At 44.4% G+C, this 72089-nt stretch overlaps 1 protein-coding gene across 1 annotated transcript; it reads left to right on the top strand.

The window, feature by feature from the left end:
• Positions 1-9564: 9564 nt before the first annotated feature.
• Positions 9565-57613, top strand: RBP3 (retinol binding protein 3). Its single transcript, XM_089687557.1, has 4 exons — positions 9565-12594; positions 27080-27270; positions 31614-31756; positions 54322-57613. Exons 1-4 carry the CDS (start codon positions 9595-9597, stop codon positions 54636-54638), a joined length of 3651 nt encoding a protein of 1216 aa, XP_089543683.1. The 5' UTR covers positions 9565-9594; the 3' UTR covers positions 54639-57613.
• The last annotated feature ends 14476 nt before the right edge of the window (positions 57614-72089 follow it).

Below are 72089 nucleotides of genomic sequence, written 5' to 3' on the forward strand. Positions count from 1 at the left end.
AATGTAAATATAATATAATTATATCATTAATAATATATCATTATAATCAGGATTTCAAGGCAAATTATTCTTTTTTAAGAGCTTGCGTGTATAAATTCCAAAGTGGTTCATATACAAACATTTTACCAGCTGAATTATATTGTGGGGAGAGACATTTTCAAACAGCTGATATTTTGTCCAGTAACCTCAGAATAGATTACAGCCAGACATCACCCATAAACTCTCTTTACACTAAGGCCCTATTCACACTACAGTGATTTCAGATGTGACTTGAGTCACAAAGTGGAAATCAAATTGTTTTTAGTGCTGGTTGTTCACATCAATGCACCTTCTTCGTGGTGTGATTTTGGAAAAGATTCCTGTACTACAAGTACTTTGGTACGATTCCAGCACAATTGTAGCCCCATAGAATATACAAAACCACATCAAAGTAGCATCCCAGTTGCACTACATAATTACACTGAAAGATGGATCAAAATCCCATCACAGCAGTGTGATCCTAGCCTAATGAGTTATAACACTAAAGACTATGCTGCCAGCATACATTTTCTGTATTCATTTTCATACAAACTTTGAAAAGCTCTTCAGTACTTAGCCCTGTGTCACGTACTTGGTGGTGGAGCCTAATGTGATGAGGAAGGCCTCTCTTTCACCTTGGCCTTGAGACCTCCTGGTAAGGTAAGGAGAGCCTGTTCGTACTTCCAGCAGTTGGGGCAGGTAGGTGGCCAGTGTGTCCAGTCAAGACGGACTGCAGGAACAGCTGATGAAGGCTTTTACTTAGTAGGACTGGCAAGGTGGCCAACAGGAGAACAGTAGTGACTGGATGGAAGCAGATGAACAATAATTGGTACTAGGCTGGCAGGTGGATGATCCCTTGACTGGCAGATGGATGGTCAGCAGACCCTTGACTGGCAGGTGGATGGTCAGCAGGCACTTGACTGGCAGTTGGATGGTCAGCAGGCCCTTGAATGGCAGGTGGATGGTCAGCAGACCCTTGACTGGCAGGTGGTCAGCAGGCACTTGACTGGCAGATGGATGGTCAGCAGGCACTTGACTGGCAGGTGGATGGATCAAAGATGGATCAAAATCCCATCACAGCAGTGTGATCCTAGCCTAATGAGTTATAACACTTAAGACTATGCTGACAGCATACATTTTCTGTATTCATTTTCATACAAACTTTGAAAAGCTCTTCAGTACTTACCCCTGTGTCACGTACTTGGTGGTGGAGCCTAATGTGATGAGGAAGGCCTCTCTTTCACCTTGGCCTTGAGACCTCCTGGTAAAGTAAGGAGAGCCTGTTCGTACTTCCAGCAGTTTGTGCAGGTAGGTGGCCAGTGTGTCCAGTCAAGCCGGATCGCAGGAACAGCTGATGAAGGCTTTTACTTAGTAGGACTGGCAAGGTGGCCAACAGGAGAACAATAGTGACTGGATGGAAGCAGATGAACAATAATTGGTACTAGGCTGGCAGGTGGATGATCCCTTGACTGGCAGATGGATGGTCAGCAGACCCTTGACTGGCAGGTGGATGGTCAGCAGACCCTTGACTGGCGGGTGGATGGTCAGCAGACTCTTGACTGGCAGATGGATGGTCAGCAGACCTTTGACTGGCGGGTGGATGGTCAGCAGACCCTTGACTGGCAGGTGGATGGTCAGCAGGCACTTGACTGGCAGGTGGATGGTCAGCAGACCCTTGACTGGCAGGTGGATGGTCAGCAGACCCTTGACTGGCAGGTGGATGGTCAGCAGACCCTTGACTGGCAGGTGGATGGTCAGCAGACCCTTGACTGGCAGGTGGATGGTCAGCAGACCCTTGACTGGCAGGTGGATGGTCAGCAGACCCTTGACTGGCAGGTGGATGGTCAGCAGGCACTTGACAGGTGAATGGATGGACAGTAGGCACTTGAGTGACAAAGGGCTTGTTGTATTATTTAATGGATTGTCATTGAGCCCAATAGGGCTGATCAGTGGGCACCTAGTAGGCAGGCGATTGCAGGTTAGCAGGGTTAGGCTAGATGGGTTGGCAACTGATGATTCAGATCAGGTGCAAACAAGAGACAAGAGAGTAGTCAGGTTCAGTACAGAGTCATCAACGATAGGACAAGGCAGGAATGGACTCCAGGGTGGTTTCATGCAGGCAGAGTTCAGCTGTAGTCAGAGGAGGGCCGGGTCAGTAACAGATGAGCAAACTCAAGAATGGGTTGCAGCTTCAACCTGGAAACATTGCAGACCAGACAGCAAAGAACTAGTGTAGCAGCTCCGTTTAAATAGTCTGTTTGCTGCCAGTATTAGTAACATGTGCACGCTCAGTCCTGCACCTACATGCACGGCCATTTCTCGGCCTGTACCTGTGCAACTATGTGCTCCAAAGCACCATTTTTACATGGGAAAGCCTTCCCTGACACCCTGTTAGTTAACAAAAGAAATCTAAGTAAAATATATCCAAAGACAAAATGTTTTAAATTAGCTTTGGATGGAATATTGAATATTTAAAAACCAACGAACTCCTCTCCTCTCACAGTCCGCCCTGAAGACCAGAACGGCGCGGGAACACAGCTAGAGGAATGCGCGGAGCAAAGGTAAGTGAATTGACACAGGGGGAATGAATTACTATAGGGGGGATGAATTACTATGGGGGATGAATTACTATATGGGGATGAATTACTATGGGGGATGAATTACTATATGGGGGATGTATTACTATATGGGGGATGTATTACTATATGGGGGATGAATTACTATATGGGGGATGAATTACTATAGGGGGGATGAAATACTATAGGGGGGATGAATTACTATATGGGGATGAATTACTATATGGGGGATGAATTACTATGGGGGATGTATTACTATATGGGGGATGAATTACTATATGGGGGATGAATTACTATATGGGGGATGAATTACTATGGGGGATGAATTAATTACTATATGGGGGATGAATTACTATGGGGGATGAATTACTATATGGGGGATGAATTACTATATGGGGGATGAATTACTATGGGGGATGAATTACTATATGGGGGATGAATTACTATATGGGGGATGAATTACTATGGGGGATGAATTACTATAGGGGGGATGAATTACTATAGGGGGGGATGAATTACTATATGGGGGATGAATTACTATAGGGGGGATGAATTGCTATATGGGGGATGAATTACTATGGGGGGATGAATTACTATATGGGGGATGAATTACTATGGGGGATGAATTACTATATGGGGGATGTATTTTCAGTTTTAAAAATGTTTCTCTCAAAATAAATTTCAATCGTGGTTTTGGCGAGATTTGGCTCAGTTGAAAAAAAAAGGTTGCCCACCACTGACCTAAGGCTATGATTGTGATTATGACGATACACTGTGGCCCTGGTTAACCCTTTGCTTACTGGGCCCTTAAACCCCCTTCATGACCAGAGCGCTTTTCGCAATATATGCAGTGTCGGATTTGTTTTAAATGTTGCAATGGTTTTGCGGCTCCCAGTCTTTTTTTCCCTCTCGGAAACGGGTCCAAGTGGCTCTTTATGTCTTAAAGGTTGCAGACCCCTGGCCTAGGCAAATGCATACAAAGTGAACAGATTACTTAGCCTTCTGTTACACAGTTTTGGTATATCTAAAAGGGATCAAACAGAAATTGTCCAACCAGATTGTAACATGTATGTTTACCCTTAGGTAGCTGACAACAAAGGACAGGTGTCCCCCAGGAAGAATCCCTTCCATTATTGCTCAATTGACAGCTTTAAATGCTTTATTTTCCCTTTGTTTTAGTCCCCATGGCAATGGGTCACCAGTAAAAATAGAGAGGGTGGATCTCTCCAGTGGGGATGCAGACAGAAAGAAGATTTTCCATACTTTCCCTACTCCCTATCCATTTTGTTTTCAAAAAATCTATTTTTTATTTTAAATAACCTTTAAGAACAGTTTCCAACATATACGGTACATATAGCACAGTAGAGTCTCATTATAACAGAAGCTGTTTACATTTAAAGTGTTACTAAACGCAGGATCCTGCATTCACTCTATCCGGTCTCCCAGAGTACACAACATGGAAATGCAATTATTTTAGTAAATATAAACTGTTAAATACTTTTTCTCATCAGCAGTTAGAGCAGTCTTGTGACTTCTATCAGAGTCCAGCCGAGCACATGTTAAAACTTGTAGGATGAGTGCTCTGGGAGGATGCAGAACCCCTGACCTCTGTCTGGACAGCGCTGATTGTGCTAATCACATGCACTCTCCCATGAAAAAAACCTCTCTAGCAATACATTAGTGCATGTGCAGAGTGCCTCCCAGGGTTCTGTAGTATCAGCAGATAGATTGAAGACAGTGAAAGAAGGGGAGGATCAGAGAAGACAGGATCAAACATCCTTTTTACACAATGCAGAGGATTAACCCCATAAGTTCTACAGTAAGTATAACAAGCATGCTCTACTGCAGGAGTAGGCGACCTTGGAGTAAAGCAAAGATCCCCGGGGGGGTTCTAGATGGAGCCCTTAAAAGACAATATCACCCACAGTAGTGTCCTCTGTCCCTTTTTACATCACCCCCCACTGTAGTTCCCCCCTCACAGTGTCTCCTAAGCCCCCCCTCCCACAGTGTCTCCTGTGTCCCCCTCCCACAGTGTCTCCTAAGCCCCCCTCCCACAGAGTCTCCTGTGTCCTCCCTCCCACAGAGTCTCCTGTGTCCTCCCTCCCACAGAGTTTCCTGTGTCCTCCCTCCCACAGAGTCTCCTGTGTCCTCCCTCCCACAGAGTCTCCTCTGTCCTCCCTCCCACAGAGTCTCCTGTGTCCTCCCTCCCACAGAGTCTCCTGTGTGCACCCTCCCACAGAGTCTCCTGTGTCCACCCTCCCACAGAGTCTCCTGTGTCCACCTTCCCACAGAGTCTCCTGTGTCCACCCTCCCACAGAGTCTCCTGTGTCCACCCTCCTGTCGCAAACGTGCGCAACAGAGACTGACGCACTCTCCATCTTGCTAAGGGTATTCATTTCTCCCTTATCCTTCCCTGACCCTCCCTCTCACTGAGAGGAGACATGTGGCCAGTGTGTGTACAGTTTATGGGTCACTGGCCGGCCAAGGCATCTCCAGCTAGGTGCCGAGCTGTCTGTGAAAGCTGTATCCTTTCTCACCTAGGAAGAGATAAGGCCAACTTTCCCAAGAGAATTGGAGTCTCACTGACCAAAGTACCTGTGTAATTTCACACCTTGTAACAAGATAACAGAGCCTTCCCAAGAGTTGAAAGGGACTTTGAGCTAATAACCTAGCTCATCGTAGGTGACAGAATTAGATGAACACTTCTCAAAGCAAGTTTTCCCCTATGTCTCATATCTTGGAATATGAAAGACTTACATAAAAACCGGACACCTCGTCAGATGGCCAGTGAGCAGGTGAACAGTTTGATGGGTCACTCGCTTATCTCGGACCATCAGGGAAGCCAAAACATAGAACTTGTGAACCGTGCAATATATAATTTCAGAATTCATATCTAAATAATCCCCAGGCTTGTCTGCATAATAATATACCCGCGGGTGGACTGTCACTTGTGCAGATGGGAAGTTATGGACCAGAATATGAATTATGAAAGATGTTGGCTCCAGTTTAGGGTTCCGCCTGACGATCCCTCCCTAAACAGGGGATTGGTCTTTTATTTCAGAACCGCCCCCTGCTGGGAAACTTTAAAACAGGCTGTCAAACCTAAGAGTAGGGAGTTGAAGAATTCTCCCATCTTTATCATCGTAACATAGGGAGATCAAAAAGCACCCTTCTGCTCAGAAAAGTGATCTGCTTACACCCAAGGCTTAATGGCAAGTACCTTAACACTTAAACCTCTCTCTGTTATCTCTTTGCTGTGCTGTTATGCTCTGTATATTTATATATATATATCTTAGTTACATCTTTTTTCTGTAAATATTTTTATTGCACCTGTTTGACCCTTTTAGTAATAAATCTCTTTCTGAAAGTGTTGAACTGTTTCTATAGCTCTTAATTGCAATTTACGAATCCCTGCCTTTGAAGAGACGCTACTGTTTGTTTTAACCCTCTGTATAACAGGTCTGTATTATGACCGGGTTATGCAGTTGATTATATCAACCATTATAGCGTTATAGCTGAACGTCGAGTTTCCTCTTTCTCTGAATAAAAAGGAGGTGGTGGCAGTGTGAATGGTTAATTTCCTAATTAACCTGTCCCAGTAACAATCGATCCAGGCTGCTGGCACGTCGATCTGTATCCATTAGCTGGATGTGCAGGGATGTGCAGGGTGCAGCTGGGTGTGGCATTGTTACGCACGTCACATCGCGGTTTTAGGTCGGCTAGCCCTTCGGTCACGAGTTTTGGTGAGAAGGTCTGGGATCTGACGCCGTGATCGTGACATAATAGACATAGCGATCGTGGGATCGTCGCATGTTGGTGGTAGCGATCTTGCGATCCGTGACACCTCCCACAGAGTCTCCTGTGCCCTCCCTCCCACAGAGTCTCCTGTGTCCTCCCTCCCGCAGAGGCTCCCATGCCCTCCCCCCACAGTGTCTCCTGTATCTCCTTCATATCATACACACACAAGTAGCACTGCCTACCTGTCAGTATGTGTAGAGCAGAACAGAGAACAGAAGACAATACAGTGCTGGGTGGAAGGCGGGAGCAGGAGCTGCCAAGCTGGTGATTGGTTTCTAGGACAGCCTAGCTACCAATCACTGAGCAGCTTCCGCCCCCGACCTCCATCCAGCACTATACTGCCTCCTGCTCTCCTCTCTGCCGGTAACATGAGAGCGGCGGAGGCAGGGGTGGCAGAAACACAGTCACGATCGACCTTTTAGCTCTCCGCTCTACTGCATATACAGACTGATTTTACTGTTGTGGATTTAGTAACACTTTACTTCCATCACAATATTATTCCATGACATATCCCAAAAAAAGGAGCATTATTTCTCATTTCTGTGTAGCGGTACTCCCATAGGAGCCATCGGTTTTAAAGATCCATGAGGTCTTTTCCCCAATTTACCCCACAGCAAGGCATACAGTCACAATTACTTTTTGGTCCATTGAACAGTTGACGGAAGTTCTCTTTGGTGTTTTAATTTTTTTTGGGATAACTTGGATGGGGATAGGGATGAATGCTCCAAAAAGAACTACAAGTATGTACAAGTTGAGGACACTAGACTTCATTCTGTAGAACTATAAGCAAAGTTCTTGTAGGGGCAAGTAATTGACTTGGCTTGATTAAAGCAGATAAAAGCACGATTCCTTATTTTAAGCAACTTGAGCAGTCTCTTCCCACAGAAATAGAGACTGAGCTTTTCAGGACAGCAGTCGATACCCCTTTTTGCACACACAGCTAACTCTTGAGCACCAGAGCGATGGCACAAGCCCACAGTCTCTAGGACACCAGTCTGTACTCACAAATGTCCCCAGACAAAAGGATGCCTCCATCCAATGTCTTCCAAACACCTTTGCCAGTGACCTCAGACTAGGTTCTCAGATGAGAAAAATAAATCCTCGTGCACTGCCACCCCCTAAACAAAGACCCTGAGCTGCTGCAAGCACCCAATTGTGTTCCCACAAACCAATCAAATAAATAAATAATAGATGCTGCGCTTCTCCCTTACCATACATAAATTCAAGTCATGTGCAGTGATTTATAATTGATAATAACAAACAATAAATATATCAATAAATAATCAAATAAAATAAATTAATAAATGGTGTACACAGAATATCTGGGCAACCCTAAAAAGGGTGACAATAAATAAATATATATAAAGTGCATAAATATAACCATAAACAGGTAGCAAATATGATTGGTAAACACCCAGCTGAGCACCTCAATATTAACAAATAATCGTATCTTGCAAATAATATATGTTATATTATATATAACATATATTATATATATATATAATATATGTATAGTGGTTATATACAGGGGCGGACTGACAACTCATGGGGCCCCCGGGCAATAGAGGATCATAGGGTCCCTGTGTCCTTGGCCACACTTAAACCACACCCAAAAAAGCCTATGAAAGGTACCAGGGACATCAAATGGGGCCCCCTACTGACCCCAGGCCCTCGGGCAGTGCCCGAGTACCCGAATGGTCAGTCCGCCCCTGGTTATATATATTATACGTCAAACCTTAAGGTGAGCGTGCACGCTGACAGGTGGAGGAACACAAGTGGTGTTTATTTTAAAAAGGTCACTGGTGGATTAATTCAAGGTTGAAGTCTTTTTCACAATAAGGCAATTTGGAACTATATTATTTTGTTATTTTCACAATTTGTGCACATACAGTATATTATTTGCAAGATATGATTATTTGTTAATATTGAGGCGCTCAGCCGAGTGTTTACCAATCATATTCGCCACCGGTTTATGTTTATTTTTATGCACATAATATATATATATATATTGTCACCATTTTTAGGGTTACCCAGCTGGGTGTATATATGAGATATTCTGTGTACAACATTTAATTTGGTTTTATTTGATCATTTATTGATATATTTATTGTTTGTTTAATTATCAATTATAGATCACTGCACTTGAATTGAATTTATATATAGTAAGAGAGTAGTGCAGCATCAATTATTTATTTAATAGGTTCTCAGATGATAGCCCCTCTGTCAGCTTCCAGCAACTTTTAGCATATAGGCCTCCCAGCTATCCCAGCTGAGGCCTAACAAACAGCAAGCACATGGCAGGGACTGCCCAGAAGGCCTGCTGCCTGGACTTCTCCTCTCTAGGACAAGACATGGCTGCCCCAGTTCTCAGACTATTCATACCCAATTCCCAGCAGACACCTGTGCAGGGCTCACAAAGATTGGCTGGGACAGTATAAATATTCATTACTTTACAACTGTGTTTCAGAACTGTCCAGAAGGTTCTGAAGAGACAGATTGAAAGCAATTACATCTGCAACCTGTGAGAATAGTCATAAACAACCACATGCAGTTGCAATGACTACAGTGAACTAGACCTAAATTTGTCAAACCCAGAAAATGAAGCCACATTGATTGCAAACTAAATTTACCTAACAACAAAAATGCAGCTCCACTGGATATCGTGAGCCTTAACTAAATCTATCTACTCCTAGCACCTATCCAGGAGGGTGCTACAGTAAAATAGTGGGTGCAGCCATTTAAATCATTTCTTTTTGCCCCAGTGGCAAACTGTACATTCAAAACCACTGGCACATAGTACAGATATCACCAAAATATTAGGAAGTCATTTATTCAACACTACATACAGCTGTTTCCGGCTTATTGGCCATCTAAGCAGTGTATAAAACTATGGCCTCTATGAAGTCATTAGCGCTGTTTTTTGTATCCGTATTGTTAGTTATTTATAAATGTAGCAAAAAGTGCTAAGCCTGAGGACTAGTTATACCAAACATTGTAGCCACAAAACAAAATAAAAGGAACAGATGCTCACAGTACAGACAGTGTGTTGTTTCCCCAGAAATACCCTGGTGCTGATGCTTATAGCTTCATTAATGTGATTAAAGGTTTAGCAGAGATAAAAGAGAATTGGCTGTTCTGTGCCCTGCATTTAATTCTCCATTCTCAGGAGCAGCAGACAGAAGAAATTCAGCTGCTCAGAAACATGTCTAACAACTATCCGGTCCTGATCTTTCTACTACTCTTTTATAATGCCTGTTCTAACCCTGTTTTTCAACCATCTTTTTTGCTGGACATGGCCAAAGTACTATTGGACAATTACTGCTTTCCTGAGAACCTGGTGGGAATGCAAGAGACCATAGAACAAGCAATAAAGAGTGGGGAGATTCTTCATGTTTCTGATCCTTTAACCTTAGCTACTGTTTTCACAGCTGGGGTACAAAGTTCACTCAATGATCCTCGTCTCATTGTATCTTACGAGCCATCTGCTACCGTGAAGCAAGAGACAGAAATCACCCTAACTCCTGAACAGCTGCAATTCCTTGTGGATCGTTCCATTAAATACGAGGTCCTGCCTGGAAATATTGGCTACCTTCGCATTGATTACGTAATTGGCCAAGATGTTGTTCAGCAAGTTGGTCCCTTCCTTGTGAAGAACATATGGGGCAAACTCATGCCAAGTTCTGCTCTGATTTTGGATCTAAGATACAGTACTCAGGGTAAGGTCTCAGGTATCCCTTTTGTTGTGTCCTACTTGACCGAATCTCAGCCTGTAGTCCATATTGACACCATTTACAACCGCCCTACCAACACCACCACAGAGTTACAGACACTTCCAGCCTTGATAGGTAAGCGATACAGTAAAGACAAAGATGTGATAGTGTTAACAAGCAAGTTTACAAAAGGCATTGCAGAGGATGCTGCCTATATTCTTAAACACATGAACAGAGCAATTATTGTTGGAGAAAGAACAGCAGGTGGATCTTTGGACATACAGAAAATGAAAATTGGACAATCAGATTTCTACATCACTGTTCCTGTATCCCGATCAATCAGTCCACTGACTGGGCAGAGTTGGGAAGTAGCTGGTGTTTTTCCCTGTGTTGTTGTGAATGCAGAGAATGCACTTAATAAAGCTTTGGCCATTTTGTCTGTTCGTTCCAAAATTCCAAGTGTGCTGCATCAGCTCAGTGGCATTTTGGGAAACCTCTATGCTTTCTTTGACCGCATCCCATCTTTGTTAAAGCATCTTTCAAACATGGACTATGCCTCAGTCATTTCTGAAGAAGATCTTGCAGCAAAACTAAATTATGAGCTTCAGTCAGTGACAGAGGACCCCAGACTAATTATAAGGTCCAAATCTGATACTCCAGTGCTTCCAGAAGCATTCCCATCTGGACAGAATTTACCAGATGGTGAAAATATTCTTCAAGCCTTAGTCAATAGTGTTTTTAAGGTTAGTATCCTCCCTGGGAACATAGGTTACTTACGATTTGATGAGTTTGCGGATATCACTGTTCTTGGCAAATTAGGGCCTTACATTGTTGACAAAGTTTGGGATCCAATCACAAGCACAGAAAACCTCATTATAGACTTGCGTTATAATACTGGTGGTCCTTCTACTGCTATTCCCCTACTTCTATCTTACTTCCATGAGCCAGAGTCTAGGATCCGTCTTTTCACCATGTATGACCGTCTATCCAACTCAACTAAGGAGTTTTATAGCCTTCCTGACCTCCTTGGAAAACGATATGGTGCTAAAAGAGGGGTCTATGTACTGACCAGCCACAGAACTGCTACAGCAGCAGAGGAATTTGCTTATCTTATGCAGTCTTTGAGCAGAGCCACAATCATTGGTGAAATCACATCTGGGACCCTGATGCATTCTAGGTCATTAAATCTTGAACTCACTCAGTTGACTGTCACAGTACCTGTTATCAACTTTATAGACAATAATGGCGACTGTTGGCTTGGAGGAGGGGTAGTGCCAGATGCTATTGTTCTAGCAGAAGAAGCTTTGGAAAAAGCCAAGGAAATCATTCTTTTTCATCCAAAAGTCTCTGCATTGGTAGTGGGCACTGGACTGCTCCTAGAAGTCCACTATGCTATTCCAGAAGTGGCTAATAAAGTCAGCAGTGCTCTTAAGAGTAAATGGTCTGAGGGTGGATATCGATCTGTGGTGGATCTGGAATCCTTGGCTTCTCAGCTTACTTCAGACATTCAGGAAATCTCAGGAGACCATCGACTTCATGTATTTTACAGTGACATAGAACCAGAGGTCTTGGAAGACAAGCCTCACCAAATCCCTTCACCAGAAGAATTAAGCTACATTATTGATGCTTTATTCAAGATTGAAGTTTTGCCAGAAAATGTAGGATACCTGAGATTTGACATGATGGCTGATGCAGAAATAATTAAAGCCATTGGGCCTCAGTTGGTTAGTCTTGTCTGGAATAAGTTGGTTGATACAAGTACCTTAATCATTGACATGAGATTCAACAGTGGGGGCTATTCTACTGCCATACCCATTTTTTGTTCATATTTTTTTGATCCTGAGCCATTACAACACCTTTACACTGTGTATGATCGTAGCACCTCCACAGGTACTGAAATATGGACATTTCCAGAAGTAGCTGGCCAAAGATATGGGTCCTCCAAAGACATTTATGTACTCACAAGTCACATGACTGGTTCAGCAGCCGAAGCATTCACAAGATCAATGAAGGATCTAAATCGAGCCACTATTATTGGTGAGCCAACTAGTGGGGTGTCTTTGTCTGTTGGTATATACAAAGTAGGGGAAAGTCAGCTTTATGCCTCAATTCCTAATCAAGTGGTGATTAGTGCAGTGACTGGCAAAGTGTGGAGCGTATCAGGGGTTGAACCTCATGTAGTCATTCAAGCCAATGAGGCCATGAATGTTGCTCAGCGCATAATTAACCTGCGTTCTAAAATTCCTTCCATCATCCAGACTGCTGGGAAACTAGTGGCCGATAACTATGCCTTTGAAGAAAATGGAGCAGAAGTGTCTTCAAAACTACTTTCTATGGTAGACAAAAAGGACTACAGAACAATTAAGTCTGAAATGGAACTAGCTGAAAAAATCAACTACGATCTACAGACTTTGTCAGGAGATGTTCACCTCAAAGCTGTCTATATACCAGAAAACTCAAAGGATCACATACCAGGGGTTGTGCCGATGCAGGTAATATCTATACTTATGTGTAACTGCTAATGTATGTAGATTTCAAAAAGTCAGCAAAGTAATTGTTTCTGCAAGGAAGGCAAGGTTAGCCACTAGTAGTTCTGGCAATACTATAAAATAATTAATTTTATCTTATTATATTTAATAGCTTAGTCCAGGGGTCTCCAAACTTTCTAAAGAAAGGGCCAGTTAATGGTCTTTCAGACTTTAGGGGGGGCCAGACTGCTGGAAGTCAGAGAAGGAAATGTCCTGGCTTCCCTGGGAGTAAACAATGTCCGGTTTTTGGAATTAGGGGAGGTATAGTACCCCATCACTGGTGTCAGTGGATGGAATAGTTCCCCATCATTAGGGTCAGTGGAAGGAATAGTTCCCCATCAATAGTGTCAGTGGGAGGAATTGTGCCCCATCATTAGTGTCAGTGGGAGGAATCGTGCCCCATCATTGGTGTCAATGCGTGGCCCATTGTTGGTGTCAGTGGATGGAATAGTGGTCTGTCATTGGTGTCAGTGGGAGTAACAGTGCACCACCACTGGTGTTAATTGGAGGAATGGTGCCCCATGGTTGCTGTCATTGGAATGAATTGTATCCCAGCATTGGTATCAGTGAGAATAACTGTGTCCCAATGTAGGTATCAGTGGAAGGAATAGTGCCCAACTGCTGGTGTCAGTGGAAGGAATTGTGCCCTATCGTTTGTGTTTTGGGAAGAATTGTGCCCCATTGTAGGCATCAGTGAGAGAAATAGTGCCTCATCATTGATGCCATGGGGAGGAATAGTGCCCCACTGTTGGTGATATTGGGTGGAATTGTATACTATCATTTGTGTAAATGGGAGGATTTGCGCCCCATTGTTGGTGTCAGTGGCAATAATGATGCCCCATTGATGGAGTCAGTGGAAGGAATAGTTCCCTAAGGGCCAGATAAAAGCAAGCAAAGGGCCGCATCTGGCCACAGTTTGGAGACCACTGGCTTAGTCTAATAGAAAAAGGTTACTTTTTTTTATTTTAATTTCCATGCTTACAGTGTTACTAAACCCACAACAGTAAAATCAGTCTGTATATGCAGTAAAGCATGCTTGTTATACTCACTGTGGAACCTAAGCCGTTAATCCTCTGCATTATGTAAAAAGGCTGTTTGAGCCTTTCTTCACCAGATACAGACTGAATCTGCTGTAGTCACATGCACATGCTCAGTTTGGTGTGTATTGCTAGAGGTTTTCTTTTTTTGGGGGGGGAGAGTGCATGTGATCAGCACAGGGCCAATCAGTGCTGTCCAGACAGAGGTTCAGGACTTTCACATTCTCCTAGAACAGAAAGAAAACTCCTCCTACAAGCTTTAACCAGTGTTCTGCTGCAGTGCCAAGACTGCTCTAACTGCTGATGAGAAAAGGTATTTAGCAGTTTATATTTGCTAAAATAATTGCATTTCCATGTTCTATGTACTGTGGGAGACCAGATATAGTGAATGCAGGGTCCGGGGAGACAAGATATAGTGAATGCGGGGTCCTGGGTTTAGTAACACTTTAAAGTGTTAGATCACCAGTGGGTTCACACTGATGCGGTGCAAAATTTGCAGCTGTTTCTGTGTGAATTCCGCACTTAATCACAGTCACACCCCATTCATTCGAACCACTGCGGGTGTGTATGTTAACAACACCCCGAAATCAGTCCGCAAAACGTGTTGCAATGTGCAGAATCGGATCGCATGGGTGCGAATACCCATGCAATCCGATTCTAGTGCAGACCAAAAACCAAGAGAGAACCAAAAAAATGGTCCTGCACCTCTGTGGTGCAGATGTAGTACGATTTGAGCCATATAAAATGTATGGCTCAAATCGCACCTCACAGAATTCGCATGTGATTTGCACAGGAATGCGGTGCGGTTCCTGTGTGAATGACATGCGATATGCCGCACTGCACAAGTGTGCACCCAGCCTTACAGAGAAAATGTAAAGGTGAACACCGGACACCCCCCCAAACTCCACAGTACTTACCTCTTCGGTTGCGGAGCTGTCAGCATCTCTGCAGCCACTCCAGCAGTTCGGGGATTTAAAATCCCCGCTCTTCTTACTTTTCTCCAAGTGGCACTTCTGGGATGGACCAGATTGATTCACTGTGATGGCGCTGGCCAGTCAGAACTGTTCTGGTCCATTTCAGAAGCAATTCACAGAGAAGAGGGAGAAGAGTGGGGGATTTCAAATCCACAGACCACTGGATCGCCTGCGGTGTTGGTAACCCTGGAGGTAAATACAGTGGAGACTTAGAGGGGTGGGGAGGGCATCTGACATTTTTCTGTAAAGTTAAACTAACCCTTTAAATTAAACCTGTGCTTAGATACTATGAGCTGCCATTGCTACCTATTTTTCTCAAAGCAATAATTATCTTGCTGTTAGTCTGTGTGTTCAATATTTTCTGAGGCACTGAGTATTCATATCAATGATTTTGGCTTCAGTTGCTGCATACCTGTTCAAAGTATTACAATCAGAGACCATCAGCAATTTCCTCCATAAAAAGCATGATATCGTTACTCTGTCCATTCTTTGCAGCATAGTGGTTATTCCAAAATTACTTTCTCCATTTGCTAAAAAGAAAACACAAAATTAAGTGTATGTTTTAAAACAATTACTATCCTTAGTATTTTTCTCTCTTATTCTAGTACAGGCTCTGGAATTGTTTGAGGCCTATAGTGGAGATATCTAAATTAAATGTGGAAGTATTGAAAGCTTGGTTGTTACTTTAGAGCAGCCTTTCTCAACCAGGGTGCCTTGAGGTTTCTTCAGGGGTACCTTGGCAAAATGTCTAAAAGTTGCACAAAATATGTATATAAGCCAGAGGGTGGAAGAAGCCTGACTTTTAGTTACACAAAGCCACAGGTTTTCATTGTGTGTAATTACGACCTTCTAGAGGCCGGGGTCCTGACAACCAATGACATCATGAGTTGATAAGGAGGATGTCAGTTACCTACACATCATCCTAGTTTGACCTTCCCCTGCCCCTCTCCATCAGTGCTGGGGTCACATTAGTGATGAAGAAAAACTGAGAGAAACACTAATACTAGTCAGGACTAGTGTCCAAAGGTATATTTGATTTGGAAGAATAAATCACTTCTAACGTTGGGTGTCCTACATGTGTAAATGGTGCTACATTATATAAAATTATTAAAATAGTTTTTTACATTTTAGAATGGGGTGCCTCAAGACTGTCCATAATTTTAAAGGGTGCCTAAAGACTGTCCATAATTTTAAAGGGTGCCTCAAGACTGTCCATAATTGTAGAGGGTGCCTTGACTGAAAAAAGTTTGAGAAACCCTGCTTTAGAGGAACAGTATATGAAATGTTGCATCCAACAAGTTACAGTAGAGAATTAGAGGGTGACTATACCACTATGTTAAGGCGGTGTATAGCCAGAACATTTTTAGATTTGGATAGAGAAGGAAGGTGTTAGCCAGTGTATTTTTTTCCGTCTCACAGATAAAACCAGAAAATAGAGAAAATCTTTACAAAGTAAGGCCTCATGCTCATTGGGCGTTTAGCTTTCCCTGCACAGACACACTGTCCAACCGTGCTTCCAGCAGCCTGCAAAACTACTGTATGTGAGAGCTGGAAACAAGACACACCAAAGGAGAAGCATATCTAAGGTCAGGTGTTATCTGAGTATTACAATCAGTGTGCCTGGACAGATGAGGTCAGAGACATGGGGGTTATTTACTGAAACTGCATGGTGCAAAATCTGCTGCAGCTTTGCATATAACCCATAAGCTTCCAGGTTTTGTGGACAAAAATTATTTGAACAAGCTGAAATTAGAAGCTGATTGGCCCCCATGCACAGCTGCACCAGATTCTGAGCGCACTAGTTTTAGTAAATCCCTCCCATGAGGCCTGAATATTGAGAAGAGCAGGACAATTCATCCACAGAAGGATGGTGTCCGTAAGTTTGTCTTCCCTATTGTACAACCTGGTTGTCGAGCTCTGCATAGCTCATCCAATCTGGCAAGTCAACACTGCCAATGATTTAAATAGATAATCCCCATTGATTTGCTTATTCATTGGCCTCTAGGCTCTGCGTGATCAGGGAGGAAACTCAGAGACAGAACAGGAAATGAAAGGAAATCCCTCCAAAGGGAGAGGAAATCCCTTATTACCACAAAAGGTATAACAATTGGAAGATTTACCTCCACCTTCTTTTCCTGAGACAACTCTGAAATTTTGGATTTCCCATCATTTTCCGTTCAAGTAACCAATTATCCAATAACCCAATAATTACCTGGACAAACAGAAAGTTTGAATCTCACCAGTAGAGATGAGCGAATTATTCAAAAATTCGATTCGGCTGATTCGGCGAATTCGCGGAATAAATTTGATTCGAGTCGAATATATTCGCTGCGAATTTAACTTATAAAAAGGGTGTTTCTAGGCTTCAGAGAGCCTTTATATTAGTGCAGAACACTGTACATTTAATTTAAATGCCCTTGGAGTCTGCTGGGGAAGAGAAATAATACTGTCAGTCAGTATGACATGCAGATGAGTGCCGTCGATCTTAGAATCACCGCACACTTCACTCGTTTGGGCAGTCACGGGGCCAAAACCAGAGTGTGGAGCCACAGTGTGGCGGTGAAGGCAGCAGCAATGGGAGGCCATACAGCACCCTATGAAAAAATGGAACCCACCAGCAGTGTGAGGAGACCTGAAAGTGGCACATGGCAGAGTGTGGCGATGGAGACAGCAGCAATGGGAGGCCGTACAGGGACCCATGACACACTCTGGACCTGGCAGCAGCATGAGGAGGCGGTACAGGGGCCCATGACAGATTACGGGCCTGGCAGCAGCATGAGGAGTCGGTACGGGGGCCCATGGCAGATTACGGGCCTGGCAGCAGCAATGGGAGGCCATACAGCACCCTATGACAAAATGGAACCCACCAGCAGTGTGAGGAGACCTGAAAGTGGCACATGGCAGAGTGTGGCGATGGAGACAGCAGCAATGGGAGGCCGTACAGGGACCCATGACACACTCTGGACCTGGCAGCAGCATGAGGAGGCGGTACAGGGGCCCATGACAGATTACGGGCCTGGCAGCAGCATGAGGAGTCGGTACGGGGGCCCATGGCAGATTACGGGCCTGGCAGCAGCAATGGGAGGCCCGTAATCTGCCAGCACCCTATGACAAAATGGAACCCACCAGCAGTGTGAGGAGACCTGAAAGTGGCACATGGCAGAGTGTGGCGATGGAGACAGCAGCAATGGGAGGCCGTACAGGGACCCATGACACACTCTGGACCTGGCAGCAGCATGAGGAGGCGGTACAGGGGCCCATGACAGATTACGGGCCTGGCAGCAGCATGAGGAGTCGGTACGGGGGCCCATGGCAGATTACGGGCCTGGCAGCAGCAATGGGAGGCCATACAGCACCCTATGACAAAATGGAACCCACCAGCAGTGTGAGGAGACCTGAAAGTGGCACATGGCAGAGTGTGCCGATGGAGACAGCAGCAATGGGAGGCCGTACAGGGACCCATGACACACTCTGGACCTGGCAGCAGCATGAGGAGGCGGTACAGGGGCCCATGACAGATTACGGGCCTGGCAGCAGCATGAGGAGTCGGTACGGGGGCCCATGGCAGATTACGGGCCTGGCAGCAGCAATGGGAGGCCCGTAATCTGCCAGCACCCTATGACAAAATGGAACCCACCAGCAGTGTGAGGAGACCTGAAAGTGGCACATGGCAGAGTGTGGCGATGGAGACAGCAGCAATGGGAGGCCGTACAGGGACCCATGACACACTCTGGACCTGGCAGCAGCAAGAGGAGGCGGTACAGGGGCCCATGGCAGAGTGGCGAAGCGTAAGCATCTTAAATTGAAGGCCATACAGAGGCCTATGTTAAAAATATTTACATGTTTGGGGCATGATTCATGGCGGATTTAGTCAGTTGTGTCAGGAACTGGTGGTTTGAAATCCAGACTAATCCACGCCTGATTCATTTTCACAAACGTGAGTCTCTCCACACTTTGGGTGGACAGTCGTGTCCTCCGCGGAGTTACAATACCTCCTGCCGCACTAAACACACGCTCCAATGCCTCGCTACTGGCCGGGCATGACAGCCTTTCAAGGGCAAATTCACCTAGTTGGGGCCAAAGGTCAAGTTTCGTTGCCCAGTAGTCAAGGGGATTGTCTACCTCGGTTGGCAGGGTGCTGTCCAAGTAGGCCCAAGCCTGTTGTTTGAGGTCCTGCTCCAGGTCCACCTGATGCTGCTGCGGCTGGTTAGTAGTTTCCTCACTGCGCTGGTGAAGAAAGCTACTCATCATCGACTGCAGACTGAGGCAGCCGCTGCTGGTGGAGCTGCCACTGCTCCTACCACCCCACCCCTCCCCTGCTGCCATGGCAGCGGAACGCGAGCGCACAGGGCCCACAGTGTCTGAGGATGGACGTTGGCGCAGAAAGGCAGAGACCAACTGACTACATAGGTGGTTTTTATAGTACGTTATTTTGGCCTCCCTCTCAGCAGGTGTGAAAAAGGCCACCATTTTTGAACGGTAGCGAGGGTCCAACAAGGTGGACAGCCAAAAGTCATCCCTCTGTCTGATGGTTATTATTCGGCTGTCGCTACGCAAGCAACCGAGCATGCTATGGGCCATTTGTGCCAAGGAATGCGAGGGACTCCCTGCCTCCATCTCCACAGCATACTGCCACGGTGCATCTGGGTCCTCTGTCTCCTCCTCCTCCTCTACCAGATGCTCCTGCTCCTCCACTCCTGTCCGCTGAGTGGAAAAACCACCCATTTCACTCAATAATTCCTGAGCACCAATGTCCTCCTCTACCTCCTCCTCTTCTTCCTGTCCTGCCCCCACAGGGGTCATGTGGCGTTGAGATCTGTGCGCCACGTCTACCGCACCCTGACCAGCCATTGTTAACAGCATTTGTTCCAGGAAGTGCAACAGAGGAATGACGTCGTTCATCCCATAGTCCTGCCGACTCACGAATAGCGTGGCCTCCTCAAAGGGCCTGAGCAAGCGGCAGGTGTCACGCATGAGCTGCCAATGGCTGACATCTAAGTTACACAGGGGAGTACCTTTATCCGCTTGTAACATCAGGAAATCGGTGATGGCCTTTCGCTGTTCGTAAAGGCGGTCTAACATATGTAGGGTTGAATTCCACCTTGTTGCAACGTCGCAGATCAGGCGATGCTGTGGAATTCCGTTCTGCCGCTGCAGCTCAAGGAGGGTGTGCTTTGCGGTGTAAGAATGGCTGAAATGCATGCAAAGTTTACGTGACATTTTAAGGATGTCTTGCAGTGGGATGGTGGATTTTAGGAACTGCTTGACAACCAGATTGAACACGTGAGCCATGCATGGCGCATGGCACAACCTTCCTTGACGCAGAGCAGACACCATGTTCTTTCCGTTGTCGGTCAACATGGTTCCGATTTTCAGTTTGCGCGGAGACAGCCATCTGTCGATTTCTCTGTTCATTACACTCAGAAGTTCCTCCCCTGTGTGACTACGTTCGCCAAGGCATACCAGGTGCAGCACAGCGTGACACCGTTGCGCCCTGCACATGTGATATGCCGGTCGGGTAATGGGACTTGGCACGGGGGTGGCGGCTGAGGACACGGTGGAAGAAGAGGTGGTAGAGGCGGACATCTTTGCTGGACTAAGGACGTGCAAACGTGGAGGCAAAAGCGGCGTGACCTGTCCAAGTTGCTGGTGCAGCTGTGCCGGCACCACGTTCACCCAGTGGGCCGTAAATGACATGTACTGTCCCTGACCGTAGTTACAGCTCCACACGTCGGTGCTGCCGTGCACTTTGGCAGAGACCAACATGCTCAAAGACTGGCCCACCATCTCTTCTACATGTGAATGCAGGGCTGGCACTGCCTATTTGGCGAAGAAATGCCTGCTTGGCACTCTCCACCGCGGCTCGGCACAAGCCATCATTTCTCGGAAAGGTGCTGAGTCCACCACTTGGAAAGGGAGGGACTGCAGCACCAGCAACTTGGACAGGAGGACGTTCAGCTTCTGCACCGTCGGGTGCGTGCTCGCAAACTGCTGTCTCTTGGAAACGGATTCCAAGAAAGACTGCTAACGGAATCCGTGAAGAGGAGTAGCAGAAGGAGCATCTGAACGAGCGGAAGATGCCAACGAGCGACAACTCCCCTCAGCAGAGGTGTTGGAGCCTTGACTGGCTGATAGAGGGCGATTGACGTCGGGTGACGGAGCAAGTAACGGAGCAGGTGATGGAGCGGGGGCTGGGGCAGGCAGAACCGCCGTATCTTTATCACGGTTTTCCCAGGCCACCAAATAGCGACGCTGCATATGCTGACGCTACGCTGTAGTCCCAACATGGGCCCCCTGGCCACGCTTGACTTTCTGGCCACATAGTCGACATACGGCTACGTTTACTTCCTCGGGCGGCTTGACGAAAAATTGCCACACCGCCGAGTAGGAAACTTTGCCCCCGCTACTCCTCACTGGCTGACTGCTACTTCCTCCGTGCACACCGGCACCACTACTGGCCGTGGTGGTAGGCTGCAGTGGAGCTGGTGCTCTACTCCGTGGCCGTTTGCCTCCACTGACACTGCTGCGACCCTGCTGCCTCCTGGGCAACCCACCGACTGTTTTGCTCGCTGCCAAGCTGGCACCCTCTTCTCCTGATGATGCGGAAGCAATAGCCTGATGATGACGAGGCTGCCAAGTGCGATCAGCCTCATCATCATCAATTAGGGTCTCCGCCTCACTACTAGCCCCCTCGGCTGCGTGTGGGTCAGGAGACAGACCTGTCTCTAGACCGGCTACCGAGCCACTCTCCTCGCCAGTACTTCTTCGCCTGGCTGCTGAAGAGGCAGATGTCTCCCCCCGTTCCTGACCGCCCTCTGTTAGGTCTTCCTCACTGTACAGTGGGGCTGAGCCCACAGCATGCGATACTTCGCTTGGTGAGGGAACACCAAAGGACAGGGGCAGGTAGAGGACACATGATTTCAGTGGGCTTGCTCCCGGGCCATGCCAACTAACGGTTGTGTCTGACGTACCCACCGACCGTTGGCTGTAGGTGTCAGAGGTGACCTGGGAAGAGGAAGACGACCGAGCCAACCAATCGATGACGGCAGGGTTGTCGGTGGAGACACGACCGCTGGATGACACCGGGAGCACTGGCCTTTGGCTGCGACTAGTGCTGCCTTGACCCCTTCCTCTGCTGCCACGTCTGCTCGCTCCTGAAACATTGCCTCCTCTGCCACTCCTCTGCGTGTTGTCTGACATACTCTTTAATTCAACGATTCTGTGTCCCTGAGTAACGATTCTGTGTCCCTGAGTAACAATTCTGTGTCCCTGAGTAACGATTCTGTGTCCCTCAGTAACGATTCTGTGTCCCTGAGTAACAATTCTGTGTCCCCGAGTAACAATTCTGTGTCCCTGAGTAACAATTCTGTGTCCCTCAGTAACGATTCTGTGTCCCTCAGTAACAATTCTGTGTCCCTGAGTAACAATTCTCTGTCCCTGAGTAACGATTATGTGTCCCTGAGTAACGATTCTGTGTCCCTCAGTAACGATTCTGTGTCCCTCAGTAACGATTCTGTGTCCCTCAGTAACAATTCTGTGTCCCTGAGTAACAATTCTGTGTCCCTAAGTAACGATTCTGTGTCTCTGAGTAACAATTCTGTGTCCCTGAGTAACAATTCTGTGTCCCTGAGTAACGATTCTGTGTCCCTCAGTAACGATTCTGTGTCCCTGAGTAACAATTCTGTGTCCCTCAGTAACAATTCTGTGTCCCTGAGTAACAATTCTGTGTCCCTGAGTAACAATTCTGTGTCCCTGAGTAACAATTCTGTGTCCCTCAGTAACGATTCTGTGTCCCTGAGTAACGATTCTGTGTCCCTGAGTAACAATTCTGTGTCCCTGAGTAACAATTCTGTGTGCCTGAGTAACGATTCTGTGTCCCTCAGTAACGATTCTGTGTCCCTGAGTAACGATTCTGTGTCTGTCCCTGAGTAACAATTCAGTGTCTGTCCCTGAGTAACAATTCTGTGTCCCTGAGTAACAATTCTGTGTCCCTGAGTAACGATTCTGTGTCCCTGAGTAAAGATTCTGTGTCCCTCAGTAACGATTCTGTGTCCCTCAGTAACGATTCTGTGTCCCTGAGTAACAATTCTGTGTCCCTCAGTAACGATTCTGTGTCCCTGAGTAACGATTCTGTGTCCCTGAGTAACGATTCTGTGTCCCTTAGTAACGATTCTGTGTCCCTGAGTAACGATTCTGTGTCCCTGAGTAACAATTCTGTGTCCCTGAGTAACAATTCTGTGTCCCTGAGTAACGATTCTGTGTCCCTCAGTAACAATTGTGTCCCTGAGTAACAATTCTGTGTCCCTGAGTAACAATTTCTGTGTCTGTCCCTGAGTAACAATTCTGTGTCCCTGAGTAACAATTCTGTGTCCCTGAGTAACAATTCTGCGTCCCTCAGTAACGATTCTGTGTCCCTGAATAACAATTCTGTGTCCCTGAGTAACAATTCTGTGTCCCTGAGTAACAATTCTGTGTCCCTCAGTAACAATTCTGTGTCCCTCAGTAACGATTCTGTGTCCCTGAGTAACAATTCTGTGTCCCTCAGTAACAATTCTGTGTCCCTCAGTAACGATTCTGTGTCCCTGAGTAACAATTCTGTGTCCCTGAGTAACAATTCTGTGTCCCTGAGTAACGATTCTGTGTCCCTGAGTAACGATTCTGTGTCCCTGAGTAACGATTCTGTGTCCCTGAGTAACAATTCTGTGTCCCTGAGTAACAATTCTGTGTCCCTGAGTAACGATTCTGTGTCCCTCAGTAACAATTCTGTGTCCCTGAGTAACAATTCTGTGTCCCTGAGTAACAATTCTGTGTCTGTCCCTGAGTAACAATTCTGTGTCCCTGAGTAACAATTCTGTGTCCCTGAGTAACGATTCTGTGTCCCTCAGTAACAATTCTGTGTCCCTGAGTAACAATTCTGTGTCCCTGAGTAACAATTCTGTGTCTGTCCCTGAGTAACAATTCTGTGTCCCTGAGTAACAATTCTGTGTCTGTCCCTGAGTAACAATTCTGTGTCCCTGAGTAACGATTCTGTGTCCCTGAGTAACAATTCTGTGTCCCTGAGTAACGATTCTGTGTCCCTCAGTAACAATTCTGTGTCCCTGAGTAACAATTCTGTGTCTGTCCCTGAGTAACGATTCTGTGTCCCTGAGTAACAATTCTGTGTCCCTGAGTAACAATTCTGTGTCCCTGAGTAACGATTCTGTGTCGCTAAGTAACGATTCTGTGTCCCTAAGTAACGATTCTGTGGCCCTAAAGTCTCTGTGGCCCTAACTCTGTCCCTAATACACAGAGGTCTGTCTCTCTTGAATGACCGGAGGCTAATGGAGAATTCTAAGATGGCCATGATTTATAGCTCCACCATTACACAGTGCTGGCTGGCTGGCTGCTGATTGGCTAATGCGATCACATGTCATGAATGAATGCATTATGGGTCAGCGCGCCTTGTCTGCGCACCTTCCCAGAGATCCCCGCTCCGTCGCCACACATGACGCCGCCATTTTTGGGAAAATTCGATTCGCGCATCCGAAGTTTGCTAATTTTCGGATTCGGCTTTTTGGATTTTCGAATATTTCCTAATCTTCTAAACGAATTCCACTTCGTCATGTTCAATTCGCTCATCTCTACTCACCAGCAGACACAAGTAGCAATTCAACTCTTACTGTAATATTTCTTTATCATGGAACAAAATCTCCAAATAATAGCAAGCATACAGGTTCTTTATTGCAGAATGTTATATCTCTAATACAATAAAACAAATGTACCTGTCTGTCCCGTTTGCTTGGAATGTAGACATGTGCAGCTCAGCGTGCACTGTGGTATTGCCCAGATGAACGACTTTGGAAAGTAGCTCAGTACCTAAAAAAAAGTATTGACTGTACATATACCATACACATTTTAAATTAAATTTTTCAAGAAATATACAAGGGCTGTAGTTGCTGACCTCCTAATATTTTTACTTTTCTAGCTACAATGCTTTCTGACTCAAAGACCTGGAAAAAATGATGCAGCAAATAAAGTCATACATGTTGAATATTGGTTCTAGGTCAGGGACTCAGAAAAATGCTAAAGCCAGAGGATAGGCATGACAATCAGGCAGCTAGCATTTTTAGTAGAATGGTAACTACAACACAAAAACAACAAATTATGATGTACAAAGTTCAGAAAACCAAAATAACTAAACAGATACCAGTTTTATATGGTTTGATCAATGAAGAAATAAAATAATATTGGCTGCTATGCGTTATTATACCTTGTACATCATCATTGCTTTTATGACTTTTTAACTAGTCACAGCAGCATATCATCATTTGATTTTAATTTTATTTTTATAAAATAAATGTGATAATGGGATCAACATTTATTAGATTGCGCTAATTGCAACTTAAATGTGTAGGAGCTGCCACTATTTATGGATCAAAAAACTTTTTAAAATAAAAAAAACACCAAATGAATAAAGTGTTTAAAGTGGCGCTATGTGAATTAATCAATAATAAATACAAAACCATATCATAAAAATCACATAAATGCCCATAAAATTCAATAATAATAACACAAATATGTGAAAAGTCTGTGACTGCTGTAAAAAATTATTACAAACTAAAAAGTGATTGAAAGTCCATGAAAAAAATGTGATAAAGTAATCTAAAAGTTAATGAAAGTAAATCTTCTATTTCACCATGTGCAGCAAACTGACAACAAAGTGCTCCATAGGATACCCCACATGGATGTAAACTCAACAAAGGTATTTGCCTTCCACTCTCGTGGTTGGCAAACAAGCTTCTTGGGACATATTTTCCTTTTAAAGATGAATATAAATCACTGAAGATAATCCTTCATCTTTAATACACAAGCTTGTTTTATTGATTTTTCTTGTGAGTAAGGTCCAATCACTTTATTAAAGGATCTCTTTGTTCATACCCTGTTTCCCCTAAAATAAGACCTACCTTGAAAATAAGACCTAGTTGTGATCAGGGCTTTTGTTTAGCCGGAACATGGCGGAACGCCATTCTGCCACCTCCGCCACTGGCATTGTGCACACCCATATCTACTGTCTCTTATAAACACAGAAGCGTGGCTGAAGTGACAGCACCATCCACTCCCACAGAACCTCCCTACCTCTGTACTTACTGTGGGACAGGGAAGGAACAGATATCTGCGGGCGCAGTATGCAGTGTGTTTAGGGGTGGGGCATCGCCTCCTGCAGCCTTATGCATGGAAGCCGATGCCCCAGGGGTGGTCACCGGCCAGTGGGGAAGAGACGGAGTGGTGAGTAAGTGCGCTTGGTGTACTGTGTGGGAAGATAGGACCCGAAACGGGAGTTACTATAGAGAGGGGCCGGCTGCTGACAGCTGTGTTTTGCAAAGCTAGCTAACCATACGAGGGCAGTGGAGGGGGAGGGGGGATGTGCAAAGGTGAGCTGCAGTCAGGTGTTGCAAAGGTAAATTGAGTTAGGTGAGCTGCAGACAGGGTGCATAGGTGAGCTGCGGCTGGGTGGGTGCAGAGGTGAGCTGAGTTGCAACCCACCTTTGCTCCCACCAGCCACAGCTCAGCTCTGCACCCCCTGGCCACAGCTCAGCTCTGCACCCCCTGGCCACAGCTCACCTCTGCATTCCCCGTCTGCAACTTACCCCTGCACCCTGTCTGTGGCTCATATATGAACCCTGTCTGAAACACACCTGTCAAGTCACCTCTGCAACACCTGACTGCAGCTAACAACTGTCATCAACCGGCCCTCTCCATAGTAACCCTCATCCACAACTGCCTGCAGCTCACCTCTGCACCCCCTGTCCACACCTGGACATTTAAAAAATTAATACCTACCCTGAAAATAAGACCTAGTGTGTTTTTGTGAGCCAAAAAAAATATAAGACAGTGTCTTATTTTCGGGGAAACACGGTACTACACCTGGAGCGTTTTTTGTTTGTTTTACATGGTCAATTTGGATGCAGTGGAATCTTTATCTTTAGTGATTTATATTCATCTTTAAAAGGGAAATATGTCCCAAGAAGCTTGTTAGTTTTTTTTTCCCATCTTTGTCTCATTAGGGAGATTTTCCCTTTACTTCCTGTCCCATAGCCAAAACAAAAAGTGAAAGAGAATCTCTCCAAAGTGAGGAAATCCCAATGTGACACCAGGGTCACCAGAACAGTAGTGTCCCCACCAGACGATTTCCCCTCTATTAGTGTTCTGATGTCAACCCAAAATTTGGGATTTTCTTTTACTTTCACTTTTGATAATGGTATATAGTATAAAGAGGGTGAATCTCCCTAATGGGGTTACAGAGAGTAATAAAAACTGGCAAGTGTTCTAATCCCTCTCCACTCTATCCAAAACTAAAAAAATACATTTTGTCTTTAGTTACACTTTAATGTAAAAGAATTCTGTATGTAATCATCGACAAAATCTTGTAGATCCTTTAAACGTTTTTCCTTCTTTCAGATCCCTTCTCCTGATATGTTTGAAGATCTTATCAAGTTCTCCTTCCATACGAATGTGTTTGAAAAGAATATTGGTTACATGAGATTTGATATGTTTGCTGACTGCGAGCTTCTGCACCAAGTGTCAAATCTTCTGGTAGAACATGTATGGAAGAAAGTCGTTAACACAGATGCCTTAATTATCGACATGCGGTAAGAAAATACAGCTTGAAAAAAGTCTCATGTCCGTTGAATTTATCCAAAAATGTAAAGCCTAAGCCCAGATTTCTATTTAACTTTTAGTCCTCATGCACACTGGATGTTTTTACAGCGGCTGTTTTTGGCTTTTGACTTTTTATCTATAGCCAGTAGACTCCCCACACATAGACTGTAATCAACGTTTTTTGGCAGGGATGTTTTTGGCTGGAAGAAAACTAACAGGACTAGTGGGTTTCTAGAGGAGTTTTTTTAGCTGTAAAAACGCTCTAATGCTGAAAAACACAGCAAAATGTGGTAAAACACCACAAACCACTATTTTTGGACTTTTTTGACCAAAAAACATGCTAAAAAACTCAAATGTGGAAAAACATGGGAAAATGCGACTAAACGCTAATGCAAAACCACTAAAAAAAAGCTGAAAAACTCACATTTTTGACATAACTTTACACAGCTAACATTACCAGCGTTATCAAAACTCCCCCTGTGCATGGATCCTAAATACAAGGGCTGTACAGAAAGAAATGCAAAAGTGGGCATAACTTTAAATTATTCACATACAGTAGGTCATTCGTTAGTGGAGTAACTCTTCTGCTATAGTAACTTATTCTTTTTCATTGCAGGTAAATGATAAATTCCAAGCAGAAGCAATGTGCCGTCATTGAATTCTTGACGGGGAAGGGGTGCAGGCGGTTGACATTGAGACTCCATGCACACTGGGCAATTTATTAATGCTGGTAGCGTTAGCTGTCTCAAGTCACGTTAAAAACTTGAGTTTTTTAGGGGTTTTTTAGCGTTTTTTGGTTCCTCTAATCTTTCCTCATAACTGAGCTCCCCCATGCCTCGTATCAGTTTAGTTGCCCTTCTCTGTACTTTCTCCAGTTCCCCAATGTTCTTTTTGTGAATTGGTGCCCAAAACTGAACTGCATATTCCAGATGAGGTCTTACTAAGGATTTGAAGTGGGGGAAATGATATCTCTCTCTCTGGAGTCTATACCTCTTTTAATAATTTATTATTTTAATAATAATTGCTCGTATTAGAAATAGCAGCTTGGCATGTTTCTAACCAAAAAATTTGTTAAAAAAAAGCTGATTTGCTGCATTGTTTGTTACATTGCTCTTTTCAGTCATCTCTGTAACAATCTTTAGCCTTCTGTGGATGTCGGACAGTCTGAGCCCCTCACTCATGCTGTGCTCAAAGGAATGTGGCTTCTGCTTGGATTTCATTATTTATCTGCAATGAAAAAGAAGAAGAGTTACTATAGAGAAAGGCTTACTCTTTGAATAACCTATGTGATAGGCCCAGATTTGGTGCCAGAAGGGTTGATATGTTAAAGAAGTGGATCATTAGATAATTCCACTGCTCCTGTGCAGAACTGAGCTATATTGGTGGGGAACTACCATTCCTAGAGGCCTAGGTTCCTACCCTCTTGGCAGCAGGAGGGGAGGAGGAAGAGAACTTTTAGCACAGTTTCTTAGGAAAACCAGGGTTTCTTGGCACTAGACCGTGAGGAGAGTGAATGTGTGTGGGGCTCGCAGCTCTTGAGTGCCCACACAGTCTACCTTCAGTTAACTGGAGGCCTGGTGCAAGATTGTCACATTGTTGCTAGTCATTGCAAGGTACTGGGCAAGATTGCCATCTGGTTTCCTGATATCTTAAGCCACAGTGCTTTCAGGGATCCAACCCCTGTCATGTCAGGATACTCAGCAACATCACGGAACTTCCCACCTTCCAGAGAATCCAGAGAGAGAATGCGAGCTGGTTCCTGCCAGTCCTGGTTCCTGCTGGGCAGAAGACTCACTCAAGTCGGTGCTAGAGAATCACAGTACTTCTGAGGGGCCCCTCTTCTGCAAGAACATGCCACGGAAGTGCCCGAGATGTTGAGAGGGTTGTAAACCTACCTTTACTTCAGGCAGCAAATGCTGAAACAATAATCCACCATTTTATCCTCCCTGCCACACCAATAAGGCTGTGTTAAGCTAACCTGAACCCTTGTTGCCATTTACAGAGATACATTATCAATCTAAACTTATCAATAGACCCTTTCCTGTTTATTACTCCCCACTTATTCTGCAGCCCATTCATTTGCTGACTCACTGCAACTGTTCTCAGCAGGTAACAAAATATTCTTTTGTTCAAACTGTTTATCTGCCGCAATCTACCGCAATCTAACCCAGGCGAGAGAGACCCAGTGGGGAACAACTAAGTGCACCACCATAAAGGGCCCCAACGAAACTGGCATATGATAGAAACTGTCATCCATGGATATTCCATATACAGTCATGGCCAAAAATATTGGCATGCCTGCATTTCTGTCAGATAGTGCACCATGTTGCCCAGAAAATCGCTGCAATTACAAATGTTTAGGCATTCTCATGATTATTTCTTTTGTTTGTATTGGTATGACATAAAAAAGTGGAGAAACAAAAAGCCAAATCTGACACATTCCATGCAAAACCCCAAAAATATTTGGTAGCACACCCCTTGGAAAAAATAACTAAAATCAATCATTTTCTGAAACCATCAATAAGCTTCTTACACCTCTCTACTGGAATTTTACACCATTCTTCTTTTGTCATCTGTTCCAGGTCTCTCATATTGGAAGGGTTCCTTTTCCCAACTGCTGTTTTGAGATCTCTTCACAGGTGCTCTATGGGATTTAGATCTGGACTCATTACTGGCCAGTTCAATACTCTCCTCTTTGAAACCATTTCTGGGTGTTTTTTGACGTATGTTTTGGGTCATTGTCCTGCTGTAAGACCTATGACCTCTGATGGAGACCCAACTTTCTGACACTGGGCCCTATATTGCACACCAGAATTCTTTGGTAGTCTTCAGATTTCATAATGCCATGCCATGAATATACGTAATGGCAAGAGGTGATTGGTTACGCTGGAGGGCCTATTGTTTCTGGCTGCTGGGGTTTTATTGTCACTAGAGATCTATTGTTGCTGGTGGGGTCTATTGTTGATGGGGGGTCAACTGTTGATCTAAGGGATCTACTGTTGAGGTGTATTATTGTTGGCTGCTAGGAAATTTATTGTTGCTGGTAGGGGTGTATTGTTGCTGGGGTAGATCTATTGTTCATGAGGGGTCTGTTGTTGCTAACGGCAGGGAATCTATTTTATTGCTTTTCTTGATATTATTAACAAATTCCATGCAAATTACTTAGCACCACAAAATGATACTTTGCTCTGTATTCTCGAAAAGGGTGAAACTGGGAGATGGGTAGGGGGTGGAACCAAGGGACAGTGCTCAGATGTTCGTAGTGGGTGGAGACAAGGAATGATTCAGAAAGGGGAGGGGGGGGGGGGCACCTGCACCTATTCTCTGAGAAAAAAAGCTACACACACACACAATATATTTATATATATATATATATATATATATATATACTGTATATAGATAAGATTGTTTTTTTTTACTGAATTTACAATATAGGAATGCCCTAGGCATCCTGTCTAGCAGAACATTGTTCCAGCAGGCATACTTGAATTTACTGAGGCCATGGGATGGGGCCAGGGGACACTTTTGTAAAGAAAAGGTCTGTGTACCTGTTGTTGCCACCATGCCTTGCTACAGTTTAAGCGGATTTGCTCATTTGGGTTAAAATTCAGGCCCTGTTATTGCTGGTTTCTGGGTAAGGGGAGGGGGATTGTTGGTGTAGTAAGTCTCTGTCTACAGTTAGTGGCCAGCACTTCCAGCAAGAACATTTGTTAATGAAGGAGGTAATGAACAAATTAGTGTACTCCTGGTTTGATTTAAGCAAGCTGGTCCAATCATCTTCTAACTTCAGCTTGTTCAATTAAGCTTTGACAAAAAAAACCTGGAAGCAGATTGGTTTCTATACAAAGCTGCACTAGATTTTGCACTCTTCAGTTTTAGTAAATCAACCCTATAGTTTCAAAGGCCCTCACCCCTGTTCAATGATGGTTGTTCCAGTTTGACGTAGATGGCCTCTTTTATTCCTCTTGTGAACCAGTTGTCAAAATGTGTACTGATGAGTCTCAATCTGTAGAATTTAATCTCCTATGCTGGTTGCTCTGGTTGAAGGCTGCAAATTGAATGTCCCTTTAGGACTTATAACCACCCTTCCCACTTCTGGGTGTCATTCTTTCACCACTGGATTATCTTTTGTGGTATTTAGCAAAGTAAATGATCGCAGAGGAACATTTAGAGGCTGGGAACTTTGGTAAAGATGTTTTGTGAATGGAGATACCAAGCAGCTGGTGCTCTGAGATCTCAGCATGTACCCTAAAATAAAAAAAATTATTTAGAATGGATTTATGCTTTTAGCACCCCATGAGAAAAAAAAACAGTAACATTTTCTTGCTCATAGATTTAACATTGGAGGTCCCACAAACTCCATTCCAGCACTCTGCTCTTACTTCTTTGATGAAGGAACACCCGTTCTCCTTGATAAAGTCTACAGCCGGACTGCCAATGCCATTACAGATGTTTGGACCTTACCTCAGATCGCAGGTAGGATACAGAATTTGTACCCCTAAAGTGTATGTAATGCCAATGCTTTCTCTTTTGTTTTGAAAAGAATGTGGAAGGGTTTTATCTTCTGTTGAGCTTTTATTGCTCGGTGTAAGAAGAAAAGTGCCAAAAGAAGAATGTATTAAACCCAGACTGTATTTTATTAAAAATGAGATAGGCAGTCAGTACATCAGTATTGATCAATTTTCAAATATATATACCATAGTTTGTAAACTCTAACTTTCACACAGTAAATAATTTACACTAATTTGGGTTACATTTGCCAAAGAAATGTAGCAGAAAACATTTTGGTCTGAAGTTATGAAAAATATGTGCAAAATTTTTATAACAGAAACTACAATGTTTTTTCAAAATTATTGGTATTTTTTCATCTTTTATAGAGCAAAAAAAGGAAAACCCTAAATACAACCAAAAGAAAGTTATTTTGCCCCAAAAACATGTTAAAAATTGAATTTGGGTACAGTGTTTCATGACTGAGCAACTGGCATTCAAAGAGTAACAGCACTGAAATCTGAAATATGGCCTGGGCAGGAAGGGGGTAAAAGTGTTTGGTATTGAAGTGGTTAAGAAATACAGTTTTTTTAAAGTGTATTTAAAGGAAAAGCTTTTTTTTTTTTTTTAAATATGAATACAGTAGTGAATAGTTATGACCAGGGCTTTTTTTTCACTGGGAACGTGGGGGAACGCAGTTCTGACACAGCCAGCACTGAATGTATGCAATGGCAAGAGGTGCTGGGGAATCTACTATCACTAGAGGGGATTTTTTTTGTGTGGTGGTTTATTGTTGCTAGAGAGATCTATTGTTCCTGGTGCTGGATCTATTGTTGCCAGAAAAGAATTTACTGTTTAGGGAGGGGTCTATTGTTGCTGGCTACTGGAGATTCTATTGATGGCTGGCTGCTGGTAGATCTGTTATTTCTGCTGAGGGTCCATTGTTCTTGGGGTAGTGTTTTGTTGCGGGGGGAAATCTATTGTTGCAATGGAGGGGGGAAGGGGTTATTGCTGCTGGCTGCAGAAGATTCATTTTACTGCTTTTCTTGTAATACAAATTACTTAGCACCACAAAATGATACTTGACTTTGTATTCTCTAAAAGGGGCGATACTAGGAGGTAGCTGTGGGGTGGAACTAGAGATGCACCAATACTGTTTTTTAAGACAGAGTACGAGTGTTATTATTATATAGCACCAACAGTTTGCTCAGCACTTTCCAATATAAAGGGAGACAATACAGCAATGATACAGTTCAATACAAGAAGGTTAGGAGGGCCCTGCTCCTAGGAGCTTACAATCTGGGTGGGGATGGTGGTAAATAGGGTAATAACTGTGGGGGATGAACTGATCACTGAATCTTCTATTTCTCCTGAAGAGTAGAAGATTCCATGATTAGCTGAAGGCAGGATAGGCTTCCCTGAAGAGATAGGTTTTCAGAGATTGCCTAAAAGTGGGCTGAGTAGGCGATAGTCTGATAGATTGGGGTACAGCAGAGGATGGTGAGGCTCTGGAGAAGTCCAAGAGACGAGCATGGGAGGAGGAGACAATGGAGCTAGAGAGCAGGAGGTCATGGGAGGAGCGGAGAGTACGGTTTGGGTGATATTTGGAGACAAGATTGGGGCAGAGTTATAAATGGCTTTATATGCTATTGTTAATGTTTTGAATTTTATTAGTTGGGCAATGAGAAGCCAGTGGAGGGATTGGCAAAGAGGGATGGAAGATATGGAACGGTTTGTAAGGTGGATGAGTCTGGCAGCAGCATTCATGGTAGACTGAAGAGGGGATAGCCTGCGATGAGGTAGGCCAATGAGGAGGGAGTTACAATAGTCAAGGTGAGAGATAACAAGGGAGTAAATAAGTTGCTTAGTAGTTTCCGAGGTTAGGAACGGGTGTATCTTGGAGATGTTGCGGAGGTGAAGTCTACAAGATTTGGACAGTGATTGGATTTGGGGCTCAAAAGACAGATGGGAGTCTAGGATTACACCTAGTATCCTGGCATAAGTGAGGGACTGATGGTTGTCAGGGGAGGGGGCACGGTTACCGATACATATTTTTAGCGTCATGCGACGGGTTTTTTAGATGAATGTAAATGTGTATATATATATGTATATATACACACACACACAGTTGTGTTCAAAATAATAGCAGTGTGTTGAAAAAAGTGAAACAAGCTCAAAATCCTTCTAATAGCTTTTATTTCCATACACACAAATGCATTGGGAACACTACACATTCTATTCCAAATCAAAACATGAAGAAAAATATATCAAATTTGCGTTGTTCCTCTAAAAAAAATTTAAGTGAATATTAGACTGTTAAAAATAGCAGTGTTTGTATTCTTCTTTACAAACTCAAACATTCACTATATAAACTGAAAAATGTTTGAAGACTTTGCTTTCCTTTGAATGACTTAATTAATATTTAGCTGTATAAGCACTGTTTCTGAGAACTGCTGTACATGTGTTGCATGGAGTCAACCAACTTCTGGCACCTGTGAACAGGTATTCCAGCCCAGGATGATTGTACTACATTCCACAATTCTTCTCTATTTCTTGGTTTTGCCTCAGAAACTGCATTTTTGATATCACCCCACAAGTTTTCTATTGGATTAAGATCCGGAGATTGGGCTGGCCACTCTATAACATCAATCTTGTTGGTCTGGAACCAAGATGTTGCACGTTTACTGGTGTGTTTGGGGTCGTTGTCTTGATGGAACACCCATTTCAAGGGCATTTCCTCTTCAGCATAAGGCAGCATGACCTCTTCAAGTATTCTGATGTATTCAAACTGATCCATGATCCCTGGTTTGCGATAAATAGACCCAACACCGTAGTATGAGAAACATCCCCATATCATGATGCTTGCGCAACCATGCTTTACTGTCTTCACAGTGTACTGTGGCTTGAATTCAGTGTTTGGGGGTCGTCTGACAAACTGTCTCTGGCCACTAGACCCAAAAAGAACAATCTTACTTTCATCAGTCCACAAAATGTTGCGCCATTTCTCTTTAGGCCAGTCAATGTGCAAATTGTAACCTCTTCAGCAGGTCTTTTTCAACAGTGGGACTTTGCGGGGGCTTCTTGCAGATAGCTTGGCTTCATATAGGTGTCTTCTAATTGTAACAGTACTCACAGGTAACTTTAGACCTTCTTTGATCTTCCTGGAGTTGATTGTTGGCTGAGTCCTTGCCATTTTGGCTATTCTTATATCCATTCGAATGGTAGTTTTTTGCTTTCTTCCACGTCTTTCAGGTTTTGGTTGCCATTTTAAAGCATTTGCGATCATTTTAGCTGAGCAGCCTATCATTTTCTGCACTTCTTTATATGTTTTCCCCTCTCCAATCAACTTTTTAATCAAGGTACACTGTTCTTCTGAACAATGTCTGGAATGACCCATTTTCCTCAGAATTTCAGAGAGAAATGCACTGTAACCAGTATGCACAACATTTGCTGCCTTCCTTCCTTAAATAAGGGCAATAATTGCCACCTATTTTTCAAAGAATGAATGACCTCACTAATAGAACTCCACATTGCTATTATTTTGAACATGCCCCTTTCAGTTAGTGATTCAATTACACAGAATCAGCAGCATGCATGTCATGACTGTTGGGTCTGTTGGATTTCTATTACTTTACTACACCTGCTAGTAAATTATTTGCCATGTAGAAATATCATTTCTACCAAAAACAGTGATTGATCAGGTTAGTGATGTCTGACTGCTATTATTTTGAACACAACTGTATATATATATATATATATATATACACACACACAGGCCTTGAAATTTCCACTCGCCTGCTCGCCAACAGCGAGTGGAAATTATGGGTGGGGAGAGTGTGTCCCCCAGGGGCGTATTTGCTGTGAACCAAACAAGGCGTTTGCCTAGGGCAGCAATTTTTAAGGGGGCGGCGCAGGGCAATGCCGCCCCCTTGTTTACCACGGAAGGGACACTTAGTAGAGGGGCGGGCTGCTGTGTCTTACCTGGGTCTGCGACTCCGTGTCCCAGTCCCACGTCGATCCGGTCCACGAGTCGCTGCTGGAGGAGGGGTAGGGAGGTTGTCAGTGGGTCCGGTGTCTTCATTTCCCTTGATCGCGATGTGTGGGCGGGATGACATGCCACCCCTGTCATCTTCCACACCCCCGGGATCACTCAACAGCCTATGGCAGCTTGTCCCTCCCTCTGCAAGCTCAGCCTCCTCGCTGATGATTGGCCGCCAGAACTGTAGCTCAGGAAAGGCAAACACGCGGCCAATCACCTGCAAGGAGGCGGAGCTTGAAGATGAGGAGCCGAGCAGCAGCAAGAAGATCAAAGAAGTGAGGGATCAGCCGGCGCAAGTGAAGAGGAGAGCAACCAGTCCTCCCCCCACCGACACCAACAATGGGGCACTATTTCTCCCCCCACTGACACCAGTGATGGGGCACTATTCCTCCCCCCACTGACACCAACGATGGGACACTATTCCCCCCCTCACTGACACCAATGATGGGGCATTATCCCCTCCCCCCTCCCACTGACACCAATGATGGGTCATTATTCCCCCCCCACTGACACCAATGATGGGTCACTATTCCCCCCCTCACTGACACTAATGATGGGGCACTACCCCCCCCCCCACACTGACACCAATGATGTACATTTGTCTGTGTATGTATATGTGTTTGTGTGTACATGTGTCTGTGCTTGTGTATTTCTGTGTATGTACATGTATCTATGTGTATGCGTGTCTGTATGTGCTTGTGTGTGTATACGTGTGTGTGTGTGTGTGTACATGTGTCTCTGTGTGTATGTACATGTCTGTGTGTGTACAGGTGTCTCTGTTTGTGTGTATTTGTTGGTGGCGAGTAACTCTTAAGGCCTGGCTAGTAGCTCAGGACTTGAAATTTTAAGCTCTGTATATATGTGTATATATATATATATATATGATTTAAATAGTATAATTCTATAGACCCTTCCAAGTAGATGCTCATGGGAATGTCCAATTAACAAAAACAGGCATTGCCATCTTAGATAAGGGAAAAATCTTGCTACCCACCATTTTAGAAGTGGGAAACAGGAAAAGGAAAGCAGCACCAACTTAGATACAGGAATACCACTGCAACCTGCCATTTCAAAACAAGGAAACCCAGGGGAAAAGACCCATAAATCAGAGAAACTATTTTAACAGCTGAATGTTAACAAACCAAAAAATAACAAAAAATATGTATTGGCCCTATGGGAGCAAAAGGCTATGCAGTGAGGAACAGAAGTATTTGAATACCCTGCGATTTTCTCCCACTTAGAAATCATGGAGGTGTCTGAAATTCACATTATAGGTGCATTCCCACTCGGAAAGACAGAATTTTAAAAACAAATTCAGGAAATCACCTTGTATGATTTTTAAAGAATTTGTCTTGCACTGCTGAACATAAGTATTTGAACACCTGAGAAAATCAGTGTTAATATTTTGTACAGAAGCCTTTGTTTGCAATTACAGAGGTCAAACGGTTCCTGTAGTTCTTGACCAGGTTTGCACACACTGCAACAGGGATTTTGGCCCACTCCTAAACACAGATCTCCTCTAGATCTGTCAGGTTTCGGGGCTGTCGCTGAGCAACACGGAGTTTCAGCTCCCTCCAAAGATGTTCTATTGGATTTAGGTCTGGAAACTGGCTAGGCCACTCCTGAACCTTGATATGCTTCTTACGGAGCCACTCCTTGGTTATCCTGGCTGTGTGCTTTGGGTCGTTGTCATGTTGGAAGACCCAGCCATGATCCATCTTCAGTGCTCTGACTGAGGGAAGGAGGTTGTTGCTCAAAATCTCACAATAAATGGTCCCATTCATCCTCTCCTTAATACAGTGCAGTCGTCCTGTCCCCTTCGCAGAAAAGAACCCCCAAAGCATGATGTTACCACCCCCATGCTTCACAGTAGGGATGGTGTTCTTGGGATGCAACTCATCCTTTTTCCTCCAAAAATGACGAGTGAAGTTTAGACCAAAATGTTCTACTTTGGTCTCATCTGACCACATGACTTTCTTCCATGCCTCCTCTGGATCATCCAGATGGTCCTTGGCAAACTTCAGACGGGCCTGGACGTGATGACTTGAGCAGGGGAACCTTCCGTGCAATGCATGATTTGAAACCATGACGGCGTAGTGTTCTACCGACAGTGACCTTTGAAACTGTGGTCCCAGCTCTCTTCAGGTCATTGACCAGCTCCTCCCTTTTAGTTCTGGGCTGATACCTCACCTTTCTTATCATCAGTGATACCCCACGAGGTGAGATCTTGCATGGAGCCCCAGTCCGAGGGAGACTGACAGTCGTCTTTAGCCTCTTCCATTTTCTAACAATTGCTCTAGCAGTTGATCTATTTTCACCAAGCTGCTTGGCAATTTCCCCGTAGTCCTTTCCAGCTTTGTGGAGGTCCACAATTTTGTCTCTGGTGTCTTTTGACAGCTCTTTGGTCTTGCCCATGGTAGTAGTTGCTGTCTGACTGACTGTGGGGTGGACAGGTGTCTTTAAAGAGCTCAGACAGGTACTAAGTTAGATTAATGAATGGAATAGAGGTGGACTTTTTAAAGGCACAGTAACAGGTCTTTGAGAGCCAGAATTCTTGCTGTTTCTTAGGTGTTCAAATACGTATGTTCAGCAGTGCAAGACAAATAAATTCTTTAAAAATTATACAATGTGATTTCCTGAATTTTTTTTTTTTAAAATACTGTCTCTCAGAGTGGGAATGCACCTACCATGTGAATTTCAGACCCCTTCATGATTTCTAAGTGGGAGAACTTGCAAAATCGCAGGGTGTTCAAATACTTCTGTTCCTCACTGTATAAGGGTAAAGAGATAAAAATGGCATATCTAAACCAATAAGCTTTTCCTAAATGGGTGCCAAAATAAAAATGAAAAGGCATAACCTCTGCCATAAAAATCAAGAACTAAAACACAAACTAAAAAATATCCATGTTATATTTCATTTCCCTGGATGTACTGGTAATTGCTTTCTGGAGAGCGTGGAGATCACTAGGCAGTTGTGTGTATATGATTGAGGTGAACAGCCAGTTTGATTGGTGGTGGATAACACTGGGTGTAAACCATCATTTATCTTGAACCATTATCACTGAAGATCATTTTTAGACACGGAGCACCTTTGGAGTATACCAACTAAACTTTGGATTGGACTTTTGTACATATTATATTTTATTCACATTTATATATGCTCTTTAGGCTGTGGTATTACTAAGATTTTTTTTTTTTATACATGTTAATGCATGTCATTTGTTTGCACATGTATGCATATCATTTCACTCTAAACCTTTAGGTCATATACTGTATATTGCATTGAAGTTGGACTTGCACATTAACACGTCAGTAGTACGTTTCTTTTGATTATATTGTAATTGTCCTTTTCTAAGGAATACAATTCTAAGAGATGTTCTTCCCCATTTTATCTTAAACTAACTAAAAAGGTTTGGCTTTACACTTCATAGTTTTTTTAAATATACTTATGAAATAAATTAGCATACCATAAATAAATGTGTAAAGTTTTTTGTTATATATCACACTGCAAAGCCATTTTTCTCATTACTTATGCAAGCTGTACTCTGTGGTGTTGACTTTTTTTTTATATGCTCTCTGTTTTATTGTTTGTTATTTTTGTATCAATGCAGGTTTGGCCCTGTCAGAACACAATAGCACAGCTGGGAGATCGCTGTGCCTACATCAGAGAGTTAGTACAGCAGCTCCTCCTGTGCTGTCAGGTTTTTGTTCAACCCCTGCTGGGTTGAATGAAAAAAAAAAAAAAACTAGTGGTGTGTCCCAAGCTTTAGGGTTATCAGGGTGGAAAGATAGAGGTGCTGTGGCAAAAGTGGGTGTGGTCAGTTCGCTTAAGGGTAATTTGATTAGAAGGTGTTATATGTGTGTTTTTTTGTGTGGATACTTTAGACTGAGCAGCCCTGAGCTCGGGGGGCACTGCCCATGGAACCCGGTGGCAGAACGGCAGGGCTTAGTGGAAAGTGTGACCTTTGCGACCCTGGTAGTTCTGCCACTGGTGTCAGTAGTTTTTTATTTATTTATTTATTTTTTTACCTCTTTATTATTTTTTTTTTTTTTCACAATTTTATTTTTATTATGTTTCACAATTTTTGTTTAGTATCCCCGGTTGGGGGGATTTGGTGAGCTACCAGGGGTCTAAACAGACACCTGACATCTCACCTTTGAGATAGAGAAAGGAGATTGAGGACACAGCCCTCAATCTCTAGCTCTGCAGCCTCAGGAGCACAGAATGAATGGACAGGAATAGTTCTGTACAAAGCTTCCTGGTCATTCGTATACTGAAGTATAGTAAACACAGTTTACTATGCCCTCAGTTATGAATGGACAAAGTCAGTGATCAGTACCAATCCCTGACTGTAAGGGACCGCCCGGCGGTACCACTAGCACTCCACTGGTCGGATGTTCCCAGCGCACGGAGTCTAAGCCCCAGGGTACTTGTTCACCAGGGCCCCTGATGGTGGGGATGGACTTGGAGTACCCCAGGACCAGGTCGTGACTACTGAGGACACCCGTCAGTGGTAGGGGTATTCGCCAGGGGCTCCCACGGGAGAGAGCCAGGTATGAGGAGGTCTGGAGACCCCGTAGAGAGGGACGGATGGATGGATGGATGGATGGCTGAGTAGGAGCAGGGTCATACAAGCTGGGTCGGTAACTATGGGGACGGTGCGGTACAGAGCAGCGGGCAGAGAATAGTCGGGTCACACGCCAGGTCAGCAACAGCAGGTCAGATCCAATAGGGGGCATACAGGAGAGAGGTCAGGCAAGCAAGGGTCAAAACAGGAGAAAACAGCAAGGTCAGGGCACAATCCGGGTCAGCAACTTACTTCAGACAGGTTCACAGGTTCACAGGATACAAAAGACCAAAAGGCACTGAATGACAGCTCAGGGCCGTTTAAATATCCCGCCCTGCGCTGTCATTGGTGCCAGGCGCGCGCCCGCGGTCACTACTGCGCATGCGCGAACCTGATTGCCGCGGTCGGCCAAGTCCCGGCGCTCGCGTACAGGGAGGTGTACTGCGCCTGCGCCGGGACCAGCGGCGCGACGATCCCCGACATTGCCCCCCCCCTACGGGCAACCTCCGGATGCCCACCCGATCTCTCCACCACGGGTGATCACGAAGAAACTCCCGGATTAGTCTAGGTGCGTGGACATTATGAGCCGGTTCCCAGGAGTTGTCCTCAGGACCATAGCCCTTCCACTTAATTAGGAATTGGGTCTGGCCCCCCCTTCTTCGGCACTTAAGGATCGTTTCCACCTCAAATTCCTCTTGTCCTTCGACCGTTATGGCCTCAGGGGGTCTGGATTCTCGTTCTGGGAAAGCATCTGGGACCACTGGCTTCAGCAGAGATACATGGAAAACTGGATGAATTCTGAATGTGGCCGGAAGGATCAGCTCATATGCCACTTCGTTGACCATCCGCTTTACCTGAAAAGGCCCCACAAATTTAGGTCCCAATTTTTTCGAAGGACAAAGCATCTTTAAGTTGGTTGTGGCCAACCACACCTTCTGCCCAGGCCGCAACGCCAAATCCCCTCTTCGTTTCTTGTTAAACTCCTTCTTATTGTCCTCTTGGGCCCGAGCGATGGCTTCCTGGAGTAATTTGTTATTGACGGAGAAGAAGGTCAACGCATCCTGCGTGGCTGGAACTGGGCATTCAGAGACCAAGTCAGGGAGAAAGACAGGGTGAAACCCATAATTCGAAAAGAATGGGGACTGCCCCGTTGCCGAATGGCTTGCGTTGTTATAAGCAAACTCCGCCAGGGGTAAAAGAGACAGCCAATCATCCTGCAGGAAAGACGTGTAGCAACGCAAGTATTGCTCCAGGGTCTGGTTCGTCATCTCGGTCTGACCGTTGGTCTGAGGGTGGAACGCGGAGGAGAGGGACAACTTGATGTCCAGGGCCTTGCACAGAGCCCTCCAAAACTTAGATGTAAACTGGACCCCTCGATCAGAGACGATGTCCTCGGGTACTCCATGAAGTCTAACGATCTCCCGGATAAATATTCGCGCCGTCTCAGTTGCTGACGGAGTCTTCCTTAGTGGCACGAAGTGAGCCATCTTGGATAGGCGATCAATAACTACCAGAATTGCTGTGTGGTCTTGTGACGGTGGGAGCTCGACTATGAAGTCCATCGCGATCTTCTGCCAAGGCCGTTCGGGAATCGGCAAAGGTCGCAACAGCCCCCAGGCTTTGCTCCTTGACGGTTTGCTCTTCTGGCAGATGGTACAGGATCTCACGTAGCGCTTGCAATCCTTAGCCATGTTTGGCCACCAAAACGAGCGCCGGAGAAGCTCCAGAGTCTTGACTGGGCCAAAGTGACCCGCCAGCGGGTGATCGTGGCAATGCCCCAAAACCAGGGTCCGGACTTCCTCAGGTACCATGATAGAATCCTCCTTCCACAGGAGTCCCCCTTTGTTCTGGAGGGATACCCCAACTGGGGTTGGTGTGGCCGTAGATGCTTCTATTAACTTGGAGCGAAGGTCCGACTGGAGCGCCAAGAAGTTCCCTGAGGACAAGATAGTGTCGGGTACCAGTTCCTCTTCGGAGTCCTCAAACATACGAGATAGCGCGTCAGGCTTCGTATTTTTAGATCCGGGCCTGTAAGTAATATGAAAATTGAATCTGGAAAAGAACAGGGCCCATCTTGCCTGCCGTGGGCGTAGACGCTTGGCAGTCCTCAGATATTCCAGATTCTTGTGGTCTGTGAAAATCAATATAGGGTGTGAGGCACCTTCCAGCAGGTATCTCCATTCTTCTAGCGCTGCTTTGATAGCCAGCAGCTCTCGATCCCCGATATCGTAATTCTTCTCTGCTGGGGTGAGTTTCCTCGAGAAGAATGCTACGGGATGGAGTAACTCTTTGGTGCCTTTCCGCTGAGACAGGATGGATCCTACCGCATTCTCCGATGCATCTACCTCCAAGATGTAGGGCAGGGCCGCGTCCGGGTGGCCCAGGATGGGTGCCGAGGTAAACAGCTTTTTCAGAGCTTCGAAAGCTTTTTGAGCCTCTGGTGTCCCTTTGAACCGGGTTCCAAGTTTGGTTAGTTGGGTAATGGGGGAGACCAGACCCGAGAAGTTTTTGATGAACTTCCGATAAAAGTTCGCGAACCCTATAAACCGTTGGACACCTTTTTTGTCCGTGGGTTCAGGCCAATCTAAAATTGCAGAGACCTTCTGGGGGTCCATCGCGACCCCCGCAGTGGAGATAATCAGGCCTAGGAACGTGATGCTAGATTGCTCAAAGCAACATTTCTCCGCCTTAGCATATAACCCATGCTGCCGCAATCGCCCCAAAACTTTCGCCACATGTATCCTATGATCCTCTAGAGAGGGTGAAAAAATTAGTATGTCGTCCAAGTAGACGATAACGAAGACATCCAAAAAATCCCTGAAGATGTCGTTCACAAAGTGTTGGAAGGTGGCTGGTGCATTGCACAGCCCAAATGGCATGACCAAGTATTCAAAGTGGCCAAACCGGGTACGGAAAGCAGTTTTCCACTCGTCCCCCTCTCTTATGCGTACCAGGTTATAGGCCCCCCTTAAATCAAGTTTTGTGAATATGACTGCAGCCTTTAGGCTCTGAAACAGTTCTGGTACCAATGGCAATGGGTAACGATTTTTTATCGTGACCCTGTTCAGCTCCCGGTAGTCAATACAAGGTCTCAGGGTTTTGTCTTTTTTCTCCACGAAGAAGATTCCCGCTCCTGCTGGAGAAGTGGAGGGGCGGATGAATCCCTTCTGGAGGCTGTCCTCGATATATTCCTTCAGGGCCCCCAATTCAAGCTCAGATAGGGGGAAAATACGCCCAAAAGGGATTTCAGAGCCTGGTAACAGGTCGATTGGACAGTCATACGGGCGGTGGGGGGGCAGAGTGTCGGCTCCCCGCTTACTGAACACATCCAGGAACCCATGATAGGCTGCGGGAATAACCTGTTTCAAGTCGGAGTCTCCTTCGGAGCAAAGGAGAACTCGGGGCCCCGCGGGGCCCGAAGTGCGACAATGTTCCCGACAGTATGGGGAAGGGAACGAGATTGACCCGGTCTCCCAGTCAATCTGGGGGTTATGGGCCCGTAACCATGGGAGCCCCAGAATGACTGGGAAAAGAGGTGATGCAATAGCGTCCAGGCGGAGGAACTCCTGGTGCTGGTTGGCAATGATAGTGGCAATGGGGGGAGTTTCCTGATTAACTACCCCCGATTTTATCTGGGAACCATCAGCCAAAAAGATGTTGAAGCCCTTCTGTCTGTGTTGGAGAGGGATACCCTGTTGGTGAGCAAACTCTAGATCCAGGAAACAGCTGCATGCCCCCGAATCAACTATGGCTGTCACCTCCACGATCTTTCCTGGAAGCTGAAAGGAGAGGGGCACTACTAAGTATTGCGAAGGACAGGTATTGCTAACAGACAAGGAAGAAAAACGGGTGCACTTACTCATTTTTTGAGGGCAGGATCGCACCATATGACCAGCTTCACCGCAGTAAAGGCAGAGGTTCTGGGCTCGTCTGCGCTGGCGTTCCTCCGGTGATAATTTAGGCCGTGCCAGACCTAGCTGCATAGGTTCCGGAACATCTCCTGGTGGTGGGTTCTGGATGTTTTGTCGGGTTGGTGGGCTGGGGCCTAGGAATGGACCCCAGGTATTTCCGCGACCCTGGCCGGACCTCTCAAGCCTGCGTTCCCGCAGTCTTCGGTCAATCTTAATTGTCAGGGCAATAAGGTCTTCTAGAGACTCGGGAACCTCCACCCGGGCCAGCTCATCTTTCAAGGGATCGGAGAGTCCCATACGGAACTGGTGCAATAGAGCGAACTCATTCCAGCGTGTGTCCCCCATCCACCGCCTGAAATCAGAGGCGTATTCCTCTGCCGCCCGCCGGCCCTGTCGGAGCGCATATAAGGTCGCTTCGGCAGAGGCTGCCCGCTGTGGGTCATCATACAAGATGGCCATTGCTTCAAAGAAACTATTGACCGATCCCAGGTGAGGATCATTGTTTCCCCTTAGCCGGTGGGCCCAATCCTGGGGTTCACCCTGTAGTAGTGAAATAATGAATCCTACCTTCACGTTTTCGGTCAGGAAGGTACGGGGTTGTAGCTCAAAGAACAAGAGACAGGAGTCGCGGAATGACCGGAAGCGTGTGCGGTCCCCGTGAAAACGCTCCGGTAGGGGTATTCGGGGTTCTACCATAGGGAGCGGGGCGGAAGCCCCTGAGGCTGGCTCCTGAGCTACCAGGGCCGGGGGTGCAGAAACCGGGGCCTGTGGGGCAGGATCAGAAATAGGGCCAGTCTGGATGCGATTCTCCAGCTGCATGCATCTGTCCTGCAGGACCGTTACGGCCTGCGTCAAAGTAGCTAGGTGCCTGCAAATTTCCTCTAACGGGGAGGGCCCTCCTCTAGGCTCAGTCATGGCCTTTTGGTACTGTAAGGGACCGCCCGGCGGTACCACTAGCACTCCACTGGTCGGATGTTCCCAGCGCACGGAGTCTAAGCCCCAGGGTACTTGTTCACCAGGGCCCCTGATGGTGGGGATGGACTTGGAGTACCCCAGGACCAGGTCGTGACTACTGAGGACACCCGTCAGTGGTAGGGGTATTCGCCAGGGGCTCCCACGGGAGAGAGCCAGGTATGAGGAGGTCTGGAGACCCCGTAGAGAGGGACGGATGGATGGATGGCTGAGTAGGAGCAGGGTCATACAAGCCGGGTCGGTAACTATGGGGACGGTGCGGTACAGAGCAGCGGGCAGAGAATAGTCGGGTCACACGCCAGGTCAGCAACAGCAGGTCAGATCCAATAGGGGGCATACAGGAGAGAGGTCAGGCAAGCAAGGGTCAAAACAGGAGAAAACAGCAAGGTCAGGGCACAATCCGGGTCAGCAACTTACTTCAGACAGGTTCACAGGTTCACAGGATACAAAAGACCAAAAGGCACTGAATGACAGCTCAGGGCCGTTTAAATATCCCGCCCTGCGCTGTCATTGGTGCCAGGCGCGCGCCCGCGGTCACTACTGCGCATGCGCGAACCTGATTGCCGCGGTCGGCCAAGTCCCGGCACTCGCGTACAGGGAGGTGTACTGCGCCTGCGCCGGGACCAGCGGCGCGACGATCCCCGACACTGACTGTCCATTCACACAAGGAAGGGGCAGTAAATGAAATGCCCCTTCCCCTTGCTCTATCCAGACAGATCCCCCGCAGCAGCTGGCGGGAGACAGGGGAACCCAGCAGTGCTGCATGGGAGGAGGGGGGCCGGCAGACAGGACACAGCGGGGCCGGCAGAGAGGACACAGTGGGGCCAGCAGAGAGGACACAGCAGGGAAGAACATGGTGATGCCAGGGGAGAGGACACAGCTCTTTTTAGGATATGCAGCCCTGGCCCACCAGGCAAATTCCGATGTGCGCTGTGAGTTTAGTATATGTAGTAATAGGACTGTAGCATGTTCTGATTCTATGACCTAAATCCAAATCAGATTACATGTTAACATGTTTTCTTCAGCCCTATCATACATCAATTTCACAGCCAAGCCAATATAGTGTAACAAACCCTTTAAGTCATTAGTGGTATGAAGGTGGTGGGAAATCTTCTACCTCACAAAAATGTAGAGTTTGGTAATACTGATGTATGTCCTATTGATTGATGTAGGTGACAAATGCAGGCGTGGTCCAAAAAAACTGGTGTGGTGTCCTATGCTTTGCTATATTTTAGACAAAAGAAGGTGTGGAGGTTAATGCTGGAACAATCCTGTGGCACTCAAAAAGAAGATGACAAAAATACACCATTCAACCACCTCGCTGTTCCTGTTCTTTTTCCTGAGACAGATGAAGCCTGCCCATTCATGCATATATTAGCTAGGCCAGCACAGAAATGAGAACCCTAAAACTACCAGATTTTGGTCCATAGGAACTGAAAGAGGATGAGTGGAGGTGTTGCGACATGGTTAAATTATTGTGATTTAATCATAATAAGCATGGGGAAACAGAACCAAAATTTTCAGTAATCTAATGATAACCAAAATCTGCTTGCTTTGGGATCTAAGGTATCTTATAACATGCCCAAAGGGGAATTATATTCTGTGATTTGTCCCTTTTACAAAGGCAATATATTTATTTTTCTGTGAACCCCCTGGATATCATTCAAACTTTCAGCAGATTACTGATCAATACTTCTCTCATAGTTGACCATGGCTAACATGAAAGCCTGTTATCCTACGTCAATTCAGGCAAATGTGATTGTGACGGGAGCGTAGGCAGGACAGAACACACAAAAAAGATGGTAAACACACAAAGCTTTATTGAACTATGGAAGGCACTCAATCGGGGCAGCTCTTGGCACTCCGCAACATGCGGCTTGTAGGGACACTCACGGTAAGCGGGCTCATGGGGATTCAACGGGACCTTGGCTATGGGGTCTGACCTCAGCACAACCCCCACAAAGCTTTCTAGGGACAAAATCAGCGTCACGGGGCTCAACAGGATCTTGGCTGTGGGGTCTGACCTCGGCATAGCTCCCATACAGCTTTATAGGGACAACATCAACCTCACGGGAACTCAGCGGGACTTTGGCTGTGGGGCCTGGCCTCAGCACAGCTCCCACACAGCTTTCTAGGGACAACACGATAGGCGGCTTGCAGATGCTCAGCAGCAGGCGGCTTCCAGGGAGGTAGGCGGCTTGCGGATGCTCAGCAGCAGGCGGCTTCCAGGGAGGTAGGCGGCTTGCGGACACTCACGGCTCTGGCAGGTATGTCCTGGCTCACAGCAGGCGACAGAAAGGGGGGGGTGAACCTCCTCAGTAGAGTATCGTGGGGCCCACAACAAAGCAGTTCCAGCCCGCAGCACAGGGGGTAATCCGGGCCCCAGAGTATTGGGGGAGTGGCAGCGGGTACTCCCAACCCTGGGGATATGTAGCAGAGGGGCAGCGGGTACTCCCAACCCTGGAGTATTGAGCAGAGTGGCAGCGGATAATAGTCCTGACCTTTGGGGGGGTGATCTCCTGCAGAGTGCCCATCAGCGGAGGTCCGGTCCCCACCCGGACCTCCCACGACAGCGGTGGTGGCAGGCAGAGAAAGAGCGGCCGGAAAGCACAGGAGGAAGAGAGAGCGGCCTGGTCCCTCGCTGGCTTTTTAAAGCCGCGCAGGACGCTTCCGGGTTTCCCTGGCAACGGCCGGCCCAGCGCCGCATTGCCAGGGCAACGAGGCACGCCCCCTTGACTCGAGCCGCGCTTTAGCGAGCGCAGCCTTTGTCACTGGTGGGCGCAGAGCGCGAGAAGCCCCTGTGCCCGTGCTGCGTCCGCTGGGGTGCGCAGAGACATCTCGCCAGTCTGCCGCTGGGGTGGGAGGGGGTCACAGCTCCTCTGCCTAGATTGCCGAATGAGCTATGATCCTCACCGCAGGGGTCCCCTCCCCCCATCCAGCACAGCCTGGCTTCAGAGGCTGTGTGCAGGATGAGAGGACGCGGCAAGGGGGGAGGGTGAAGGGACGGCAGGGCACACCGTGACAGTGATATTCTATGGGGCCTCTTGCCTGACACCTTCCACTCCTCTTCATTGCCCTGGGGATGGCCCCACTGTCTATACAGGCAGCACTCTGTTGAACTTAGACAACAAGGCCAAAGCCACTCTTAACTGTGACGTAACGATCCCTGCTCCTCCTTCTGCACCTGCTGCATATTGGGGCATATCCTACGGACTATGCCAAGTGTTGGGTTGCAGCATGGTGGGGTGGTAGTAAACATACTGAGGCTTTGAGTGCAGTAACCAATGTATTGAAGAACTTGTAAACAGTAAAATAGCCCAGCAGCATAGCCACCCAACCGGGAACTTACAGTCTTGGAACCTTCCAAGGGGGATGGAATATGGACTTGCCAATCCAACCCAAAAGGGAAGCTTTTAGATGTTGCAGATGTAGGCCCTGAGTGTTTCCTTCTTCTCTGGAACCTCTCCCTGATGTTAGTGCTATCCCTAACAGATGGGTGTGCTATCCCTAACAGATGGGTGTGCTCTCCCTACACTAGCCACTTTGTAAATGTGTGGCAAAACATAGGGGCAGGGACTTAAAAAGACTTTGCATGACAAAAGATGGAGAAAATACAGTGGAGAAAATAGACTGCACCTGCCTACACTCCTCCCCTCTTTGCTAGACATTGTCCTCAGCATTGAATACAACACAGAACAATTTAAAACCCAAAATGGGAGGTTTCTGATGTTGAAAACGTAGACCTTGAGCTTTCCCTACTCCTCGGGAACCTCTTCTTAATGCTAATGTTGGCATTGACAGACGGGTGTGCTCTCCCTGCACTAGCCCCTTTGCAATTGCTCTGATTGATACATTTTTTTAGTGCTGTAAATAATCCTAAACAACTGCTCTATATACTTTGTATACTTGCCATTTATGAAATAACATCTGACAGAGGATTCTGGGATTAAATGGAAGCTAGAGGAAAGGAAGAAGAATGTTTCAGACATTAAAAACAAAAGTTCATCCAGTTCAACCATTAAAAGAAAAAATGTTATAATCCTATACCCACAATTGATCCAGAGGAAGGCAAAAAACCCAGCAAAGTATGATCCAATTTTGTCCCCTGCAGGGGAAAAAAATTCCTTTCTGATCCCCTCGAGAGGCAATCGCATATTCCCTGGATCAACTTTACATATATATATATATATATTGCAGCTTACAACCCTTACAGTAGATATGGTGGCTTCATCAATTTTCTTTTTCACCTAATAAACTGGTGGCCAGTATCACACTTCCATCTTAAGGGTGGCTATACTCACTGCTCCACTGTATCTATGGAGGAGCAATGTGGCCATCCTTGGACAGTAGCATTTGTGTGTTAGATGGACTTTACATAAGTGACTAACAAATTACAGCATAACTATGGCTAACACACAATAGTTACAGAAACATGTTTTTTTTCTTATGGGAAAAAGGTAATACATAAATGAATAAAAGTTGACCATTGTAAGCAAGCCTGTCAGTGTAAAAGTCATTTTAAAGGCTATTTTTTTATTAAAATAACTAAGATGTTAAACTTGCCTGATCAGTGCAACACTATTGCACAGAGCAGTCCTTTACTGGCTGTTTGGCAGTCCCCTGCCAGCGCCTTCCACTCCTTCTTCCAAGTGCCCCATCAGCAAGCCCATTGCTGATTGGGCATCGAGTGTGATCCCGGGCTGGGCTGTGTGCATTCATAGACACGTGCCATCAAGCCATGCCCCCGTTCCCTCCTCACAGGAGTTTGACTGACACAAGTGGGAGACTATGGTTTCCACTGCTGCCTGTGCCACCTTTGAGACCAGGAGAAGAGAGCAGGGCTGCAGCAAATGAGCATTTAGGGTCAGGCGGGGGGGCTGGGGCAGTTAGTGGGATTTTCTTATCTTAACCCAAGTGGAAAATTATACCCCCTTCCTGTCCAGGCCAATTTTCAGATTTCAGCGATCTCGCACTTTGAATGACAATTACTCAGGCATGCAACAGTGTACCCATATAAAATTTACATCTTTTTTTTCACACAAATAGAGCTTTCTTTTGGTTGTTTTTATTCATCACTGGGGTTTTTTTTTCTATAAACGAAAAAAAGACAGAAAATGTGGGGAAAAAAATTGTTTTTCTAAGTTTCTGTTATAAAATGTTGCAAATAAATCATTTTTACTCATACATTTTGACCAAAAGTTATACAGCTACATTTCTTCGGTAAAAACAGCCCAAATCAGTGTATATTATTTGGTCTGTGTGAAAGCTATAGAGTCTACAAGCTATGGTACCAATCATTGAAAATTGATCAGTCCTGATGTACTAATGGCCCATCTCATTTCTTGAGGCCCTAACATGCCAGGACAGTAAAAAAAATACCTGCCACATGACCCCTTCTTGGAAAGTAGACATTCCAAAGTATTTAGAAAGAGGCACGGTGAGTTTTTTTTCTTTCGAAAATTTTGTTGTTTTTTTTTCTTCACAAAATTGTCATATTAATGGGTTATTTATCACACCCTGGCATAGGCATACTTGCAACTACACCCCAAAACACATTTTGCTACCCCTTCCTGGGGATACCACATGTGTGAGACTTTTCCACAGCCTGGCTACATAGAGAGGTCTGACATGCAAGGAGCATCATCGGGTGTTCTAGGGACATAAATTACACATCAATATCTTTACTACCTATTACACTTTTGAAGGCCCTGAAGCACCAGGACAATGGAATTACTCACAAAATGACCCCATTTTGAGAAGCAAACACCCCAACATATATTCTATGAGGCATAATGAGTCTTTTGAACATTTTTTTCCACATGTTTTCAGAAACTGTGGAAAGAATATGGAAACTTTTTTTTTTTTTTACACAAAGTTATTTATAAGAATTTTCTAACACATAGCACGTACATACCAAAAAGATATACCCCAAATACATCCATTAGACAGAGCTATCACATGGTAAAGGGTCGCTGTGATTGGCCCTTTACCTCTGTGATGCACTGTGTCCAAAGGACACAGCGATCACCTACACTTCCCGATGCATGCCACCGGGGGTGCGCAGGAAGCGCAATCATGGGAGGACGTCATATGACACCCTCCCAGAACTAGCGGGCCGTGGTGTAGCCATCTTACAGCTATTGAGGAGTAATTGGTTAGCGCAGCACCAATTACTCCTCATTTAGTATTTTCCCATTTGGTAAATGGTAAGGTGTTAGCAGCTTTTCATATAGATTAGGAGACCTAGAGCGCGGGAGGACTACATAGATATAGTCATACAGCTATTACTCAGTCAGCAAGTGGCTAACGGAGGGAATGCATTGGTGTAAAAAAAGAGTTTGAGTTGAGAACCACTGTTTTGTCTCAGGCCCCTGACTACCACTTTTGCTGGACAGTTTAGTCTGTTAAAGGAAGTTGAAAAATAACAAACCTACGGTACTGACCAGATCAACAGACAAAATTAAATAAAGAAAATGAATGCAGCCACCACTTCTGAGAATTGTTAAGCTGCAATATATTCCATTTTTGTTTCTGGTTTTAGGTACGCCTTACTTCATATATGCTTCTTAAGGCATGTAAACATTAGCAGCATGCTTTCAGTTCTCCATTATGTCTGTGTGCATGGGCCCTTAAAGTGAACCTGTTGCTTTGCAATGCATATAAAACTGAACTCAAAAGTGAAGCTTCCTATGTTGGAGGAAAAATGTAGGATTGTTAACTGTGCCCAAGCAGTACTGTGATGGAAAATGCACATTTTGTCTTAAATTCTTTGTGAAGAATAGCAATGCACTTCCTAGTATGTGAGGGTGCCAAGGCACTCCTATGCCTACCATCTCATAGCTGTATATCTGCAGTGTGTGATTAAAGGAGATCTGAAGTCACAGCATACCCTTTCTTTTTATAATATCAGTATCGTTATAGCAATAGAAGCAATAGTTATTTTTGACAATCCAGTATAAGCTTCCTTTCATGTTGTGAGTGCTGTCAGTCTGCTGGTTATCTCTTGCCACAACTTTATGGATTCCCTACATGATTTGCTGCTTTTTTGTTCCACCATTCTCTGCCATTCCTTTAGCTTACTTTTCATTTCTTAGGACAACCTATCATATGGTACCTTACTGCTTGCACACGGTGATGATGTCACATCTGGTGTGTTTGTTGTACTGACTGCCTCCTAAAATTCCTCCTCTCGGCACCTCTGTAGTTTAGACAGAAGGTTCTGGTTAATGTGCGACACTGCAGTGGCTATTCAGAAGGCACATTAAATATGTGCCACTGAATTCAAGGAAGTACTGTAAATGTGTGGGATTCTTCAAAAATTACTCTTTTAAACTTCAAGATCATTCAAATTAATAGGAGTAAGCTAGAAATAATTGAGTGTCAATGTGGACATGAACATATGTTTGTAAATTTAGACCATTGATACTCTTTAGGCCTCTGACTTCTAGTCTGAGGAAATCTGGAGTGAGATATAGGGATGTCACCACTGTGCTCCTCACTGTTCTCTTTGCTGAAGACTATGAGGAAGCATAGCCCTGTCTATACCAAGATGGCTGCCTCCACATAAAAACACAATGCAGAACAAGGCATGGTAAGTCAGTAAATGGGGAAGGTCAACTGCAGGAAGATTACAAGCAATGATGGAGATTAGTCCTCTGCCATCTTTCTGCCTTTTTGGGTACAGCTTCCAGAGTTAAGTTCCTCTTTAACCACCACCCATCTGCCCATTGCCTATAGACGGTGGACGGGAAGCTTTGCCGATGTGGGCTAATGTACCTGTATGTAAGCCCACATCGGCGGCTCCTATTTGGCTCACAGAGCACGCACCTGAGAGCCGGGCGATCCAAATGTTGCCTGGACACAGCGGATCATATTACCGCTGTGTCCGGGAGATCACATGGTGTGTTACCATGTGACTGCTGTGACCAATCACAGCGCACACATAGTAAACATTGAAAGTGAAAGTAAAGATCAGTTCTCTCTGCTCTCACTGTGAGAAGTGATACAGCAATTTGCGTGTGTGCATGAGCCTGTCAGGTTGTATGTGCACTCACAAACTGGTGCACCCAGCCCTGTCACCTGTCCCAGTGCACACAATAACATGTCCATACACCATACAAATATCCTAATCACCACCATACCAGCGCCTTGATCACCGCCATTTGCCATACCAGCACCCTGATCACCTCCATATATCATACCAGTGCCCTGATCACTGCCATACACCATACCAGCATCCTGATCACCATCCGGCATTTTAGGACCTCAACTGATCAATTTTCAAATATATATCCCATAGTTTGTACACTCTATAGCTTTCACACAGGCTAAATAATATACAATGTTTTGGGTTAAAAATGTAGCAGAATACAATTGGTCTAAATTTATCAAGAAAGATTATTGATTTGCAAAATTTGATAAATTTAAGCAAAAATTTTTTTTTTCAAACTCTTTGGTATTTTTTTATTTATATAGCAAAAAATAAACCCAGTGATGATCAAATACCACCAAAGGAAAGCTCTGTCGCAAAAAAAGGATAAAAACTTCATATGGGTACAGTGTTGCATGACTGAGTAAATGTCACTCAAATTGTGATAGTACTGAGAGCTGAAAATTGGCCTGGACTGGAAGGGGGTAAAGTGCACGGACTTGAAGTGGTTAAAAGGCCTGATCTGCTTGGATGTACCTAGAACAAATATACTGGTAACAAGAATCAGAAACCAGTTGCAAAGCTAAGGTCAGGAATGGAAATACAATAACTAAAAGTAAACACACTAAAACAATATACATGTTCAGCAGGAATGACACATAGAATGGGGAGCCACATAAGAGTGTCAGTTTGATGCTTGTGTGTTATTAACCAAGCAGAAGAAACGGTTGATAATTTGAGGAATTTTGCAAGCCATCTTTCCATAGAAGGTATCATTTTACCATACTTTAATGACAGAGAAGAGAGATAGAGAGCATGTTCCTAAAATCACAATAAAGATTAAACAGGTGATTCAATCCTATATTAACCAGTGATCGGTTTCATTAATGTAAGTCTCTATATTTCATGTGCAGGTTCTTCATTTGGCACCAAGAAACCATTAGTCATACTAACCAGCTCAGTGACAGAAGGTGCTGCAGAGGAATTTGTGTATATCATGAAGAGACTAGGACGGGCATATGTCATTGGAGAAAAAACAAGTGGAGGATGCCATCCTCCTCAGACCTACCACGTGGATGATACGCACCTGTACCTCACCATCCCCACATCTCGATCAGCCACTGAAGATGCTGGTGCATCCTGGGAAGGCAAAGGGTTACTTCCTGACTTAAATGTTCCATCTGAAACAGCTCTGCTGAAAGCCAAGGAGGTCTTAGCCGCTCAGTTATAAGGGAAAAGATGATAAGGGTCTTGAGTTTCACCATGATCATGATTATTCAGTAATGTGAAGCAAAGTCCAGTAGCCCATTTGTGTTATTATGTGAGTCATGATTGTTTGTTGCACTGCTTTGCCGAATAAACCTGTATGTGTCCTAAGTTTCAAAAACAAAGCTTAGCCAAATATGACCTTCTTAGAACACCGTATATTTAATACTTATACTATTGACAACAGCATCCAACCAAAATGAAATATGAGTTTTATGTGACTGACCACTTAAACTGCAACTCCACAAATAAGTGACGAAGTGGAGGTAAGCTTAGAATGTAATCAAATTCACCTTGACATCCATCATCCAAGGCTTGAAAGTCTAGGTCCTAGCAACTTTCAGGACTTGCAACTTGTTCTTTCCTCCTAGCATTAATAGATGTTGCTATCATAAAAGTCTATAGGTACATAGATATAGATGCAAAAGCAGGCCATGGGTTCACTAAGTCCCCGAAACAGGAGCTTCCAAGAACTGTGAGTATGGAAGAGAACCTGCTATATATCCTACATTCATTGCTCCCAATTCTACCTGCAACTAAATCACATATTTTGGAGCTTGTATCCAATTGAATACAAAGATGGCAACTGCCATTCTTTCCTTGGTTTTGTAGATGCATGCGAGGTTCATCGTTCTTATCCTTTCTTTCACTACTTACTGTGTCACTGGCTCAGAGCACACAATCATATTACTGTTGTTCAGACACCAAATGCCCTCAACCTGAATACTGTACAGCAGGCAATTACATTCCATTATGTTTAACACAAAAACAGCACATTCACAGTTTAGTGTAGTGGCCAAAGCCATGCAAAGCAATACGGTGCTATGGCCAACCGTGAATGCATGGTTTAATGTGTATATACAAGCCTTTGAGTAAAGTATTGTATTACAAAGTTTCAGTACTTTTCACAGTTCCTATTGGCATAGGTAAATGGGATTGCAAAACTCATAATAGGGGTTCCTCCTTTCCCAGCAGAAGACAAATTCTTCAGCTTTGTGTAGCATAGAATTTTGGAACCAGATACTACATAATGTAGCTATGATGATAATCATGTCATTTTCGCAAATCTCAATTCTATAAGAACCATATACAATATCTCAAATTGTGGTGATCAAGGATATTAAATGTGGAAGCCCAGGGGTCTTTTATTAAATTTTAGCCCAACTGTGGTGTCACTGAACCAGCCTGAAGACTGCATCAGAAAGATATGGATATAAATGTTTAAAAAAAACCCAAAACATCCAAGAGTTTTATGGAGGAGGAAGGGTTGGGGTGGTTAAAGATAGAGCTCTGTTTTAAGTCCGACAACATTCCACAGTATTTTTACATATTCTGGTAAAACATGTCCCTGTTTCTAAAGCCTTTCTACACAAATCAGAAAATGTTGACTGTCCAGTCAAGACAAGTTGCCAAGTATACTAATAACACTGAGCATGTCTATGGTTAAAAAAGGCTACAGTTGATAATATGCAAAAGTGCCACAACCCTCAAAATTATCCAAAAGGAAATTAAAATGTTAGAGGTTAATTTCAAATTATAATCATATTTCAGTTTTGTGTCGATGCTGTGTGGATATCTCTTATTTCTGGCCATACACCAATTAGATTCTGTTTAATTTTGATCTGTTAGATCAGAAAAATATATCAGTTAACTATGTAGTGCAAGGTCCTACCTGATCAAACATAAATTGAATAGATTGTTTTGTTAGATCTTTGCTCTACAAAGCTATTGGTAAATTTGGATGGTCTCATAGATGTAATTTAGGAAAATCTGACTGGTTTGGGATCAGCTTTAGTAAGTCAATTTATAAGATCTCTCCACAAAAGCAACCTTAGAAAGCTAAATATTGGCGTCACTGCCTTCTTAAGGATTTTCCATAATGCAGAATAATCACATAATTTGGGAACCTATATATAACAGATGCCCACATTATGGAATTCTAGATGTTGGACTTTCCAAATGAGCAATAAAGCAACTGTTCAGTCCACCAGTGCTCAACCTAAAATAATATTTAAGTTGGCCTTTAATTCCTAGTCTGTGGCTAATGGGTCTGCTATGTTGGCCCTTTGACTTTCAATGTAAGTTAACTAAATGTTTCAGTTTTAAATACATTGGTGTAACTGTGGTAGTAAAAGAAAAAATGAACCCAGTGTAATATTCTGTGAGTTAGCTACTTCAGTTTATTATCTAGGTTGTTTCTGTACGGTATATCTTTATGTATAGTGCAAAGGTCTCTTTAGCTAGGCAAATCCTTTGTGCATTATCTGTGTTCCATGTGAGGTTGAAGAGACTATATAAACGCACACACTTACGAGGCTTTTTATGGAGAAACTTTTTTTCTTCAAATAAAATAATGTTTCCAAAAAATTTCTGCATGCCTTTGCCTATCACTAATTCATATTCAAAAGCATATATTAAAAGCTACATTGAATGTCTGTAAGGCGAACCAAAAAACAAGTCTCAACTTTGGAGTTTCAGTAACCAAGACGAGAATATCTCATACTCTTTCCATTTTCGGATGATGGACTGAACAGCGCTCCATGTGATGTTCAAAGCCTGGGTTATTTTTTCAATACCTAACCCTGCTTTAAACTACTCAACAACTTTATCCCTGACCTGTCTGGTGTGTTCCTTGGCCTTCATAATGCTGTTTGTTCACTGATGTTCTCTAACAAACCTCTGAGGGCTTCACAGAAGAGCTGTGTTTATACTGAGATTAAATCACACACAGGTGGACTCCATTTATGAATTAGGTGACCTCTGAAGGCAATTGGTTACACTAGATTTTAGAAAGGGGGGCTGAATACAAATGCACCCCACACTTTTCACAAATTTGTAAAAAATGTTGAAAACGATTTCTCATTTACCTTCCACTTCACAATTATGTGCCACTTTGTGTTGGTTTATCACATAAAATGCCAATAAAATACATTTACATTTTCGGTTGTAACATGACAAAATGTGGAAAATTTCCAGGGCTGCAAATACTTTTTCAAGGCACTGTATATAATATACACATACATACTGTATTTCCAAGTATCCCTGCACAATTCCACCAGGACTCTTGCAGAGCCCTTTGTTGATATTACTTGTTTTTACATTGTATATATGTACGGTTATTAATCTTTTATTATACAAAAATCATATTATTTCCATAATGGTGTGAATCTATATACCTATGGATAATGTTATATGCTGACTGCAGAAGTTCCTTTGCTCCTAATGACCTTGATTAGATAACTAGTCAGTTTCCCAGAAAAGGAAATTCCCTCTACTCACAGAGGCCCTGTCCTGATTGGAGGCACTTCCACCTTTATTATCAAACCCACTCTTCCAATTAGAAAAGGTTCTTGTTCTCTTACTTACCTACAGTCTTCTAGGCACAGTACCATACAGCTCTGCATGCTGATATGAAATCATATGTTCCAGGACAAAAACCTAGAATTCTAGAGTTCCAGGAAGTAAAGGAAGATGGATTCATAATCTGCACTTTGTAAAATTGGGCACTGTTACAAGAACGGGGTGGACATTTCTAAAGGTGTCTTTGGTATAATGTGTATGATAGAGGTAAGTTCCTGTTTAAGCCCTGTGTCTGTAATGAAAGTGAAATTAAACTAAACAGGATCTAGCAAGGGGATGTATTAACTAGAGTGGGAATTGGCAAACTGACGATCACAGTCTACCTGTCGACTGCGGGCAGGTGACAGGTAAAGTAGACTGCGAACAGGTCCCTGTGCTGCCAAACCCGCCTTTTAGTTGTGGTCCCCCCCCTTTCCTCCAGCCTCCTCCACTGCTGCTATCATCCTCAGTGCACAGCGGAGAACGGAAGACAGCAGGAGTCAGGACGGAGAGCAGGGGTTCATATTAACCCGCAGGTGATTGGGTGCTAGGTCGGGTGACAGCAGCAGCAGAGGAGGTTGGGGGAAAGGGGGGGGCAGAAGACATTTCGGGGGGGGGCAGAGGTCACTGCTATGGAGGAAAGAGGGAGCAGAGGACACTACTGGGGGGAGAAGGTGATGTGCAGAGGAAACTGCTATGGGCAGGGCCACCCCCATTACCACTCTTCATATCACCCCCCCCCCCCACACACACACACAGTATTGTCCTCTGCCCCCCCCCCCTTTGCCCCCACTTTAACCCCATCTCCCTCCCATGGACAGGTACTCTAAAAATCAGAATTACCAGCAAGTGGCTGGGGATTGGGATTTGTCTGCTCCCTCCCCACCCTGGTGCCCTGAGGCAGCTGCCTATGCAGCCTTATGCTGGTGCCCAGCATACAACTGCCTGGGCAGCCGCCTTAGAGCACCGGGGGAGCTGGAGGGCAGAAAAATTCCAGCCACTTGCTGGGAATTCAGATTTTTTAAATACCAGCCTTCCTATGATCCCATTGTCCTCCTGGAGCAGTAGAAAACTAGAATCTCCTCCTCACCCTCCCACCAGCGTACAGCTGCTGCAGGAGGAAAATCCAGGGGATCAATTCTAGTAAATGCCTCCCAACTGCCCCTCCTGTCCTTGTTCCTCCTTTTTTCTGTGTCCCTTCCCCCAAGTGCTCCTCTTTCAACAGGGCTCCTAAAAAAATGTGAAACATATAAAAAAAATAAAAAATGTAAAAATAAAAACTACTGATACCATCCACTGCTCTACTGACACCAAGCTCCACCCTACTGACACTGTCTACTGCTCTACTGACACCATCCACTGCTCTACTGACTGACATCAACCTCTGCCCTACTGACACTGTCCACTGCCCTGCTGACTGACACCATCCACTGCTCTACTGACTGACACCAACCTCTGCCCTACTGACACCGACCACTGTCCTACTGACTGATACCAACCTCTGCCCTACTGACACCGACCACTGTCCTACTGACTGACAACAACCTCTGCCCTACTGACACCATCCACTGCCCTACTGACTGACACTGTCCATTTTTAAGGTTGGCTAAGTTTGTATTATTACAGTGACATTTGTTTTATTATATTTGTCTTTGTTTTCTATATTTTTCTACATTTTCTGCTCTTTAGTTAGGCCTTGCTAGTTAATTTTTTTTAAATGGTTCTGAACCATGGTGATCTTTGATCTCTCATGTTGTTCAGGAAGATCTCCACCTCTCAAAGGTTGCCTACCCCTGAACTAGAGACAAAACAGAAGCTGAGAACAGAGGAACATACCAAAGGCACAAAAGAAGCAGTGTGTTCTCCCTCCCACCCAATAGTAGTAGATGCCAGTACTGTATTTAATAATTATTTAACACATTGCAGCAACAATAAAGCACATAATATGTGGAACACAACATAGCTTTTACGAAGACTATAGCAATGGGGAGGTGAATGTGTGGTGCATTTGATGCACACACATCACTGCACAGCAATACACCTACAAAGGGCAACTCCAACAACTGTTCAGCAACAAGTATATTCTGCATGTCCCAAATATTAAAACTACCCTAGTAAGCCAATATAAAAAAAACCCTCCTCACCCAACATGCTGTATATAACCCTAGCAGAAAATAAAATAGGAAAACATTAAATAAGACCCCAGTAAATCACAAAAAAGAAAAAACGGCAAAGGGTGTCACAGAGACTAACAAGCACACATTTTGCTGATACATACTGTAAAAATAAGTTTTATGAAGGTCAATTAGGTCTATGGAACTGTAGCACTGTATTGTATATTATAGTATTGCACTGTATAGTAAAGTAGATCTTCCTACTTTTCAGCTTTCCCTAGCCATCTTCCACACATACTGACAATATAGCTGCAGGAAGTCTGCCCTTTCATAGTGAGGGCCCGGATTGTCTATTTTTTCAGAGTATTAGCTCTCAGTGATCCATCAAGGGTTATGCAGTGCATTGTGGGTTAAGACACACATTTTCAGCCGCAAATTCGAAGATGCACTGAACTGCAAAACTGTGAGATCCACCTTGATATCAACGGTGGACCCAAACCTCATACCAAGTTAGTAGCTGTTTAAGCCTGCAGGTAAACTATCGATCTATACTAGGTGCATAAATGTAATTTTTTGAAAACATAAGTAAAAAAACCCATTCCCTTCCCCTTTCCTCAAGAACTAACCAGCTTGGCATGCAGTTTGGTAGCACCATATTAAGGAAATAGACACCACTGGAGCCTGCAAGGTAATACTGGATAAAAAGCATATGCACGCGTTCTTTAGCAAGGGAACATCTTTTTTTGGGGGACCCTCTCTCAATGCGCCTCACCATGCACACCTGCTGGTATCAGCATAACAGGGTGCTGGCTTTGTGCCATGAGATCACTGACTAATCTAAGAGATCGCAGTAGTAAGCAATGAAGTCATGAATGACAGTTATTGTATACTAAAGGACATGTGAAAGCTATGATCACATGGTGCCAGGGCAAAACACAGTGACCCTGCACCCCGACAGGTGATCCACCATGTTCGCTGGACACAGTGATCATAGATCACACCACTGCACAGTCCTGAGAGTGCGCAAGAGTTGGCAATGTGGGAGGAAGCACGGGTTTGTCTGCACGCATCAGTGCTGCTTCCGTCCAGCTGTTTATATACATGGGCCAGATGGGAAGTGATTACATTGGGTGAGTGTTACAGTGAAGCCTTTTTACTATTAAAAAAACTGATGTTAGAGAATTTGGCTTTCACTGGACCAATGTTGGGCAAAAGTCTACTAATTTGGCCTAAAACATTGGGTGAATGTTAAGCAAAGACTTTTGGGCAAATGTTCTGGATATCGCCCAATCAATAATTGGGCCCCCATGCTTATTTTATATTCTTTATTATTGTGATGCTTACATGTCTTTGTTTGAAATACACGCTGTTCCAAATTATTATGCAAATGATAATTTTTTCATTTACCTAAATAATTGATGTAAATAACAGTCAGCATAATTCTCATGTTATCAACTATTAAGAGTACAATTCAAATTTTACTGAACAAACTTCCTAATGATAACGGTATTTTTTTTAAACATAAAAACTTACAATGCACTGTTCCAAATTATTATGCACAGTAAGTTTCAAAACACTTTATAGGTTGTAAAGAACTGAAAATTGTCATTTGTTGTGTTTGCAGCATATTTACTGAAATCAAAAGCTATTTCAATCAAACTTTTAACAACATTTTAACTTTTTAAACATTTTAACAGGTCACGTTACATTTTAACATAGGATCCCTTATTTGATTGTAGCTTCACAAGTCTTGCATCCATTGAACTTGTGCGTTTTTGGACAGTTTCTGCTTGAATTTGTTTGCAAGATGTCAGAATAGCCTCCCAGAGCTGCTGTTTGGATGTAAACTGCCTCCCACCCTCATAGATCTTTTGCTTGAGGATGCTCCAAAGGTTCTCAATAATTGAGGTCAGGGGAGGATGGAGGCCACACCATGACTTTCTCTCCTTTTATCCCCATAGCAGCCATTGATGCAGAGGTATTCTTTGCAGCATGAGATGGTGCATTGTCATGCATGACGATGATTTTATTACTGAAAGCATAGTTCTTCCTTCTGTACCAGGGAAGAAAGTGGTCAGTCATAAACTCCACATACTTTGCAGAGGTCATCTTTACACCTTCGGGAACCCTAAAGGGGCCGACCAGCTCTGTTCCCATGATTCTGGTCCAAAACCTGACTCCACCACCGCCTTTCTGACTTCGCAGCCTTGTTGGAACAGGGTGGCCGTCCACCAACCATCCACTACTCCATCCATCTGGACCATCCAGGTTTGCATGGCACTCATCAGTGAACAGGACTGTTTGAAAATTAGTGTTTATGTATTTTTCTGCCCAATGCAGCTGTTTCTGCTTGTGAGCATTGGTTAGTGGTGGCCGAATAGAAGGTTTATGCACAGTTGCAAGACTCTGGAGGACTCTACATCTTGATGTCTGTGGGACTCCAGAGGCACCAGCAGCTTCAAATATCTGTTTGCTGCTATGTAATGGTATTTTAGCAGCTGCTCTCTTGATCCGATGCATGGATCTGGCAGAAATCTTCCTCAATGTGCCTTTATCTGCACGAACCCATCTGTGCTCTGAATCAGCCACAAATCTCTTAATAGTGTGATGATCACTCTTAAGTTTTCGTGAAATATCTAATGTTTTCATACCTCGTCCAAGGCATTGAACTATTTCACTCTTTTCGGCAGCAGAGAGATCCTTTTTCTTCCCCATATTGCTGGAAAATGGCGCTCTGCTTATAATGTGAAACACCCTCCTTTAGTAGTTTTTCCTCAAATTGGGCTCACCGGCCAATCTAATTATCACAGGTGTCCAAGATTGTATTCAGTGATCAAAAGAGCCCTGAGACACAATGCCATCCATGAGTTAAACTGAAAAACAAAATATTTAATCTTTTTGACACTTAAATAGAATTTGCATAATAATTTGGAACAGGGTGTAACTGCTTTAAATCCCCACTCGGGGGACCAAATACCCTTGCAGTGTGCAGTCTAGAGCTAGATGAATAAGCTGCAAAACTTACTCTACTTACTATGAATAAGCTGTAAGCTTCCTCCATGCTTTGCAACAGGTTTGCTGAAGCCCCCAGCCTGGCCAGTGGTCTCACTGTGAAGTCATTACATACATGCAGTTATAATCACAAAACTTCAGCACAATTACCCAAAACCTTCTTCCTGTATGTATTAATGCTGCTGACACTCAATGTGTTCCCACATGTACACACAACAATATCATATAATAGTGCTGTGCAATCCACAATATAATAAGTGCAATATATATAATATCCATAAAGTGCACAAATAATATATGCATACGTTATAGAAGATATGTCATCATATACTAACAAAAGTAAAACAGTCCTTTATATGTGATATCTTCAGTTCACAGTGACTTAAATCTTGTGCAAATTTGTGCTCCTTTCTTCCATGTGCCAAAAACACCCTTATTAGTGCTCCTCCACCACTGTCATACGTATATACTCTCACCTCCTTGTTTGACCTATAGTTAATAGGTCAAACAGCACTTTTCACCCGGGTAGGTATAGGTCTTTTAAGGCCCCACTCTCCTCCTCCCTTTGCTCCAGAGGACTCCACCTGCTTCTCATCCATCATATCCTTTATTTTTGGGCATGGTGCAAACTACAGATTTTGTGGAAGTGTCATAGTGGCTGAATCAGGTTCTCAGGTGGGGGATGAGCTCACCAATATTGTCTGTCAAAAAATTTTAAAACTCAAATGTCATTATAAATATAGGCCAAAATGTATTCTGCTACATGTCTTTGCTAAAAAATAAAATCTCAATACGTGTAAATTAATTGGTTTACATGAAAGTTATAGCATCTACAAATGGCGGTATATATATATACACAGGAATTTTTAAAAACATCTTTTTTTATACTAATAATGGCAGCGATCAACGACTTATAGCGGACTGCGGCAGGCATTCTGACACTGGGGGGGGGGAACTAATTGTCACTGACATCTGCAGTGACACTAATACAGTGATCAGTGCTAATAAAAAGCATTGACACTGTTCTAATGACACTGGGCAGGTAGGGGTTAACATCCGGGGCAATTAAAGGGTTAAATATGTGCTGTTTTACTGTCTAAGCACGCTGATTTCTATTGCTCTGCTATACAGAGCAAAACAAAGCAATATGCTGGTGCTGACAGGGAAGAGATCTGTATTGTTTACAGTGCATCCAGAAAGTATTCATAGAGCTTAACTTTTGCCACATTTTGTTATGTTACAACCGTATTCCAAAATGGAATAAATTCTTTTTTTTCCTCAACAGTCTACAAACAATATCCCATAATGACAATGTGAAAGAAGTTCATTTTGAAATCTTTGAAATTTATTAAAAATAAAAAAAAACCCACATGTACATAAGTATTCTCCGCCTTTGCTCAAGACTTTGTTGAAGCACCTTTAGCACCATATACAGCCTCAAGTCATTTTGAGTATGATGCTACAAGCTTGGCACACCTATTTTTGGGCAATTTCTCCCATCTTTGCATTACCTCTCAAGCTCCACCAGGTTGGATGGCAAGCGTCGGTGCACAGCCATTTTCAGATCTCTCCAGAGATGTTCAGTCGGGTTCAAGTCTGGGCTCTGGCCGGGCCACTCCAGGACATTCACAAAGTTGGCCTGTAGCCACTTCTTTGTTATGTGGGCTGTGTGCTTAGGGCTGTTGTCCTGTTGAAAGATGAACTGTCGCCCCAGTCTAAGATCCAGAGCGCTCTGGAACAGATTTTCATGAAGGATTTCTCTGTACATTGCTAAATTCATCTTTTATTCAATCTTGACTAGTCTCCCAGTTCCTGCCACTGAAAAACATCCCCACAGCATGATGCTGCCACCACCATGCTTCACTGTAGGGCTGGTATTGGCCAGGTGGTGAGTGGTGCCTGGTTTCCTCCAGACATGACACTTGGCATTTAGGCCAAAGAGTTAAATTTTTGTTTCATCAGACCAGAGAGTTTTGTTTCTCATGATCTGAGAGTCCCTCAGGTGCCTTTTGGCAAACTCCAGGTGGGCTGCCATTTGCCTTTTACTGAGGCTTCCATCTGGTGGAGTGCTGCAGATATGTTTGTTCTTCTGGAAGGTTCTCCTCTCTCCACAGAGAAATGCTGGAGCTCTTTCAGAGTGACCATTGGGTGCTTGGTTATCTCTCTGGCTAAGGCCCTTCTCCCTTGATCTCTCATTTTGGCCGGGCGGCCCGCTCCATGAGGATTCCTCGTGGTTCCAAACGTCTTCCATTTATGGATGATGGAGGCCATTGTGCTTATTGGGACCTTCAATGCTGCAGAAATGTTTCTCTACCCTCCCCAGATATGTGCCTTGATACAATCCTGTCTCGGAGGTCTACGGACAATTCCTTGGACTTCATGGCTTGGTTTGTACTCTGGCATGCACTGTTAACTGTATACCTGACATGCACTGTTAACTGGACCTTATATAGACGGGTTTGTGCCTTTCCTAATCATGTCCAATCAACTGAATTTCCCACAGGTGGACTCCAATCAAGTTGTGGAAACATCTCAAGGATGATCAGTGGGAACAGGATGCACCAGAGCTCAATTTTGAGTGTCATGGCAAAGGCTGTGAATACTTAGGTACATGTGGTTTTTTTCCTTTTTTATTTTTAATAAATTGCAAAGATTTCCATACAAACTTCTTTCACGTTGTCATTATGGGGTATTGTTTGTAGAATGAATTTAATCCACTTTGGAATAAGGCTGTAACATAATAAAATGTGTAAAAAGTTAAGCGCTGTGAATACTTTCTGGATGCACTGTACATACAGACCTCTCCCCGTCACTGTTCCACTGTACCCGGTGATCAACAGCTGTAGCCACCAATGGCAGTGCGGGTAGGGTGATGTGCACGCCCCCTACCCAGAGATGCTAAATCACATATACAGTATATGCAGCCCTGTAGCAGTAGTATAGGGTGGCAGGGAATCAGATATATAATATTTCATTAGTTTAATAATAATATTTATACAGAATATTATTTGGGGAAATGTTACCTTGGTTTGATATATTACAAAAGCATTTCATTACTTGTATATAGTAAATGCAATTATTTTTTATATAACTGTTGCGCTGGTGAGACTTCTTGTAGAAAGATTTACATTTGGTTACAAAATCACCAGGCGCTCTCCCGCAGCTGAAAACGTTGAGGCCGGTGCCCTGCTACACATGAAAATGTTGAGACATGCCATGACTGACTGTTGGGTTCCCAGTTTGTGAAACATTTTGACCTTGATCTACAGGAGTTACCACATCTAGTACTTATTAAAATAAAAACAAAATAAATAAACTGTAATTAGAGTGCCTGTCGGAAGCAGCTAATAACATTGCATTTTTACAGGAATGCCATCATATATTCAGCAAACAATGACACTTTAAAGTTGTTAATGAGATGATAGAGTAAGATTTTTAATTCAATAGCATCATTTATTAGGTCATTAGCTTAAAGCAGAATTCTGGGCAAAATTTTTTTTGTCCGTGCAGTGGGGCTCTGCCCGAATTAGGCGGGTTAACTGCTTGTTTCTTTCTAGCGGAGAAAACAGCGGAGATATACTCACGTGACCTGCCGATCCTCCCTGCACAAAACCGGTCCCTTTTGGCTCCTGTCCACTCCCTGCAGTCCAGCGGTTTTGTAAATGGACTGTTCCTGACGTCAGCATGCTCAAAGCTCAAAGCACGCTCCATAGACAGGAACAGTCCACCGCTGTCGGGGAGCACGGTTTTCCTGAGGATTGGCAGGTCAGGTGAGTATGAGATTTGTGCTCACCTCTAGAAGAAATAAGTAGCTGATCTATACAGTGGGGGCACAGCCTCACTGCATGGTGAAAAAAATTACCAGAGTTCTGCTTTAAAGCAGACCTTCCAACAAATAATAAACTCAACTACCTAATACATTCTACTAATTAAAGTATAAAAAAGACAAAACTTTTTTTCCCCCCAGTTTTCTATAGAATGCAAAGGGATTACAACACGTGTCAGGGTTATATTGCTGTCTGTACCCATATTAAGGAGGTTCACCCTCTGTAATTGTTCTGTTTACCATTATCATTATCAGCGAAAGTAAGAGAAAATTCCAAATTTTAGGTCCCCAGAAAAGTAATAGATGAAATCTTCCAATGGGGTCACTAGTTCTGGTGACCTGGGAGTTCCCAAGGAATTATCTTAATTTGCAGGAATTTCCTCTTACCGTATATACTCGAGTATAAGCCGAGTTTTTCAGCACATTTTTTGTGCTGAAAAACGGCCCCCTCGGCTTATACTCGAGTCACCAAGTACAGGGGTTGGCAGAGGGCTGCAGTCTCTTACCTGGCTCCCATGACGATCCATCCAGGAAGCGCTGCTCCTTCAGTCACTCCGGCCACTCCCTCACTCCTGCCGCTCGGCTCCGCCTCCTCACCGGTGATTGGCCGCCAGAACTGTAGCTCAGGAAAGGCACACAGGCGGCCAATCACGGGCGAGGAGGCGGAGCCGAGCGGACCCACGAAAATCGAGTGAGGGTAAGTGTGCAGTGCAGAGGTGCTGCTGCAACCACATATGCTGGCTGCAGCAGTACCATACTAGAACAGGAGTCAGCAAGTGTCATTGGTGTCCGTGGGAGGAATAGTGCCCCATCATTGGTGTCACTGATACTAATGATGGGGCATTATTCCTCCCACCGACACCAATGATGGGGCACTATTCCTCCCACTGACACCAACGATGGGGCACTCTTCCTCCCCCCCACTGACACCAACGATGGGGCACTATTCCTCTCCCCACTGACGGAGTACTATTCCTCCCACTGACACCAATGTTGGGGCGCTACTCCTACCACTGACACCAATGATGGGGCGCTATTCCTCCCACTGACACCAATGATGGGGCGCTATTCCTCCCACTGACACCAATGATGGGGCGCTATTCCTCCCACTGACACCAATGATGGGGCCCTATTCCTCCCACTGACACCAATGATGGGGCGCTATTCCTCCCACTGACACCAATGATGGGGCGCTATTCTTCCCACTGATACCAATGCTGGGGTGCTATTCCTCCCACTGACACCAATGATGGGGCACGATTCGTTGCTCTGACACCAATGATGGGGCACGATTCCTCCCACTGACACCAATGATGGGGCGCTATTCCTCCCACGGACACCAATGATGGGGTGCTATTCCTGCCACTGACACCAATGATGGGGCACGATTCGTTGCTCTGACACCAATGATGGGGCACTATTCCTCCCACTGACACCAATGATGGGGCACTATTCCTCCCACTGACACCAATGATGGGGCACTATTCCTCCCACGGACACCAATGATGGGGCACTATTCTCTATCTTTATTTTTTACATTGACTAGTAGGTGCCTCATTTCCCACCCTCGCTTATACTCGAGTCAATAGTTTTTCCCAGTTTTTTGTGGTAAAATTAGGTACCTCGGCTTATATTCGGGTCGGCTTATACTCGAGTATATACGGTACTTCCTGTTTGTCAGGAATGGGAACACTAGTTCTAGTGACCTGGTGGTCCCCAAGGAATTCCCTTAATTTGCAGGGATTTCCTCTTACTTCCTGTTGGGACAGGAAGAGAAGAGAAATATCCACAAAGGGACACAGATGGCGGATAAAAGTCTTACAGGGGTTATTAGCCTTCCTTACTCTATCCAAAATGAAAAACAAAAAGCCTATAGTTCTACTTTAAAACTTAGAAAGTTAGTAGAACTTACTTGACTTCTCCTCAAACACTCACTCGCCAGTCGAAACCGAAGCCACCAGTTTCAGAAAAAAAGGCTGGTAGGTGCATTACATCATTGTTGGGCATGATATCATGCTCCTCGTCATCAAAAGCCTCTTTCCCCCAAGATCTCACAGTTAGGACTCGAGATCTCCCTGGAAGGCACGGATGTAGAAGACAAAGAAATGGGAACCCATTAAAGGTAAATAACAGAAAAATTATTCAATTTTTATTCTTTTAATATAGAACTATAGAAAAGTGACGGCAGAAAATGACAGAGTGGTCCATTGAGTCTGTCCGTTTTTTGTGGGTTTTTTTTTGGGGGGGGGTTTAACTGAATATCGGATGATATTTCACATCACACCACAATACACAAGAAAGGCCTTTTTCCAAAGGGGGCTGTTCGGGTGTTAAAAACTGTATTGTTTAAATGAACACATGTAGTTGTAATTTTATTTTCACAATTGTGTTTAAAAAAATTAACCAATCTTTGACTGCTTATTAAAAAAAACACTGTAGTTCCAGTGTATGTTCCAATTTGAAGTAATGTTTACATTTCTCCTATATTTGTATTATAACTCATGCATAAGAGTACTATCCAGGTCCCCCCTATCCTAGATTCCCTTCAGTCTCCATTGATAACTTCCATCTTTATTGAGTTCATCTGATGTTGTAGCAGATGGTGTCACAATCATGCCCACAGGGAGAGGTGCGGTTCTCCATTTTACCCCAAACGTCTACATTTTGGTATTGCTCTTAAACTCATATGCCATCACCTGAGGGGGGAAGGTGTAGTATCGTGCATACAAGAGCCAGGCACAGGCTCTCACTGTTTTAAGAAGTCAAGTCTTCATGTATCCCCTCATTCCCCCCTTCTCAGGAATGCGATCAGCTTGTGATGCTGAGCCCCTACCTAACAATTATTTGGCAAATAAGGCTTGGCTTGTCCATTGTAGGGTGTAGTCAGAGAAGTGCGTGCAACATCTTGCAGAGAAAGAGAAAAGAAGATCTCCCTGCCTAATATCGTAACTAACATTGGGAGATCAAAGCATCCTTTTGGTCATGAGACTTGAAGCTGCTTAAAACCAAGGCTGACTGGCAGGTACTTTAACCCTTTAAACTCCTTTCTGTTATCTGTTTGCTGTGCTGTTATGCTCTGTGTATATATATATATATATATATATATATATATATATATATATATATATTACATCTTCTTTCTGTAAATATTTCTTCTGCACCCCTTTAACCTTTTGGTAATAAATCTTACTTTCTGAAAGTGTTGAACTGTTTCTATAGCTCTTGAATGTAACTTGCGAGTCCCTGCCGCTGAAGAACGCTACTATGAGTGTTTAACCCTCTGTACAACTGGTCTGTAGAGATAGCGGTATACTGTCGATTAACCAATCATCCTAGTGTATTGCTGAGTTTCCTCTTTCTCTGTATAAAAAGGAGGCAGTGGCAGTGTGAAGGGTTAATTGCGTAATTAACCTGACCCAGTAACAAGCGCATTCAGGCTGCTGGTACATCGATTGTGGTCCAATTAGCTGGAAAATTGTTGTGCAGGGTGCAGCTGGGTGTGGCATTGTTACGCATGTGACATTGCGGTTTTAGATTGGCTAGTCCTTCTATCACGAGTTTGGTGAGAAGGGCTGGGGTCTGACGCCGCGCCCGTCGCAGATGGGACTGGTCATTTTTTCTTTCATAGATCCCTGTAAATGAATAATGTGGCTGTGAGAACAAAGCCACGTACAATACATCCATGCCAAATTCAGATTGTGACAGGGTGCTGTGCGGAGAAGAACCCAGCATTCTGCGAGTGGTGGGGTGTGGATGGTTTAAGGGTCGGGAGGACTGTAAACTGTGACCATGTTTCATGTTACACCCTAAATATTTAACAAAAAACATGGTCAGCAGGATGGATTTTTCTTGTTCAAAGCAGATTATGTATGCCTGACCTAAATAAGTAAAATTAATGAACAAGGTAAAAAACACAGAACAGATGTGCATTTGATATAAAAACACGGTGAACACAAGAGGGCAACAGAATACTGCTAAAGGAACTGAAGAGGAACGGCACTCATACAAAGCGCAGCATCTAAGTAAACTGAATTTCATTTTAATAAAAGCTGATATTTAATATTCCTGTCCTAAATATAGTGGAACATGCCCCATTTATGAGATGCAGCCACTCATCTTCGCAGAAGGGAAACAAAGAAAGAGGGTGAGACGTCTGTAGCCAGATGTTGTTGTGTGTCTGATCAAGAGAGGAGATCAATTGAGTCCGTCAGCAGGTGGTGCTGTGCATGTGCAACATGGATGGTAAACCTGGTAGAATCTCCAAGGTGTCTGCCAGCAGATGGTGCTGTGCATATGCAGCATGGATTGCAGAGCCTGGCAGAGTCTCCAAGATGTCCAGAATCAGCACATGTGGTGTCTGACATCATCAAAATGTGAAGCGTTTCTGAGCATGTGCAGGATGAGACATCTTTCTATTAAATACCTTCACAGTACACACTTAGAGGCGCTGTGTTTCTTTATTTCCTTTCTACAGAGTTATGCTTCGCTCCTACGCAGCTTGCCCTTAGTGCCTACTGGACTACCTTCACCCCTGCCCATTTGGAACTCCTCAAACATACACGGACTGCCACACCATGCGCCTGTTATCCCTTTTGTATAGCCACTCATCTTCCCCCAGTATTCTGAATCCAGTTGGTGTAATAATGACTTATCCCTTCCTGAGACCTCTATGCTTGGCCTGAACATTGCCGAGACAATCAATGCAGACAATTTTCATTATGTGGCTAGAACTCACTAAATAGTTGGTATCCATGAATATCATTATTGTATCCAGAAGGGTTACCGCAAACAATATAATGTAGTAGATTTTGGCATTGCAGCTTTTGAAATGTTCAAATGAATATTTATTTTCCTAGCCTCTATATGTGCCTTGTAGGAACAAAATGGGAACTCACAAATGAGGAAAGAGGAAATGACCTCATATGAAAGAAATTGCAGAAAAGGCCATGTGTGGCCACTGGACACAGCAGAACACAGATCTTTATACCGGGCCATTATGCGTGGCCCTGGTACCATGTTATCGCTGTGACCAATCATAGCGATCACGTCAGTTGTAAACAATGGCTTTCATTCATAGCCATTGTGTGTACTATTGCAGTGGTTCTCAACCTTCCTAATACCGCGA

This window comes from Staurois parvus, unplaced genomic scaffold, assembly GCF_062004578.1.
Source record: "Staurois parvus isolate SC_StPar_1 unplaced genomic scaffold, SC_StPar_1.0 ptg000430l, whole genome shotgun sequence".
NCBI lineage: Eukaryota > Metazoa > Chordata > Amphibia > Anura > Ranidae > Staurois > Staurois parvus.

What these genes read in the sequence shown, in the direction of transcription:
- RBP3 (XM_089687557.1), top strand. Translation starts at nt 9,595, where the DNA reads ATGTCTAACAACTATCCGGTCCTGATCTTTCTACTACTCTTTTATAAT. An exon ending in CAGGGGTTGTGCCGATGCAG is followed by an intron (nt 12,595 to 27,079) that starts GTAATATCTATA and finishes TCCTTCTTTCAG; the next exon opens with ATCCCTTCTCCTGATATGTT. An exon ending in GCCTTAATTATCGACATGCG is followed by an intron (nt 27,271 to 31,613) that starts GTAAGAAAATAC and finishes TCTTGCTCATAG; the next exon opens with ATTTAACATTGGAGGTCCCA.